Raw genomic sequence first — 72,089 nt, 5'->3', positions numbered from 1 at the left:
TGCCCTCATAAAAGTACATTCATTTCTGTTTTCCCAGGAAATAGCACAGGTGCCTTAACGTGCCCTTTTAGTTGTATGACCCACCAACAGCAGGTGCAGACCCAACACTGCATGCACCCAACAGCTGTGCAGTTTTTCTGGTTCACCATCATGAGCTGCCTGGACAATTTGTTCCACAGTACATTCTCTTTTTCTGAATCTTAGCATGTCCTTTTTGAAGACAACAGGCCTTTCTACATGCTGAAGGACAAACCACGACTCCATGAGAAGGAGTTTGAGAGAAGTGAGGCTTGTGCGTGGCATTCACACTTAATAACTAAAAGTCAAGTCAGCTGGTGAACAGGAGTGGCCAGGGTTACAATAATGGGGTCACTCTATTAAATAACCTCCAGCTACTCTGAATAAAAAATACTTATTATGGATTGTTGGCCTGTGTGTTTTTTAATTGTCTGGAAACAGCGAAGGCATCAAGGTGATTACAGGAACACCTGTGACCTAGGTTCTGGTAGCCCCGTGGCTGTGGCCCTGCACCCGTTGCTCACTTAGCACTGCCCAGTTGGCCCAGCCAGGAAATCTGGGACTGATCAAGATGAATTTAAGTGAACTAATTTATTTCTGGTGCTGCAAGCCCCTGATTTTTGTACCTTGATAAGTGCTCATAACACAGTCTGATTTGAGGCACATCACTGAAAGTGCCCAGCAGGCAACCTCTGCCCTTAGCCGTCACTGGAAGGAGGATGTGATGCTCCTCCTGATGGCATCTCAGAACATCTCGAGTTCCTTCTCTGAGCCACCCTAGAGATGTCTCTCCCTTTCTGGATGCCAGGGAGATGGCCAAAGAACTGCAGCCAGGTGCTTTAGGTTTGCCTGTGAATGCCTACCACCACGAACTACAGGCTGAAAATGTACCTCTGGTACTGCGCACGCTTTTCCAAAAAAAAGTTTCCATAAGCAATAGGGCTGTGAAGGAGTGGGAAGTAGGTCTAACGGCAGGTGAGGAAAAGAAAAAAAGGGGTGGGAAAGGAATAATGGGAGACAGTGAAAATGTGGGTTGAAGAACAAGAAATCTGAATCCAGGTCACAGAGTGTTCTGAAAGATCAGAAAGGCAGCAGAGAGACCCAAGCTGGGGGGAAAACTAAGTGCATCCACCAGCAACCACTGTTTGGTGGGTAGTTAAGTAAGGCTGTCAGGTGCAATGACAGCTAATTACTGATTATCCCAAATGTTGCTTCACTTAGATACTCCTGCACCCGGTGCTTCATCTCTTTGCAACAGCAGGGAAACAGGCAGGTTGCAAAGGCCTTTTCCCTCCCAGTAACCACTGGCTGAGACTGATGTGAGATTGTTTCTCCTGCTCTGCTTCCACTGCCAGCCCCCAACACACTGATTTTTAACCCTTTTTCAACTCTCAGATGCCTGAGCCATTTCTTAGAGGGGTACCATTGTAAACCCAGCAAGCACATGCTGTCTTTGGTGAGGCCAGGAGTGGCAGCTGAGGACATCTCCACACGCTGTTATATGGGCTCAAAGTCTCTGCCAGCAGCCAGTTTTTTGGCATTAGCAGTTTCCAGGTTTCACCTCCACTTTCCATCATGTAAGCCATCTCCTGATCCTCAGAAATCCCCAGAGCCTCTGTGTGAGGGCTGTATCAACATGCTTATGCCTTCATTACACGCTCCTCCTCATTTTACCATGGAGCATCACTCTCACGAGCAAAGACTGGTTGGTAAGATGTTCCCAGATCACCCGCTGCTGGGGGCAGTTGTGCAGGATGGACTGGAGAAAAGCTGCTGGCCCCATTCTGCAGCACAGCGATGTTCCTGCATCCCTGAGGCTCTCAGAGAGGCTCCCTGGCAGGGATGAGGCAGCCTTCCCCGCAGGGAGCACTGGCCCTGCAGCAGCCCCCTCTCTAGGGCTTAATTCTTCTTATACAGAGCTATCCTGGCGTGTAAATCCCACCTGAAATCAACTGCATAACGTTTACTCAGTGCTGATTCTATTTATTAAAAATAATGAACCAAAATTTAAAAGAGAGGAAAAAAAAAAAAAACACACAACAGATGTCTGCACTGCTCATTCTGGAAAGAAAATACCATAGATCCCTATCTCCCCAGATCAGGTGGGAATGATTATAGACTCTCATCAGGAATGGCACACATACTAATAGATCCAGAGGTGTTTTATACACAGCCCTGCTCCAGCTGACAGCTCGGAATTTCCTTAGGGTGCTTCCCCGATGGAATGAATTCCATCTTTGATCTGTACTGCAAGGGGAGGAAACAGATATTTAAGTTATCAGTGTGTTTCTCTGGCTTTTTCTGCTTGATACTAGTAAAATAATGTGGGGAACTCAATGTTTCTGTGGCTTTCAGTGCGCATGCTAAGGCTCATTCTCCACAACGCAGACCCTGCCAGCACAGCCTGCATTACACTGCACTGTTTTATCATAGGGCCTGAGTGGTCCTGAGCATGCCTGACACAGAAGGTGCTTATTTATGATGGGCTTGTGCAAAGGCACGACCGAGCAAGTGCACTGGAGAAGCCTCTGGCAGCAATTCCAGCCACCAGGAGGTTGCACTGCATTTTAAATTATTCGTCTGCATAATGTATGTGTGTTGGGAAGGGGGGATGAAACACACCCATTAAATCGCAGTCTTTCAAAATATGATGTCACAACAAGTCGCATCCTATTAGAGGGATCAGAAGATAAATGTTTGCTGCAAGCTGGTGAAAAAAAGCCAGCAAGAAAATAAAGCTTTCCACACTGTGTGTAAATTGTAAAAGATGAGTTCTTGTGTTGTCGAGCTTCTGCCAAAGACAAATTCTTTGCTAACTAAGTGAAATACAGCACAAGACAAATATCACAAAAATAGAGATAGCAACTAGGCTTCCCAGCAGAGAATGTCAAAGCTATTTCCAAATGCAATTGTGTTGTGGTTTGGTTGATGCCATTCAGGGCTTTGCTTTCACCCAAGCTCACTCATCCAAACCCGGGGCAAAAAGTTCATATCTCAGGCTGTGGCATATCAGCCATTACAGAGATAAGGAACTGCTGTTTGAGAAAGGTGGAATTGGAGGTCTGAGATAAAATTAACGAAGCCTCCTGTTTACACTAGCAGGCGTTACTCAGGCAGTGCCAGGATGAGGAAGGACAGCTCCCGGGTCTCCCCCAGGCAATTCTCGAGATGCCAGGAACCAGCGGGCACGTTGCCCAAGCAAGGCCCCTGCCACCAGTGTTGGGAAGTGGATTCCTGCTGATATCATCTACATTTGCACATTGCCGTGTAAGAGATGCAGCTGGTGAAACCCATGTGCTGTGACAGAGTTCCCTGTTTCTTCTTAAATACTAGATGGAAAAGATGCATTGCAGGAATTCCACATTTCAGTCATGTTTTCAATGTGTCCTGCTTTCCACAGATTTCTATAGCTCAGAGAAGAGTGGCAGCTGTAATTCCATCCGCCTGGCAGCCATTGACAGAGACAATAAGAGCACTCTAGGCTCAAAAAATGGTTATTTAATAAAAGCAGTAGGAAAGCTCCCTTTGTTGCGGTAGCCTGAAGCCAGATGGGTTCCAGCATTGTATCTCTCTTCATTCCTTAACTTAACTCATCCATGGGAGAGGGGGTCAGCACGGCTAAACACACAGCCTTACACACCACAGAGCCAGCAGGGACCCGTTTCCCAGGGATGTGTCCCAGGGGTAATTACTGTCTGCAAGCTCTGCAGCACCTACCTCTGCCTACCTGCAGCTCTCAGACACCCAGTAAAGGGTGAATTTGTATTTCAGCCTTTGACTCTGTAGAAATCCTTTGCTTTTCATGAAGTCTGCAGGAAGTTAATGATCTCTGAAACCATAACCACAGTGTAAACTCAAATGCAGATTACAGCAAGCATGTTTGAACAGTGAGGTGCTCTGTTCTGACAAATCTTTTCTTTTTTCTTTTTTAATTTTTTTTCCTCTCTCTCTTTCTGTTTCTTTTGTTGTTCTTATTTACTAGAATCCTGAGATCTTTTAAAAATATCTTTTTGCAAGTTGGGAGTCAATCAGATGTGTCCTTAGAAGTGGCTCCTAGAGCCTTTGCTGCATAGTCGAACATGTGAGTTTGCTGGAGGCATATATTAATGGCTTTAAAATGGACTTTCAGCAAACGGTGCCTTGGGAGCACCCCTTTAGCCTGTACTTCAGAAACATTTTGAAATTAAATACAGTGAAACAGACAGGTAGAAAAATAGACCATATTAATACTAATAAAAACCCTAATAGACAACAGACTGCAAGGCCATTAACATTCTGGTCATGGCTGGGAGAACAGACTGCAAACTTTGGAGGCAACTACAGAGGAAAAGCAACTAACCGTAATTTTGAAGAGGAACTGATGTGAGTGTGAGAACATCAGCTGGTTCTGCCTTGGTTGTTAACAGACTCTGTTGCGATCCCCTGCACAGCAGAAATATACCATAATGAAAGACGAAGCATGTAAATCAGCAATCAACTCTTGCTTCTTCTTGACACATCAGTAACAGCTAAATGAAATAAAGATTTGGGATGGTCCCCAGGGCTAGTCCTGCACCACTTAAGTTGAACACTAATCTGCCATATTTATAATGTAAGCAACTTCAATGGATTGGGTTCTTCAAAATTCAGTGTAATTTTGTAAAGCAAAGTACTTGGGAAGCCAGCACATTCCAAAGGGCTGTTAAAGCCACTGACAGTGACAAAAACGTTTGATTCCATGGAAGTTTGAATCTCTGGATCGGTATCAGTACATCACAAATACATTTTTCTTCATACTGGTGGTGTGCACAAACACACTGCTTTGCAATCTAAAATCTTTTTAAATACAGTATATCTATCTCTGTGTGTTGTATGAAATGCTTGTGGAATGGGGGAAAAATTGAAGGAATTATGAAAATTCCAGTATTTTAGATGGAAGTTACATTCTGACACATTTGGGTATTTTTTTACATCATTGTACACTTCAGATGAGCCCATAGGTGTTCATTACGTAGCTAGCTCATGTACCATCAAAGGACAGCTTAAAAGCACATTTCAGCAGGACCTTGCCAGTTGCCAGTAAGCGATAAAGAAAATAAGATCTATCTAGACCTTCCAATTCTTAAATATAATACTGTTTGTGAAAAATGACAGCACATGGTGGGAAAACAAGTGATACTGCAATATTTCAGCCAGAAAACTCCACTATCATTCGGGCAAGAAAAAAACCTTCTGGCTTTCTTTCACTCCGAGGTAGCTGACTCATTCTTTATTTTAAGGAAAACAATTTGAGTTGCCAGTTAGTCTAGTTTGTGTTTTTAACAGGTGTGTGGCATGGCACGTTGGCTAGCTGCCACCGCTGAGGCTGGCTTGGTCTCTGTGAAGTTCCCACTTTGCTGGACAGAGGGGTAGGAACGTGGTTCTGACAGGCAATTATAAAATAAGACAATTTTTACTGCTCTTGGATTTAGCGCTTGAATGTGTGCAGAGCCCCTTTCTTCCTTTTTTTCATAGGAAAAAATAATTGTAAAGTGCCATATGAAGGGAGAGCATGAGAGAGGACAGAGCACTCGCTGCTACCGCTGCTGAAGCCACAGAGCTCGGTGAGATGCCTGGTGTTGGGTACTCACCTCCCATTTCCATCCTTTCCTCAATTTTCCTATGGAAACAAGCTAGCCAAGAGTTAGGAACTGCCAAAGGAATGCCTTTGTAGGGTCTGATTTCCCACATTCAGTCTTTGATCTTCAAACCAGATCAGTAAGGACAGGTCACTGAAAATCCCCAAAGCTCAGACGCTCCCGATGCCAGCACTCCCAGCTACCGAGATGGTCATTAAAACGTTAATGCTGTGTGGTTCACCTGCTTTCATCCCATTTCTCTTTACCCTAATCAGGATTTGGCACTTAGACAATTAAAGTACTTCCAGCTCCAGCTGACAGTTTCCTTTCAGAGGGCATCGGGAGAGTTATAAAAGAAATGTTCCCTTGCAGAAAGAACCAAAACAAGCCGAGTTCGAATGTGTTGCAATGTCAAAAAGTATGTTCTGCTTCATTCAGCAGCAAGAGAGCTCAAACTTGCCTGAACAGGAAAGCTGGCACAATTATCTGTTTGAGTAACTCTCCGACTTCTTCGACTCAGGCTTTTCACATAGGAAAAATAAAAGCACGTAAATCTGATAAACGAACCGCTCCGTCTGGAGGAAGAGCGGCTCTTCATTTCCCATCAAGATGTTGTTATGAAGCACTATGAAAACACGCTATACCATGTCAGAGACAAAGTTAGTTGGGATTTTGGAAGAGCAACTGTTCATTGGCCTGTTTGCAAGCTGCAGAACTGATGAAAAGTAAAATGCAAGAACACAAATTATAAAGTGATGATGGTTTGGGTCTTATTGCAGTTAAAACAAACAAACTCTGCTAAATGACTTCTTCCTAATGACATTCATTAGAAAGTGCTTTGGATCAGGTTATTCTCTCTAGTGAGAGGGAAATAAGGAGATGTCAGAGTTTAGGAAGCTAGAAAAGGAACAGTGCAATCTGCAGGAAACCGCACGAAGAGGCAGCAGACACCTCACACACAGCCTGTACATTTCAGCTCCTGGCTTTCTCCCAGGAATTGTCTGCTGGTTTGTACGGTATTTCCCTGCCCACAGAAGCAGTAGCCAGGTTTCCTATCCTATACACATTTGTGTAGCAAAATAGTGCTTGATGCAACTTAGCGCAAGCCAAAAGTTGATTTAACCTGCAGCTGCTTCTAATAACTCCAAGCAGTCAAAGAGCAGAGGTTGCACATTGCTGGGGGGGGAACTAACAGAGGCATCCAAAGGATCCAGATGGCAGCTTTGCTGGTGAGCCACCACAGTAGTAGCTACAAAAACAAAACAAAACAAAACAAACAAAAAAAGGAATTAAAAGAATTAAAGAAAAAAAAGCTTGCTCATATTTTATGGTCATAACACAACTGGTCTTCAGCTATATACTTACCATACCACTTTCGCTACAAGTTTCAGTCCTTGATTATGTCCAGCTTTCTTAGACGAGTTTTGAATGATTTCCCTCTCCCTTTCCGACCAGTCTATTTTTGTCTTCCTTCTCATTTGCAATAGGTCTGGATGACATATTGCTCCTGGGAACAGAAGCAGCGTCCCAGCTCAACACTAGAAATCAATACAATTAGGAGATGCTATAAATCTAGTTTTCTGTGAAAAGCGGGGAATGTATTTTGCGTTCTAAATAGGTAAAGCTTTCCCACATTTTGTAAAGCAGGTGAACTCACATCTGCAAGTACCTGCTGGGTACCAGGGTTTGCACTCTGGACTCACGGAGTAGAAAAGGTTCAGACAAATGAACATATGTCAACAGCAGAAGCAGCGCTCACAGTCTTTCATCAACAATGATTCTTCTGAATAAATAAATAAGTACTATTAATAAAAAGGCAGCATTACTTTTCAGAATCACCTAACCTTGACCAAACAAATTAAATAGCACAGCGATATAATCAAATAATATATTAAAAACTCTTACCAGCCTATTAGTAGACTCAAGCATTAAAAATAGCTCTGTGAACCTTCCTCCCCTATGATTTTCTTTCTTTATTTCTACTGGACTTGGATTTCTTGACTCATTTCATGCATTTCAGACCTAATGTTCACACTGACATTAGCAATGACAGCCAGTAATAATGCCATTGTCATTGGATGCTGACTTCCTGTAATCCCAGGAGTGCTAATAAATGCTTGCCTGAGCCAAGCCTGGCGATATCAATGGGGAGGATTCCTGCCACCTTCAGTAGCTCCGTTGTTCACTTTCCCAGTTTAAGGTTGAATCAAGAGGTGACTATTGCAAATAACACAAACATCACCTGGGCTTGCTCAAATGTCAGGTTTTATTTTGGGCTCTGCAGCACCAGGAGGGAGCCTGGAGGAACTCTGACACTGAAGGCAACCTTTCCTTATGTAATCTGCTATACTCTCTGATTTAAATACTGGCTTCTCAGTAGAACAACATGCTGCCACAGGAGGATCCCTGGGGGAAAGAAGACACGCAAAAGAGCCAAACAATTTTCTACAAATGCATCTACTTAATGGGTCCTTAATTCCAGTTATCTTACAGGTAACAATTGTTTTCCAGCCAAATTCTCCCCAACTGACAAGAGAAAGTCTTGTCAAAAATAAAACAGCATAAGCCTGTCTGGTTAGAAGTTAATGAACAATCCTATTGTTTGGCAAAAATAAAGTGACACTTAAAAAAAAAAAAATCCATAACTTGAGTAAAACTTAAATCCAAAAATGCTTTTGATAGCAAATCAGAGGCAAAGATTTTCCATGTCAGAATATGCCCTTGAATTTTAACACATGCCTTCTCTTTGTTTCACTTTGGATTCAGACAAGGATTCACACCACAACCCAACGATCTTCATAAGCCAAAATAGCTGAGCACCAACACCAAAGGAAATTGTCTGCCTTTATTTACTCCTGCTTCTGTTTTGGGGTTCTCTGTGCCAGCAGCCCTGGAATGAAGATGACCTGGGAACTAAATTCAAGTTAAAAGGACCTAACAATAACCTGCCAAGATGAAACAGTCCCCAAACCCAAGTGCAGTCTTAAGTAGATCAGATTTCTGTTGGAGAAGACCAAATACCAATGGCCAGAGACAGAATGTGGGGCAGAAACAGAGATTTACATCAAGGTACAGCCCTTTTTATTTATTTTTTCCCAGCACCCAAGTGAATGTGTTTTGGGATTGGAATATTCTTAATATCTGGCAGCACATCAGCATTGTAGGAGCCTGGTTGCAATAGAAACCTGAGTTGTAGGTACCTAGGATGTCCTATAGGAAAAATTTATAGGAAAAACCAGTCAGCTGGTACCAGATCAGGCACTGTTGGGAAAGTGGTGGCTTTCAACACCAAAATCCAGAGTTATTGAGTGAATCCTATCTGCCTTAACAACATTGACTGAACCAGAACATACATGTAACATTTGGTTGTGTGTAAACCCATCATTTTTTTGGTGGTTGGTTGGTTGTGTTTTTCTTTTTGTTATAGGCACCACCTTTAAGGATGGTGTATTCTATTTTCCTTGCTACAAATATATGGGTAAGCATGAGAAAATTAATTCATATGCATTGGTGAACTGTACAGCTTCAGTCTGTGCACCTGGTTCTGCGACAAATGATGGCACTCTTCAACAGAGAGCACTGAGCAGTTAAAGAAATAAAACAAAAGCAATCAGAGAGCTTCAAATCTTCCAAAATAATTAAACTCTAATTAAGCATTCTGTTCTCGCTTTGATCCATAGATCATGCAATTTAAGCAATTTTCCACAAGGATTTGACAGTCACGTATGGCAAAGGAAAAGCAACTTTTGATTGATTTTTTCACTCTGTAAGCAAGTAAATTGAATAATACATGGGATAAACAAATACTATAAATAACAGCCCCCTCAGAACAAATCCAAACAGAATTTTTATTCTATATATCACCGCTTTAGGGCAATATATTGGCAAGGCAAGGGCCCTTGCCTTTATCGATCCTTATTGGCCAACTGTAAGAGGTCAGCAAAGGCCTGTTACAGAAATACTTCTTTTCTTACAAATATTTGTTACCTTTGCAGAGTAGAGACAAGGCTAGACCATGCTGGAGAATTGCCACAGCTTTTGGGAAGGAGGATGACTCAACGTCTCTTAAAATGATACATTCTGCATTTCTTTGGTCTGATACTGAAAAAACCTTCTGTAAAACTTGTGAGTGTCTCAGGGAAGAAAGAAAATAGCAATAATGTGCAGTTAGCTCAGGTCAAAGCGTGTCACCCGACAGTATTTTTAGTAAAGCACACCTCTGCCTGGGTGGTACACCAAATCAGACTTCTTTTCCAGCTAAAAAAATGCTGCTTTGAGGGACCCACGTGTGGCTTTATGTGGGCATCACTCCACCACAGCTACCCTTGCTCCTCCTCACTGCCTATGTCCTGGAGTGTGCCAGCGTCCCAGCACACTGAGCTTCTCTGGGACTATGCCAGTGCACTTAAAAGGCACATGGAACTCTGCCCTAGTCTTCATTTCAGAACTAATACAGGAAGAAAAAGACAAATTACTTGGTGGCACTGAGGGGACCCCAGAGCTCTCCAGCACCTCTAGCCATGATAGGCCCCTCTGGTTCCCTGTCTTTCACAGCTGGTAGAGGAGCTGTAAATCTCACTCTGCTGCCTTTTCCATTCCTGCACTGCAGAAATATATTTATGCGTTGCATTTATGCTAAATGTAGGTATACTTTAATTTTGCTAAATGTGCCAAAAATAGAGATCATACATCATTAACACTTTGTGGCTTTCAGATGAGTCATTACATGTTTATGGAGAAATAAATATTTATGCAACTATTTACTTCAGTTTTATGGACGATATATTCCAAAAGGACGCATCGCCTTCAGCACAAAAGGTTTTCTATATCATTTGGTCTGTAGATATTTTATCTCATTCTGCAAAATTAAGCACTCTGTTCAGTCAAACAGAAAGATACAATAAATAAAATTTGCAAGTGAATTTATCTTTGTCATCACTCTTCTGTTTTGTAATATCTTTTTATCCAGTGATCTCAAAACATGGGCAGTATCTTATAAGAAGCTATAATTTCACACAAACGTAATTGCATGCACTACATATAGACAGTCCATCCACCTCTGCAGTAGAGCATGCCAGATTTTTTAAGTTCACAACAGAATATAAAAGTATAGGACAGGAGGTTAGGGAAAGTCAACCTGGAAAAAATGAGAGAGAAGATTGAGGCAGTTTAAGGGGGATTTTAAGTGTGGCTAGGGTGCAATTCTCTTCCAAAAAAGTACCAAAAGTACCTTAATGAGCACAGGTAATTAGTCTCTTTTTTTATGCCTCCTCTAAAGTATAATTTGCCTGATAGGACCAGAGGTCCTCTTCACACTGCTTTATGGGGCCCTTCCTGTATTGTTTCTGAGCACGGCATGGCTGTTCCTACACGGTCATTTTGGGGACTCCTGCCCGCAGACGTGCCATTCCCATTTTTACAATATGGAAGGGAAACCAAGCAGGACGCCCAGGTCATACTGGAAATAGAGCCTGAGCTGTAAACAAACCCATCAAGATAACGCTATTTTCCTCACCTGCAGTTATAAAAACCTTCACTTGCGCTGTAACCTGTACCTGAAACACAAGGGTAGGGTAAGTCACCCACATCCCCTGTTTTCTCTGCTCAGGCATGAGGAATTTGCTCAGAAATATGCTGTTCCTCTTGCAGTGAGGTGGATTTCAGCAAGCTTTAAAGATGTCCCTCTGCAGCTGGGTGGCTATGACCTAGGTGGGGTGGGTGCAGCAGCACCCGGCCATGGATGCTGCAGAAGGTGAGGAGCACAGACTGGGGGTCACACCTTGTGCTGCCCTCCAAAGGCACATCCACATTCAGATAGCACATCTGACCTTGTGTGGGAAAATAAATAAATAAATAAATAAAATAAAATAATAAGATAGTACCAGAAAGCAGGAATAATTTAATAAGAAAACAAGCAAGCAAACCAACAGCCTTCCACCTCAGCCCCTTTAGTGAGATGCAGCAAGGAGCTGAAAGCAGAGTGTTGGGGCTCATTTCCAGGCTCTGATTTCTTGAATTGACATAAGTGGCAGGAGAAATCCAAGCAAATTCAGTTGTTCATCAGCTTCGTCCACCCTCGGTTTCCCTGGGCAAAACCTGTCAGGAAAGGTTTCAGTCGTGCAGCCCAAACACCTGCCTCGGGCCAGCAGCAAAGTGCAAACCGCAATGCCCCTCAGCCCTGCTCACCTGCTGCACGAAGGGCACCAGCAATGCTTGTGAAAGCATTTTTAGTCACGGTTATTGCTTGTACAAAGAACTCAGAGCTCTCCCGCATGTTTCCATAAGGTTTAAGCTACAGAGAATATTATTTAGAACAATCCAAACATTTCACCTCGCTTCTACTGCTGCGCAAGCAACGCGTGCACAGGCTCGGTGGGGAAGAAACGCTGGAAGGTGGCACCAGAAGGACCACGAACGGACGAGGACGAGCTACGGGCTCGGGGGGAGGCAGCAGGAGGAGCCCCGCGGCCTCCCCGGCCTTTGCCGAGGCAAGGCTGGCACCCGGCGGCCGCGGCGGGCATCGCACCCTTTGGTGCTGCGCCGGGGTGCAGTTTTTTCCTCACATCTGGTAATTCCCCCGGTCGTGTGTGGCTTAATTAACAGCCGAAATTAATCTCACCAGAGATTAAATTCTGTATTTCGTTTTATTTATTTATTTACTTACTTGCTTTTTTATTTAATTACTTACTTACTTTATTTATTTACTTACTTACTTACTTATTTATTTTTAGCCAGCTTGATGCATGATGAACTCCTTACACCTTTAATTTCTAGGGTATTCAAAAGACAGACAGCAGGGAAAAATATTCACACACAAAACCAGCCATCCAAAAATAATGTCTCAGCAGTTAATTCCCTCTTACAGGCTTGTCAAGAAACAGAACAACACATAGGCTAAATACTGAAGAGAAAGCCACAACAGCAAACTTCCTGGCAAGTTTATTTGCTGGCATTTGTAAATCCACAGAGAAAGTGTAGTGCAATCAATACAGCTGAGGCCCGAGTTCTAATTAGAGCCTTCTGTTTGAAAACAGGTTTTCTTTAAACACTCCATGGCTAGGGGTAGTGATAGAATATTCCCTAAAAATAAGAAAATGGTTCATTAGTGTTCCTGGAAACAGAAGATCAATCTGTCCTTGTGAAAGTTAATGAATACGCAGAAATATCACATCACGACCCCTGATCTCAGCGCCTGAGGCACCACTGTTATTATGCACTATCCAGGATTGCTCAGCAACAGGACTCAGATACAACACTTATTGCATTAATTTCATCTGTGTGATTATTTAAATTAATGACATTCTGGCTGCGAGTCACAAACTTCAAGAGATGTTCATCTGCTTAAATATTAATTAATCATGCTTTTCTGCTGTAAGGTGTGATAAGGGTAAGCAGAATTAAATGCTAACAGTTTTAATAACAAATATCAGCAACAGCCCAAACACACACAAAAAAAACAAAGCTGCTTCGCTCAGAGGAGTGCTGAAACAACTCACTTAAACCCCTACACACACCCCCCTCCACCCCATCCTTCCTCAAGGAATCAAAAAATGTATTGTTAAATCTTGGTCAAGAAAAAAAAGTATAAGATCTCCTACATAAAGAAAATGGAAAAAAATGCATTATGATGAAAATATCCACTTATTTTTTTATTATTTTTTAAAGCCCCAGGCCTCAGCGCTATCCCCAGACACAACCAGCTTATCAAGCATGAAGCTGCCTGAAATGCAAAGACACAGTTCCAAAAATATGGCCTTGAGTAGCCAGAATGCTACTTGCTGTTGCTCCATGGGATGGCCAGAAACACTGGCAGAGCCAAGGAAATCACACAGTTTCTTCCCTTAATGAGGGGGCAGCAGCCAAAAGTGTCCCACCAGCACCCATCCTTCCCAGGTTGTCCTTCCTTGGCTGTGCAGGGCAGCCTGGGGCAGGCTGGAGGTGCCCCTCTGCACGGCCACAGCACATCTGCTTCCATCCAAAAAGTTCACACAAGGGACCAGCTGTTTGTTTCAACAGTGGCTTAAAGCAGGCTCTTGGGAATTCTGGACCATGCTACTGGACATCCCCTGGCTAGTCATTTCAAACAGTTTCAAAAACAACAGTAAAAACAACAACAATAAACACATTCTAGGGCTTCTACTCCACGATTCAGAAAACTGAACAATACTGCAAAAAAGCTGGTATGATATCTGCATATCCAAAGTAATAGGAAAGCCAGCCATTTCCAGTTGCTGCGTACAGATGAAGTTCAAGTACCTGTTCAAAAAGACTTTAGCAACCACAGTCTAGTGAAGTACCAAAGAGGGGAAAAAAAAAAAAAAAAGTATTGCCAATTCAAGAAAATATGATAACTAACTTAAGGGATCTCTACAATCCTTTTGAAGAGATCTTACCTTGCATTGGGCTTTCCTCCAAAGACAGAAACCAGCCTCAACCTTCTGTTAATATCTAAATAGTTGAGGAGCCCTCCAGCTAGAACTGTTGGGCAAGGATGCCATGGGGATGGGAACCATGGTGTGCTATAAGGTGGCTGGGCCAGGCTGTTCATCTAGCTCAAAGGCCTCGATTGACACCATGTCCCTCTGTAACATGAAATGGAGAGGGCATCATCCATCCCATTTCTGTAGCAGCACAGCAATGAGCAGTACTTCCCACTGCCCTCTATGTGATTTTAGATAACAGCATTTGCATTCTGTTACCTGTAATGTCTAAGAAAAAGCAATGCAATTTGAAGTCTTGACATGATGTGTTTTTTCATTTCCCCTAATGTACTTGATTCCAAGATTAGCCTTTTAAGATCATTACCCGCCAAGTTCTGCTGCAGCAGCCTGGGCTGTCTCCATCTACCACTGTGCTATTATCTGCTTGCTGGTTCTTACCTGCTCAGAAGACAGAGGAACTTTTCTTAGGATGGATTTGAAAAGTGGGGTAAGCAGCTCTACGCTTGCTTTTCAGCTTCTGAAACATTTCTTTTAGTCCTGAAACATTTCTTCCTTCTCCGCTATTATAACTTGAAGGCCGGTCACTGGTCTTTTGTGGGATTAAAGGGATGGGAGAAGACGACACTCCTGCCTGGTCTTTGAAATCGCACAGCATTCCTTGGAGTTGTATGAATGGGACAGGTTATAGAGAGCCAAAAAGCTGCTCTCTAGGATGATTTTGCAGAACATTTTTGCACCTTTGAAACATTTATCTAGGAAGATCTGTGCACATTTGAGAAAGAACAGGGTTGAAGGATACAAAAGGGCATGCTGGAATTTGGTGGAGCAATTGAAGCTACTTTGCAAAATTAGGCAAAAGTTAGAGAAAAATCCAGAGCTTTCCATGCACTAATCCTTGAATCCATGGTAACTCTGAGGCCCACGGCTCTACAAACTGATTTGCAGCATATTTTCTGATGTATGTCTCTGAAGAGTGCAGCTTGGTTACCTGGAAGATTTCCACTCCAGTTCTGCATCCATCTTCACCAGGACACCAGGTACCACTGGCACCCACTGCACACATGATGGCACAAACACAACTGCTGTAAAGTCTCAACAATTCCAAATACAGTGAAAACCTTTCCTGCACCAGAAAGCCAGTGATGATGGGAGTAGCAAACTGGCTTCCTTTCTTCAGCTAATGACCTTACTAACTAAGCAAGGCAGTAATGATGCCAAGATTAACATCAGTACAACAAATCAAAATGAATTTCTTGATATCGCATCATACACAAAGCAATCCAAAGCAAAGTTACTTCTAGGACTTCCCCCCCATCCTTCACCAACAGTTTCATTAGAAAGAATAATATCAGAGCTGGTTGATTTAATGATCCTTCATTTAAAGGGCAAAGTTAGTGTGTTTTTTTGTTGTTGTTTTCTTCACAATTTGACTGTTCACCAGTTGAAGTCTTAGTGTATCAATCACAGCATGAGTGAGAGGTGAATAAAAGCATTTACTGAACTGTCATATCCATGATAAAACAAAAGATGGTGAGATGGTGTTGCTGTCAGCTCTAAAGGGAATACATTAGCAGGAGCAAACCTGAAAAATAAAGACCTATTAGTCGTAATATGCCTTTCAGTCACTTCTTTATGTTAGCAGCTCAGCTTTGAAATAAAGTCAACATAATCCTTATTCACAAATTAAGCTTATCTTTGCACTAAGCTGTAAAGCAATAATTTGTGTTTTTTTTTGTTTGTTTGTTTGTTTGTTTTGTTTTGTTTTGTTTTTTCTGTCTAGAAAGACATTTATCTTCACTACACTTATTGGTTTGCTTTTCTGAAAGGCTCCCTCACCTTCGGTTCTTTAATGACAACCCTTTTAGATGTAATAAACTCATCTATAATGAGTTTATTAAACTGATTCACTGATATTAAGCCCATGCCAGTTAAAATTAAAAAAAAAAAAATAAACAAACACTTACTAGAGTGACTGCTTACATCAGGACACTGTAATAAACAGAAAAGCTGAATCGACTTGGAAACGTTTGTTCCTTCATTATTCCCAGTGCACATGTAAGTTTAATAAAGAAAGCTAAAGATATTGTATAGCACACAGCAAAACCAAGAGCTGAACTATCCCCAAGTGTCAGCACTGTACCAGGGCTATTTGTAGCAGCTGAGCAGGTTAGCTCAGGACCAACCACCACACATGGCTCCAGCTGAGACCTTGCAAGGCTTAAATAGAGCTGAAGAATTATTTCAGCTGTCTTGAAGGCTAAATGCTTTTACATTCCCTTATGACGTCTACATGTTCTGCAGCAACATAGTCTTGTTGCCTCATGTTCCATTTGCAGTCTGCTGTAACACTTCACTTCCTAAAGGGCTGCTGCCTTGGTTTTCTTTCAGTTATGTATTTGGGTAGTCAGTTTGCCTTGCACCTGTCCCTATGGAATTTCTCCAATTTGTCCAGATCATTTTGAATTCAGTCTGGATGTCCTTTTTCTCCAACATTGAAAGCATTTCTCTGAAACTAAGTCTACTTCATGTATGTCATGATCAACACCCCATACTCCCAGTCTGCTTCACATTCAGAATTATGAATATCTTCAGCCAAGCTTAAGATATTTGCTGTTTTTACTCAAACCATAACACCTCTGTCATAGGAAAAAATCAGCTCGTCCTGAACCATTTAACTCTCTACAAATCTTCTTCAGTCACTGTGTTTTCTTCCAGGATATCAGCTGAAAGAATAACTGCAAACATTGTACATACCTAAAAAAACGCAACCATCATTAGAATTTTATCTCATTTTTTCATTTTAAAATATGCAGAGACCAAACTCCCCAGACAGGCAACCGAAATAAGACCTAGTCCTTAAGCTTATAAAGTGAGCAGCAATAACATGGTTAGAGATGATCAGCTCAACTTCAAACCTGACAAGGCATTCTTAACTCAAAAGCCTTTTAACAAAATGATTTAACTATGCTCAGCTGAATGCAGTATTTCACTTGTATTCAGGATAATCATAGCTTTCTATCTACAGCTGCTACATGTTTCTGACCATCTTGTACAGCATCCAGCAGTCAACTAAGCTATTTTTGAACATATTTTTCCTGTTAAACGAAGATGCCAGTGCCAATCTATAAAAGTAGTACCTAACATGGATGCTGTCACAAAACAGAAAAATGTTTTCTGCCACAAAGTGATTTGTGGCATTGTGAGATTGTTGAATCATTGCTCTATTTCACCAGCCCCAGCCCCCCCCCCCCCAGTTGATAGTGTTGCCTCAGGTAGGAGGGGAACCCAAGGCAACCCACTGCCCCCCTTCATGCTCCCTCCTAGTGCCCCAGTGCCCACACAGTAGCCCTGTTCATCAGGTTGACAGTGACAAGAAGTGCTGTACCACAGATTAAGTCGGAATTATTTTTATTTTAAACATTTACAGAGATGGAAATAAATACAGGAAGTAGAAGATAAAGTGTGTGCTTTCAAAAGAAATCAATCAAGTTTCCATCAGGCTTCAAACAGGGAAAAAAAAAATGTATCCAATAGCTGCTCAAAACTGGCCACTATTTCAAAGGTCAGGGGTTATGCTGAATGGTAATGTTAATAACTGAAGATAAGCATTACAACAGACAAGGATGACAGCTGACATCAGGGAACCAACAGCCGTAACAGACAAAATGGAACCACACCACAACAGGAGAGTCTCATATTTACAACATACTTATACAAAAAACATTTGGAAATATTTAGGGGGTGACTTCTCTGTCCAGCTGTAAGATACAAAAGAAACACTGGAGGGCCTGATGGTTGCATTCCCCTCCTCAGTATCTACAGAATCATTTTAACTTTTGACAAAGTTTGAAAAAAAAAAAAATGTACTGCAAGAATTTTTCATCCAACTTGAACTTTTCATTGTTTCTATCCTTGCTTGTCATCAGTGTCATCCATCAGGGCAGTTTGTCAGAAGACAGAGTTTGTAAAGTTCTTCGTAGTCCTTTATCGATGGTCTGATCTGTAGGTTGGAAAAGTGTCCGTCCGATGAAGCTTCACTGGGCTAGAAACATCTTGTCCAAGTCAGATGCAAAAAACAGAACACTCAGTAAGGCAGAGGTATCATACTCAGCACTTTATAAAGGACTATGTGAAGTACAGATTATGGTCTTTTAATTATACTTATCCCTGCTTTCCCTCCTGCAGAACCAGAAGTTGTACGATTTTTTATTTATTTATTTATTTATTTAAAGTTGACTGCATGTTGAATGAAAAGCATACTTTATTAACTTTTTTTTTTTTTTTTTTGGGGGGGGGGGGTACATCAGAAAGGGGAAAAAGAGCCAATTCAAAAATCATCAGTTCCAACTTAGGTAGAATAAAGTTTCTGCTTACAAAATTTCAGGTGCCTCTACCTTCCAGGGAGTAAAATGTTTCAAAAACTTTGTAACTCAGTGTAAGAATTATTTTATATTCAATATTTTTTTCTCCAATAATTGAACCATTTCAAAATTTTGGCAACCTAATCTAATTAGAGATGTTAAGGCTACCATGTCACTGCTGAATGAGACAATGACTTCAGTGTCTTTCCTAATTACAATAAGGTCTGCATGGCTTCCTGTCCACACACACCCTGAGGGCCAGGGTTTTTCAAAGACTTTTACCACATTCTCATGACTAGAATCCCCAAGGATCCCTTTTTAGTTTAACAAGCAAGCTATTTTTCTAAACACAAAACAAGTGGTTTGTACCCATACAATCTATTTATCTTGTGTCAACACAGTGCTGAATTATTGTATTAATAAAGAACTCTATAGTAAGGCACAGTAAGACCAATCCCCTGATTGTGTCAGAGTGCTGTAAGTAGTTTTCTTCTTGTGTGTCACAGGCTGCCACCAGCAGGTCATCTTCCCATGCCCTAATTTATTGAACAAATTTGAACAGGCATATAAGTGCTGCTTTTATTATTCATTCCTCCATCTGAAACGTGTGGGATGTTTGGCTTTTTATGTGCTGCCTGCCCCCTCTAGTGTTCAAAACAGGAAAAGGAAAAAAAATATATGGTTGGCTTTTACTTTTCAGATTTTTTGAAAAATTAGAGGATAAGAATGTAATATGGCCACATACGGCAGGGATGACAGAGCCTGCCATTTTTAATCACAATTTCTGATATTTCAAGTTCCAGAGGTTCTGACCTTTAGAGTCTCCAGCTTTATTTAAAAGACTAAATATCTAAGATTCATTATTCCTTTAGAAACTCCTAATGTCTGAGGGGCTAACAAAAAAGAAGCAAAAAAAAAATCCTCCAAAAGATTTCCACAGTGTGCTGCCTGTCCCACTTCTATTAAGTGTTCAGTCTGTTTCCTGCTGGCTTTTCCACATAACTGCCTGTGCGCCCCTCACTGGCCACCCTGTAACAGTAATGTCTCCTTGGTTATCCGAAAAAAAGGTCATAAAATTTGTCAAATCAAGGCTCCCTCCCCAACAGGAACTGAGATGAGCATGTCCTGATAATAACAAGTCATCCATCTCAAGGTTGGACTTGTGCTTCCCTCCATCTGCTAGACAGCAGTGGCAACTGGCTTCAACTGAGCACAAATGTTTCATGGGATGGAAAGCTGCTGAAATGCTTCAACAGTGTTTTTATCTGATCTGTGCCTTGATCCTGTCCAGTCCCAGCCCCTTACCTTGCAGGCCGTAGAGCTGGCCAGTGCTGTGCTGTCGCGTGATGTGCTGCCAGTAGGCACTGCGGGGCAAGGGCACCATGGTGCTGAGGGACACGGCTCGCTCGCTCATCTTCATCTGAAGCTGCAAAGCAGTAAACTGATGTGAAGGAGACAGTTGTGCTTATCACACATCCTCAGAGAAAAGGCACAACCACACCCTGTAAAGATTTCTAAGGATGTTGTCAACACAGCCTCTCCCTCCATCCATCAGCCCACCCTATACCAGCAGCAGTGACTAACCCGGGTTAGTCTCCACGGGCACACAGCACTCAGGTTAGGAGGCCACGCTATTATTGCACACCAAAGCTCACCTTTGTGCTCCCCTGGTCCTGCGATAGCACTGCTTCCCCTGAGGGGAGTTTTAACTCAAGCAGCTGAAACAGAAACGGGGAGTCAGTGGAAGATAGGAAAGTACTCCCCCTTCAGCAACAAAGCCATCGGAGGGTCTCCCAACTACTTCCCAACTTTCCAAAGCTAAGTACAACCTTAGCACACCTAGAACCTGATTAGACATATTTCGTGTGAATTCATTAACACACATATGCAAACTGATGAAAATGTTTGGATTTTATCATAAGCTTCACAGTACAGCTAAAATTCTCTTTCCAAAGCTCTAGCAAACATTAGTTCAAATATACCAAATCTGTACTTGCCTTTGTCTAATTTATAAAGATGCTTTTTACAAAAAGAGCAAGCTTTTTCATTTTAGTTTCACAAGACCTGAGGTGAAAGAATCTCTTACAAGAATTTCAGCATATTTTGGAGCAAAAACAAACAAGTGAACCAAGCACAGAGAGGAGGCAGATAAGAGACATCATTGAAGTGAGCCATTTTGAAGTTCTTCAGAGGTGCCAGCAACCCTCAACCTCCTCTCTGTATTGTGGATGCTGTGCCTGTGATATCAAGGTAAAATACATGAAAACAAAAGCAAACCCAGACCAACCCTTGCTCTTAAAACACCCACCTCCAAGTCAGTAGGATGCAAGTCCCTGCACAATGCAAGTTTCCACCTACGCCACACAGTGTATTTATCACAGCTCCTTCACTGAAGGCCCGGCACCGCCTGCCGGTGTCACCACACACAGCAGCACCACGGAAACAAACAACAACCTCCTACTGGAGCAGAACCAGCAGAGCATTGTGAGGCTGGCATTTCTTAATTGGAGATGCTTCTTGGGTGGTTTGACTTACTGGTGAGTTGAGCAACAAGCTAAGGCAGTTTGAGCAACATGTCTGCTCTCAGGAGAGGAGCAAAAAAACAAAAGGATATCTTCAGAGGAAAAGGAGACGCAGCTAGGGAAAGAAGATAAAAGACACAGAAAAGGGCCGGAAGAGGTGCCCCTCCTGAACTCAGTCAGCATGGGAAAAAATTAAAAAACTTGCAGCTGGAGAAAAGATGCTATGTCCTGAATACACGGCACTTCATCAAAACACCTCGGACTGTGAGCTAAAGCAGCTTAAATGATGATTGATTTCATTCTCACAATTAACCTACTGTATCTCTGTGGCAACTGAAGAAGTAGGAATAGGTTGATAATGACCTGGCTTTATTCCTTGGAAGCACCCACCACCGTAAGCTGGTCAAAACCTGCCAGAATTGATATGCTGGAACACGCACAAGCACTGGCTGCAAGCAGAGGACCAAATGAGACATGTAACTCCACATATCATTAATATAACAAATAATTTGTTAACTGGAGGGCACCTAATCCATAGTCTCTCACCCTCTTCCTCCCAAGGGATGGTGCTGAAATGGTATCAGGATCCCCAAAGCGGTTCAGATGCAGCTCCTTCCACACATGTCAAGGATCAAATTATGCCAAGTCATGCTTAAACCAAAGGAGAAGCAAAGAGGCAAGAAGCAGTGAGGGCCAACACAAAGCCACCTCAGAGCTCTACTGGCTACGAACAATCCATGGAGAAAGGGGATGGAGAAGCTGCACACCCAAGCAGCAGCAACCAGAGCTGAAAACAGCCAGGGAACTGTGATGCCACCTCTTGGCACCTGAGTGAGAGATGTGCTGAGCTACACTAAGGCAGCTCACTGGGGCTGGGTCAGGTGCTGTTCGTTCCCACAAGTCCCACATAAGTCCCAGGGAGGGAAGAATAAGTATCTTCCTTTTGTGTCCTGCTTTAGCAAGCAGCAAAGCTAGCATGAGACACACACTTTTCTTTAAAAGAAAGGAAAAAAAAAAAAAAAAAAGGAATTAAAGAAAGAGAAAGAAAAAAGTTTTTTCTCTCAAGATGGAATACACAATTCTCAAAGACTTTACAGGGCATGTTGTTTTTAAGCAATGTGCACTATGTAAACCTTCATCTTGGGACACCCACATGGAGAGTGTTGCTATGTTTTTGAGGTGATTTTCTTCCTAATGAAGTAAATTTATTAATACTATTAATACTCAACAGTAATTAAAATAAACAGCTTCAGAAATTAAAGGGCACTAACACATCGCTGTTGTTTTGAGTGGCTTTCTTTTACTGTTTTACGCTATTAGCCAGTATTCTTTCACTCCAGAAGTTAATGAGCACCTTTTCCACTCCTAATTATCAATCTCTCTGGAAATGGTCAGAGAGGATAGCAGGCCCTAGCCAAGACTGACGCACTCGTACATCAGATGGATCTAGCACAGAGCGCACTCCTCGGTTCTAGAGAGGGGAAGAGTCAGCCAAAGCTGCCAGTAAACTGGCTGATAATATCTTTCTCTGAAGCGCTGAGCTTTAGCTGCCAAAACGGAGAGGTTCACTGTTATTACTTCTTAGCGAGATGTCAGGCTGTAATGTCTTTTTCTAAAGCAACCTAAACCGCGACCAGGCAGAGATGACAGCAGTCAAGTCACAGCACTACTCCTGTCAGTTTTCATGGCAACCAAATATTCATGACAATATGTCTACAATTTGAATAGATATTTTCATTTTATTGTCTGGCAGTGCAAAAGCGAAGGGAAAGGAACAGTTGGGCGAGGTGAGTTACCGCTGACCAGAACGGCTTCATGCATCGCTAAGCAGAGCCAGCTCTTTTTTGCCTTTAAAAGAGAAAAGGGAGATCTCTGAATTTGCTGAAAAGGAAAATAAATAACACCCACTTGTGAACGTGTGTCAGACTCCAGTCAGCATATGCTCAGACCTCACCAGAAAGCCACAGCACATGAATAGAAAGTGTCAGGCCAAGGCTCTCAGCTGAGGAACCCCTATCACATCAATTTTCCACATGCGTTTCAACAGCCAGAGTCTGTTATAGTCACAAACTGAACTATAAAGCAAGTGACTGCTAGGGAGGTGACAGACACATTATAGCCCACGCTCTCAACAGTACTTGGCAGCTTTATTTGCTCTATCAGCATGGGACATTCAACTCCCATTTCTTGCACAGGCTCCAGGAGCCCTCAGGTAGCTTAATACGATCTTCACCTCCATCTCAGATGATCACATCAGTGGTAGCAGAGGCCAGGATTTCAGCTTAAAACAGAAGATGCTCAGTGAAGACTTAATTTCTCACCACCAGTCTTCTACCTTTTACTTTTCTTTACCCTTTCAGTAAACAGTAGCTCAAGCTTCACTAATACAAAATTTCACACAGGGTTAATAATTCTTAGAGATAAAAACAATGTAAGACAGCTCAGACAGCTGAGCATGAAGTGCAAATATCTAAAATAAACTCCTTTTTGATGTTTTCAAACAATTAAAATACAGGGGAAATAAATCAATTTGAATGATGAAGATGACCTTTACAAAGTATTTTGTAAATTGCAAAAGAAGCTACCTGATTTGTACACTGATATAATGGTCCTCTGTCCAAAGCCATAAATCTGAGTATCCTTGAAACCCAAAGAAGGGACTAAGTCTTGCTGAGCATTTTGGAATCAGACACTTCTACGACAGACTTGGGAAACTCATGTTCAGGGGCATATGGACTCATCTGAAACAACTATATTCAGCTACTAAATTACAAGACTTTCAGTTCGACAGGAATATGTTCTTATTCCCCATTTAGTGCTCTAGTGTATATAAAACTAGATTTAGGGGGGTGGGGGTTGGACACAATATTCATGAAAAAGCTTTTTGAGGTTGTACAGCTGCTCTCTATTGAAACTATCCATCTGTTGACTGTATTGGCACTTGTATGTCGGAAATTTTTACTGCACAGCATCAGACACCACATATTAAAAGATGCTATTACACAAATGTAAAACCACCATATATGAAATTGCCCAAAACCCCATCCATTTCAGGAGGCTACAATTAATTAATTTCTCTCTTCTTTGGAACTGAAATTGTACTCTCAACAGGTTGTACTGCTGCTGGTGTGCTACAAATGTTTGCTAGCTAGGCTGACCTAGGCTAGGTTAATTTTAATCTGCTTAAATTAATTACTAACGAGTGTTCATCATCTACTTATCTGTCTCACATTAGATAATTTTAGATAGTCTTGAATAAAATTTGCCTTCTCTAACTGGAAGTAGAAAATTCTTTGTTTTAAACAGAAGTCAGAGATAGCAAAAATGGCGTTAGATGATACTTTACCAGGAAAGGGAAAAATAACAGCAATGCTGGCTGCAGATCACCTGCTAGCTTTAACATTTTTTACTGGAAAAAAAAGCAATGTGTCAAGCTTCTTCCTAGTAAGCCTGGAAGGGTTGAAAAACTTACAAGTTCCACAAGTTGTGATGACATTTTCTGCTTTATCTCCACTGAGTCATCTGGTTAATACTGAGATAACTCATCATTACAACTTATCCCTGAAACCAAGATATTAGTAGAATTACTAAAAGGATTAGACATGGATGTGGTTTTGTTCATAAAAATGGAAAGACATAATTCTTATTGCAGATTACATAAATCTATTACTACTGCCTGGAATAGAGATGTTGTTTATGGCCAGGTTCTTGCACAGTTTTCCATTCTGGGCATTTTATACATTCCAGAAAGTCTAATCTTCAGGATACTAGTTTTACTGTCAGAGTCAACCTGTGAGCCCTGACATGCAGAGACCAGTTGTGATACGTCATTTACAAAAGATCCCTTTTGATTCTACAGGTTTCATGAGAAAACAAAGAAATTAAATGGTAATATCTGGAAACACGTTAGGTACAAGTGCCATAAAACTGCCATTCTTCAATGGAATGTTTTTGGAGATCCCACACCATCTCAGTTCTCAGTCCATATGTTAGTTTGCATCTTACACTCCTACATCTCCTAGCAGTAATGAGTGTTATAAAATGAGTTTTAGACACAAAAACCATTTGCGGAAAACAGACATCCACTGAGGGATCAGACAAACACGTCTAGTCCTCCCCCACAGTTTAATCTGAACCATATGACTCTTTCCAAATCATCCTTCAAGTGTAGACATAATTAACAAATGAAAAACTGAGCATGAGCCATAACATTTTGCAAATAGATTGATGATAAATGTTTCCAAACAACAAACTCATGATGGTGATTAATTAAAAGAATATAGCAAGAATGCCGACTATGCTGACAGGAGCTTATCATCTCTGAACTAAGTCACACTTATTTATAGTTTTCCAAATGCAAAAATCATGGACTAAGTTCCCCTATTGTTCAGATTCTTGAAAAGCAATCCCAGTTATATATACTGGCCTAAACATAATAATCAAGAGAATTTATTAAGAACAATAGTCAGACTGCTTACTATCTGTGAATCAAAAGACAAAGTCACAGTGAAGAAACACCATTCACTGGTGCCCAGTGCAGAATAACAAACATGGTGAGCAGCCATACCATTGAATTTTTCACGCTTTGTAACAGGCGCTCATGTTGTTCTGCTATGGCCAGAGCAGCCGAGTGAACCTTCTGATAGATTGCTTCGCCATCTCGTGTCTGAAAGATGAATAGTCCTTCTCCTGTGTCACACATTCTGCCAAAGCAAGAACAGACGGGATCCAAATGTGAGATTTTCACTTGCTCACGGTGATCTCAACTTTACCTTGCTGCTCTAGAAGCGTTATTGCACAAGCGGTAGGAAAGCAAAAGGTTGTTAAAATATGGAACAAAGTTATCTATATGGGCTTTAACAGCCCTAGTCCAACCTCACTGTTTTAATCCATACTGGTATTACTCCTCTCAAACACAGACTCAGGTGAGTATCACTAATTTCTCAAAAGTGCTTAGCCTCTAGAGAGTTCATGCACAACACCCAGGTTTATAAATTTTAGACTAAAAGGTGGGATTAATTTGCCTTCTTTCCCTTTCAGACTTTTAATATTGCCTGTAATGAGTTTTGCAGTTTTGCCTTCCACTTGAGACCCTAGATACATTATCCTTAGCATCCCAATTGCATTGTCTTGCAATGACTAATGCATGATCAATGAATTAAAAACATCATATCCTTTTTCCTGAGAGAACAAAGTTCTGCAGCAATACAGAGTATAGGCATTTAAATGTCTTTTCTCTCTCCAGATAAGTTAATTGTAGGATGAGATTCTCTTTTACTATTACAATTCTTTAATTTGCTTACTTAAAATAATGCAACCATAACCCTTTGAAAGAATTTGGTAGTTTAGTTCAATGAACCGATGCTCCAACTTCAGCCACACAAAGACTTCAGCTCATTAAACATAAGCCGCAGGAAGCAACAGAAAACAGCATCTCTAAAACAAGGAACCGCATTCAAATTTCTTATAAACCCATTTGTCAATTAGATAGAAAACAGGAATCCCTTCTCCATTACTTTATTTTGCTTCTGGGAAACAACTTGGAAACACTAGTTTACCCTTCAAATGCTTATCTTTGCACAGAACTGCTTAAAACCTGTAACTCCGTGCCCAAAGGCCCACGTTGTACAAATTCTGGAATGATGTTCACCTTTTCTTCACAAACCTGTATATCCGATCCACTGTGTCTTATACAACTCTTGATTTAAGAACAAGCCTATACATAATATACAGTGCTGTCAGCCTCCACCTGGCATCCCCTGGGATAGCACAGCTCTCCCACCCCATCATCAGGCACCTTTGTTAAGCCATTTCTTCCATTCAAGGTGCAACCTGGATTTAAGAGCTATTTTTATTTGTTTCAAATATTAGTATTAAAACCTTTATTTTAACAGAAGGTACACAACCAGCCCTCTGTCTGAAGATAAGCTCCCACATCTTTTGACAGCCTTCAGAAGCTGTCCAGAGCACCACCAAGGAAAGGAACACACTACAGCAAACACACACCTACCTCCCTGCTTCAAACGTGAACCAAGATGGGTCCCGCCCGTAGCGTCGGAGGGCACTTAATGGCCAAGAGATGAGTTTTAGTCTGGGATTCTGGATGTCCCAAAGACAGATATTCTCAAATGTTATCTGCAAGGTACATTCCCCATGCACATCTAAATTAGGGGATGGCATCAAATACACATTGAATCTCTCTGGGAGAAAAACAAAAGGTTAGTCTAAAATCCCTGCCCATTAACTGTGCAAGTCATTAAAGGAATTTCCTACTTTCCACCTCTATTACAAGATTTTATTTCCACTTTGAACAATTAATTCAAAAACAAAGACTCAATTCCTTCCAATAACTCAATAAACTCTACATTTGGAGCAGTTAGAATGCTACACTTCAAGGGCATCAAACATTTGGTCATGCGTTGAGATACAAAAGAACTGCACCATCATGATCTTGATATTTGCAAACAATATAACTGTGTGCATGAATAAATATATTCCAAATGCTTTTGCGCATATAATTAGTTAATTTGCATAGGAAAGTGAAGTAGCCATGGGCTCAGCTTCTGCATGCAATTATTATTATTATTTATTATTCACTTTACAAAGTTGATAAATGGCCTCAGTCAGAGACTGAAAGTGTTGTACAGACATGATACAAGGAAACACAACAAAAAGACAGTCTCCATCTCCAAAATCAGCTAACTTGTTTCAGAAATAAAAGCATTATTCCAAAATAATTCTAAAACCCTGAATTGCAGCACTTAATTACCATGCTCATTATCTCTGGCAGTAATAAATATATATATATATATAAACAGGAATAGTTAGGAAAAACAATTTTTGGTACCAATTTATTTTGAATGTTCACATGCACAATCCAAAAGACTTAAAAATAATGCAATTAAAGATTTAAAAGGTCAGTATTTTATATTTTATGTACCTACCACTCTGCTCCCTCTCCACTCCTGATGCCAGCAAGTCAGGCTCTCCAAGACTAATGTCATTAATCCGTGTTCCAAGACACTCCATCTGCAGTACCTTGCACCACTCATCTGCCTCAAGTTCTGTATAAATGCCCAGAAAATCTGTGTGTAGGTATAATACATTTATGATTTCACAATTAATGCTCTTACGTTTTCTTATGTGCATTGCCGTTTTACCCACCTGACTCACAAGCAAAGGTTTTGGAGGTGTCATCATTAAAATAAATCCCAACAGCATGTTTCTTTGTGCTTTTTGGCATTCGTGAAATATTCTTCACATTATTGAGCTCTGTGACCTGAAAATAAACACAATTTGGACATTAATGGGAACCTTAAAATATATATATCCATTATTGACTGGAGAAGCTGAAATAAAGAATTAAACCAAGTTGCATAGGATGGAGAAAGAGAGCATGAACATGCCTACGATTGCTGTTAAAGAAATGTATCCTTGATATGAATCACCTCAGGCAATCAACTTGAAGACCCTGGATGCTGAAGCAGCCATATTCTTGAGTCCTTTCCTATCTGCAAGTAAGCTTCAGTGCAATCCAATCTAAAAAGAATTTAAGCCAAGAGGCAGGTAGAATCAAGTAAGACATGAGAAAGACCAATCAGTTGTAACAAAAGAAAAAAAGAGTTCAAGACAGAAATCTAACACATTCACCCATTTGGAGAAGCAAATCCAATTCCAGGACAGCTTTCATCATGGAGGTCAAAACTGGTGAAAAGCTGTTGTCTAAACTATTTTTGATGGGTGGGTTGATTATTTGTTAGAATGGTCCACTAAAAAAAGTTGTAGTATTTAGAAAGCTTTTTATCTTCAAAGATTCACAAAATAAATTCACAGAATTGTCAACACAGATTTCTGTTAATTGGTTGCCAAAAACTGATTGGAAAAATATCTTTCACTCCAACAAAAATGAACACACATATATATAGAGAGAGGGTATACAGCTTTAACGAATACCTACTATGGTTCCTTCACATTTCTCTAACGTTCAGTTTTCACGCTCACCCCCATAAATAACATTCCTAAGTTTGACTGAGGATAAATTCTTCTTTATTTTAATTCTTTATAATATGAAGGCTAATACTCCAACATGGAATCAGGAAGTTATGTTTAAATATGCATTATTAGAAAATGTTTTTCTGATTCTTTTACATGTTAAGGACTGAAGAGAGTAGGAATTTAACAAAAACGTTCCCAAAGCTGTAACCTGCAACTTTAAAACTTCATTACTTTGGTCTCAGTAGTCCTGAGGTGGAAGATTCAGGAACTGCAAAGAGATATCAGTGTTGTAGAGTCCAGCAAAAGAGACTGTTCCTCTAAAGGACCTTGGGTTAACCAACACACCCATTGCATCTCTCTGGCCCTTCATCCTAACGTCACTTTCTCCTTAGAGTCCATTTATTGCTTTTTCCTTTCAGCACAGGAGTACAGACAGTTAAAAATCACAGTTTGAAGAAAGACCTGAAAAGGTATTCTGTGTATGGAAGGGACGGCAGTCAGCAAGCAACCTATCCCCGAAATAAAAATAAGCAACACACCCATGTCCCCAAATTCACTCTGTGTGCAGTAGCAAAAGGAATAACAAATGAAAGAAACATTCTGTAGGGAACACACCAACCTTCTCCATAGCTGCCAAATTTAGAATTCAGTTTTTTCTAGCCTCCAGGCTCAAAATTTTGAAAAGTTCAAAATTTTGAGAAGTGTCAAAACTGAAAACTTCTTGATTGTACTTAATTTCGCATGAGAATTTTTTTACTCTTCCAGGAAATCCTATGATGGAAGTACATCCTCCAGTGCTAACAAGACACTGACAAACTCATTGCTAAATATGACAAATCTGTCATAGCTTATTCCCATCATACTCAGGCACATGACAGGTCAAGCACAAATTGTCAGCTGCCAGGTTCAGCTCTCACGTCCTTCTCATTTGCCAAGAAAATATGCAAATACAAGAGAAAAAAATATGTCTTTTTCATTCAGGACAGTAACTACTCTGACATTTATACTGAACACAATCACATTTTCTGCAAGTGGACACACTAATTAAATTGGTACCAGTGACAAAGTATGTATGAATACAAAAGTTAGCAAAAACAGAATTTGGCCACACATTTTGGTAACAAATCATTTAATTACCTAGGATTTGTCCTAATTGAAAGCTCATTTCTTAAAAATCAGTTGCCTAACACTCCTGCTGCTGGATATTGCAGTAATTGTCTCTAGTGTGATGAATCCTAAAGATGCAGCTGTGGGGCTCAGGGAGCTGAAGAAAGGTTTATACCAGAGGGGAAGCAGAAAACTGCTTCCCTTTGCAGTCTCAGGAAACAGAAGTCCTTTGGGCAGCTAGGAGGCTCAGAAGAACCAGCTGGTTTCCTACTGCCCATGCTCCCCATCAGCTCCTGGGGCTATGCAGGGCATGTTGCCCCTCAGCCCCAGGCAGCCTGGCAAGGGAGGCAAAGCACACTGGGCTGTGTGGGATGTTGCTGGCTCTTGCACAGCACTGGGAAAGGACAAACAAACCAACCAACCAGTATCACTAATGACCCTATCTTCAGCCTGAGTCATACACTTCCGGGCCAGATGACAGCAGCTCAAAATACTGCTGGGAACACGAGAAGGACAAGATTAGAGCCTTTGCTGTTAGTGGATACTAAAGGAGCGTCATTTCTGATCCCAGCTTCTTTTACTAGGGCTCCACCCCAATCTCCAGCTCACACCTACATACCCAAAGATTCCTGGTCTTGCACACCTTTGCTTATGTCTGTGTCATACCCATGTGCAATGCAACATCTCTGAACCCAACCACCAGGACTGAGATTTTCTCCTGCCAGTATCTTGTATACCTGCATCTGCCCTCTGGTCTATGGCTTCACATCAACAGCTGCTGGTCATTCCAATTTGGCCATTCCAATAAGATCTCAGCATATGGAGTAGAACAGAAGCCACAGCCATACCTAGCAACCAAAATTTTTCTTTTGCTTTAGTTCTCCCAGTCAAGAAAACCTTACTATATCACACAGCAGCTCCTCCTTCACCCCATAGCCCACAACAGCAGTCATTTCTCCTCTTCCTGTGTGAGGAAAGTCAATTTATGCTACAATCACTTTAGGGGACCACTAAGGAGTTATGCATAACTCAAGGTGAATAGAAGCATGAGGGCAGATGTCTTGACCAGAAGACAGTGTAACACCCAACTGGATTTTCCTTTAGAAATGACTAAATATAGAATTGTGAATATAATGGCCTCACTGTTTTGGAGCCGAGAATAGCCATATTTTTAGCCTTCTTATAAAATGCTCTGACAGGCTAGGTAGTTACAAATAAGTACTTTCCTACAATAATCTCAAAGGCAGAGTAATATATTCCAATAGAGATTTTCCAAGACACAGCTCATGCTTGAAATCCCAAAGTTCATCCTTCTGAACACAAAAATTTATTTTCATTTGATTATGCCTTCTCCTACACTTGCTCTGTACTCCCTCTAACCACGCTGTGTTATGAGGCAGACAATGCAGATTACTGGAGACATTACTTATCTTACACATTGCCTTCATAGTATTCACAGAGGTCTATTTTGCTTTTCCGAGGTATCAACCAGCAGTTTATTCATCTTTCTAAGGGAAAACTGTCCCTGTGTCAACATGATGGCAGGGGATGGAAACAGAGAGCCCACGAGCGTGCCGCTGACTGTGGTGTCAGTGCAGGCCCAACTCAGACTGGGGTGCTTGTCCCTGGCCTGCAGAGTGCAAGTTTGGGGAAAGAAGAAAGGCCGCAGAGACACGACCGAAGCCATAGCCTGAAAAACAGCTAAATTATATATGGAATTTTTCAATGTTGTTACAAGGCTCTAACTCAAGACTCTTCCTCATCACTTTGTCCCTGCCTCCAAGTACTATGTGCTGGGATAGGTGAGGAGGCAAAGGAGACCAACCCAGTCTAAGTCCACACACTACAGACAGGTGTGGTAAGTTGGTGCCTCCAGGAATCACCTCATGTACTATGTGAACACAGAGTGACTGTACTGAAAAGCACTGCTGCCATGTACCACAAACACGTTCCTCCTGAGAGCTCTGGCTCACAGCCTAGTCAAATAAAATTGCAGGTGATTGCATCCCTTGAGTGATATCTTGAAGATGTACTGAAATCAATAGTGTTGTGTCATTAATTTCACTTATCGTCAAATCATTTGTAACTCATGTTTTAGCCATGAACTGGGAGAAGGGGTATTTATATTTGGAGAACTGCTAGCTACAACAATTGGCAGCCTGGGGATTATTTTGTTCTGCACTGACTGCTTCAGAGCTCTTGCATAATGGCATTTCACACCATACAATCTGAAAGTCTTCACATACATCTGAAAACCTCCTGATTGCATTTGTTTCTGTAGAACTTTACGGGCTGAGACCAAAACATCTCACTCAAGCGTGAGGGACAGGCAGCCCTCAAGTCTGACCTCTGCCCAGCTCCAAATATCTACAGTGACATGCACATAGTTTTTGTCTCTTCTCGGGTGGTTTCAGACCAAGGTTTTCTGCAGTACGTGACTTAGTACACACAAAGAACAACAGATGGACCAAACCTGGATCTCTGGAAACCCTTCTGAAGGCTATGGCACAAGTGATAGCATCCAGACAAATTCAGTCATTCGGCTCATGGATGCTTTAGGTCCTGGATACAACCCTGCGGCACCTGATTTTTATGGCTGGCAAAAACAGTCAGTAAGCAGCTGCTCTCTCCTCCTTTTGGGGGCTGAGCTGCTGGAGTTGTCTTCACCTTTCAGAGGTACTCTGATATGGTACCAGCCCCTTCTTGCAAGACCCATCTTCAGCCAAGAAGCTGTTCCTGCTGCCAAGACTCAACAGCGCACCTGTGCTCCTGAGGGAGAGCTTGTCTAAAGATCACTTGTTATTTGACCTGCTGTGTCACCCAGCAAGGTGCTGCAAAATGCCATCATTATCCCAGGTGCCTAAATAGCCTCCCTGTTGCTCACACTTATGCAACAGATGGTTCAAATTGTCTGGCACATATGCACCAAATTCACACTAAGTGGCAGGCTGCTAACATCCCCTCCGCTGAGCTTTTGGAAAGGAGTCAGAAACAGACACCAAACACCTGCAAGTATTTGAGGCTGAAGTTTTATTTTTTGCATTTTTGAAATAACTCTCCTCCTGCTAGGCTCTTGCAACAGAATGTTTTCATAGTTAAATACATTTGTTTTATTTGTCTGAGATTAATAACTAGAGTACCTTCCCTTACATACTTCCACCCTCCTCTTTACAGTCAGGACTCTTTTACATTAAGATGAAAATCCATATAACTGAAGTACATTTCATCAGATTAAAAACTAAAATACTTGTAGAGCTGTGTGGTAAGAGTCCTGAATCAGGCTCAGGGATTAATCATTAATTTCTCGGCCAACAGTACAAACAGACAGAGCTTCACCCTGACCAGATACACTCAAGTAAAAATTCTTCTGTTACCTTCAAAAACATGCCAAACACACAGTTGACTAAAAATGATCTTAGCAGCCCTGTGAATTCAAATGACTGTTTGAATTAGGACATAATTCTCAAATATGGGTAGCCTTTCAGAACAGAACACAAGGGATCATATTTATTGCCTACACAACTGCCACATTCAATGGTTTGCAAGTATCTCATGCTTTAATCTTAATTAAGGACTTTATGCTTCTGTCTCAGCTTGCTGGAAATTCACTCAGTAAGGGCTGCAGACAGAATGCTTCCTGGGACACCCCAAGGAATATTTACTGGTAAATGCCACAGCACTAATTCCAGCCCAGCCCTGTTTATGATGCAAGATTGGCCTGTGCACATCTAACTTACTACTTACACATAACATACTCAAATTTTATAGAGAGATTATATATACATATAAAATCTATGGCCATGCCTGTATCTCCCTTTATTCAGTGGGGAAATCTCTAGTTTAGAAAAGCTGCTAATTTCCACTTGTTCAGGTACAGGATTGCACACACCCCACCATACCCCACTGTGTTCCAATGCTGCCTTTTTGAAGAAATTGAAGCCAAAAATAACTCCCAGCTCTAGGGATTCAGTTTTTACCACCGCTCTCAGAAGCTGCTCCTTCACTCACCAGAGCAGAGGAGCTGTACACAATACCCACGGCTGCTGGTGACCAGCTTTCTGTCCTCGTCATCCCCTCCAACACATAACTGCCCCCCAGACTTGTGCTGAGCCTTGCTGCATGGCATTACAGTGAAGATACCAAAATACCCTGACAAGTTGCTTTAATTTTTTTAAAGCCTCAAACCAGACATTTTGTTTGTAATAAGTGATAGTATTCATTAAAACAAATGTTTAACAGCCAGTTATAAGTAGAGTGGTCATACTTTAAACGTTTAATTTGCTACTGGTACAGTTTTGCATTAGAAAGCCTGGAAAACAATTACAAATTACACAATTCAATTTTCCAAATGGATTATTCCGTAACTAGACAGAAAGACTGTTTAAATTGCTTCTGCTGTTTCAAGGCAAGATTAATACAATCAGATTAAAACTTAGACCCCCTCGAGGAATTAGTGTATTCCTGTCAGCAGTATGCAATTAGTTGGTTCTGTATTGGAATATTAAGGATTCTTCTGGCACTTTTCAAAATCCAAACTCACTTGGAGAAAGAAGAATTTCTTCATATCCCCAATATTATTTTGCTAAAACATATGGTAATTTGTGGATGACTGTTTATATTTACCAAATGAAAACTAGAGTTACCTGAAAGGCAATTCTCTGCCCAGATTTTGTAGCCTGGATCCTAATTATTTTCATTCCCTTGTGGGTCCAACATGAATTAAGTGGGCAATTTGCTTTGTGTATGCAAATTTCCAGTTCACTTCCTAAGCTACAGATGACTGTTCTCAGATGACCTGTATTTTAATACGCTTTAACCTTTCCATGTTAAAAAAAAAAAAAAAGAGAATGACATTAGAAAGTATAAAAAGGTCAATATTACACAAAAGGTATTATTTCTTTTGTTGCTTCAAAGTTCCCTGGACAATGACTTTGCCAACTAAGTAGAAGTCTCGATACTTTAGATCGCATTTAACAAGAGAGACAGATATAGATGGGCTTAACTTATAATGACTGGAATGTTTTACATAAAAATAGATGTCTTTCGTACATACATGATTTCTAAGGAAGCATATACCCTGACAAGCAAAAGTTAAAATAATTTAAGAGGTGAATGTCCAAACCAACTGAACCTAAAGTAATGAATGAATTTCCTTTGTTCCAAAATATACCTCTAAACCCAGGTAGCTAATTGTTATCAACCCTCTAGATGGGTAAGAGTCTTCAGACTACTGGTATGGCAACAGAATGATGACAGCAATGCAAAGAAAGTGAGTTGAGGGAGGCACCAGCCATAGGGCAGGGAGAAGAAATGGCATCACATCAGCAAGATGTGAGTGGCAAGGACATCAAAATTAAGCCTCCAGCACAGGGCTGCAGAGCAGGACATAGAAATCACGTGTCTAGATATGAACAACCTGGACCCCCTGGTATAACAGCAACACTGCTGAGCTTGTGACCCAGTCTTCAAATGGGTAAGGGAGAAATCTCGACTCAATGTTGACAAGATGATGTACATCCCAGTCTGTGCCTACTCCGAGTCAGTGACTGGTACTGCCATAGTGCCAGAACAAATGCCCCAGACTCCTTCCACTAATAAATTGAAGTAACATTTGCACTTTAATTCATCACAGAAAAAAAGCAACGAAATGAAACAATTTAACACTTCAGTGAAAGAGGCAGGTGCTATTGAAATATTAGCTACATTCATCATTTTTCGTTTTCTACCCTTTACAGTCTGATGATGGATTAAACCCTTCCAGAGATTGATGGGGTGAGCAAGGGCTCCTCAGTTTTCTAGATTTGATGCTGCTTTCAACAGCATTTGAGAACTACTTTAGAACCCAAATAGGAAGCTAACAACTGTATTTCTGAAACATTTGTAATCTGTTAGTAAGGTTTTCCTCTTATACCATCATCTATTAGACTGAACTACATTCATCCTTAAATTCATTAGCAGCATCTTTTGACACAGCGACACTTGGTGTGTTAACAGGACTGCCTGGGCTCCTCATTTTTAGGATTAATTTTGTCAGAGATGCTGAGAAGCAGCCTTCTGTCCAAAAGTGACAGAATTAAAATAGTCACCAAAAGGCTCTGCACAACACCAGCTGCTCTTGCTGACCATCTGTATATAAAGACAATAGCAGTGACTATTCTAGACCCCTGGATGATGTCATGAGCATCTAAGTCCCATTAATACGATACATCAGGAACAGGTGAGAAATAATGTTAATTGAAGACTGCCATATTAATTTTTTGTTTGATTTTTAATCATTAAATATCGTTTTTACAAGACCTAGTTCAACTACAGTGTAACACGGAGTAGCAGTGACATGTTCTCCTCTTCCAACACCTCATATTTAAAACTGCTGGAAGTTGCATCATTCACCACCCTAAAAATTCCACACATCTACAAAGCTTTTTAAAAAGATAAAGTCATTTCAAGCCATGTGTACTCTTTGTAAGTTAACACATTTTAGCCAGAAAATATTAATATTCATTAGCTTCAAGTAAGGTTTGTTAAAAATAACCAGGACCTGTCAACTTTTATAGCTGATGACTCTAGAACTAGACATCCTCAGTTTCCATCACAGTAGAAAAAAAATGGGGACAATGCAGAGCCCCACTGACAAACAGCAACTCTGCAGAAGGACCAACCCACCACCCTGAGCAATCACACTTGAACAGCTCTGCTTGGTTAGCACCATTTCATTTACAGCCTGCCAAGAGCACTAAGTGTGGAGAGCAAACACTGATGGCATCACTCCCAGATCAGCTCACAGGAACAAACACCTTGCTGCCAGTTCTTCTGCCCGTCTGCACCCCAGGGGCTCCCAGCAAGCTCACCCGACCCACAGGCTGACATGGTGCTGGGAAGAGACACCTCTCCATTTCCTACACGAGGCTGGCAGAAACCTCAGCATTGCTAGATTGTTAGATCTACGTGTACATACCCAGGACCTGAAGCAGACAGAAGCTTAGGAGAAGGGCTCAGAGTGACTGAAGCTGGCAATCTAGCTTGGCAAGTCCAAAACAAAATGTGTGTGTATATATTTTATACACACACATATATAAGCTGAGATTGTTCATCTCAGGCATTTTCAGCACAAGACAGACTCCAAGACACCATCACGCCACACACACAGACACACAGAAAAGGAGACTTACAAAGTGATCTATTAATTCACTCTAGCTGGAAACAATATTCCTGGGAGCAAACATTGCATTCAAGCAACATACATTCAAGTGCATTATACTCTTCCAACAGAGAAGTTTCTCTGCTTACTTCCCCTTGAGACATTTAGGTTTTGGCCTTCATCCTAAAGCAAGCCCTAGATTGGGCTAAATTCTGATAAAAAGAACTTGGCTGAGGTTAGGTGCAAAACATGATATTTTAAAGACGTCTTATGCTTTGACAACGTTTCTCAAACCTTCAGCCAAGACTAGGGTTTGCTAGGGTTTTGTTACCTATTAATAGTACAGGTCTGACTACGTATAGTTTCAGAACATTCAGATTTTGAAAGCTATACATACAAACTTTACAGCTACTAAAATAAACATTGAATTCCCAGGGAATGGCTATGGAGTTTGCTCATTTATTCCTGTTAAATAAGCTACCAGAGAACTCCAGCTATAGAAGCTGCAGTAGTTGAACATTGACTTAACTATAGGCTAAGCTAAAAGGTAATGGGACTTTCACGGTGCTTTGGTCCACTGGTCCAGATACAGGAAACTGCTGTTACTTTACACCTGTGACAAATAAGCGATCACCTACATATCTTCTTGAAAGAAAAAAAAAAAAAAAAAAAAAGCCTGATTTAGACTCCTCTTGGATTTCATATCCACTCCCTAATCTGAACCTCAAGCCAGTGAGTGCTGCTGATATATTGCATTAATACAACGGAGGAAATACAGATTTGCATCAATAATTGACAGAACTGTACTAATATAAATGCAATGTTTCATACAGCTGGAAATCATCTTATACACACACTATACAACCCTCTCACACATCAAATGAAAAAATACACTTCTCATTACTTTTGAAAGTTCCTTAATAAAAATTTGAATGAAGTATTTCTGGGCATGACTTACTACAAATAGCCACAGGTTTGATGATCAATCAATTACAAATTACATGGCATGTAGACAGACAAGTCTGAGTTCAGATTCAGTATTCCCTCAAGATTTCCTCCTAAACGTATGTCAAAGTGAATAAGTGCAGATCAGCCTCAAGCTGAGTTGTGCTCACTGACTCCTAGCAATTTATGCACATAATTCCTAATCTTCTAATATATTAAGCTTTTGCCAACAATGATTATAAATTAAAGGCTTTCTCATTTTCATCTCTGTGCCCAGAAGAATTACACATGTAAAGTCTCAGATGAATATGAAATGTGCACAGAACACCAGAGAAGTGATTTGAGGGAAAACTGCATTCTTTTTAATACCAGTGAATTTAGCAAAGGTTTTCACATCACTGTTCACTGCCTGCACAAGATTGATTTGCATGTTACCTATCATTTCTGTAGCTGTGTAATGCACAGATGCAAAATCCAAGTAAAATGGGAACCTCTAAGCACGTGGCTTTTTTGAACTCACATGTTACTGTGCACGTTTGTTACTGCAATTATGAATAGTAGTCATTCTGAAGTATTTCAGATGTGATTTTAAAGGAGAAATGATCAAGATGAGGAGAGGAAAGGTCATCTTCTCCAAAAATAGTCATTTTCCATTACCTTAGCAAGATGGTTGCTACAGAGCAGGAAAGTGAATGCTTAGTCTGCCTCTGCTTTACCAAATGAAGGAACATACACGTACCAATAGGTTTAGAACCTTGATCATTAAAAAAAAAAAAAAAAAAAAAAAAAGTAAAACCTTGATTGTTTAAAAAAAAAAAAAAAAAAAAACAAGGCCAATTAATATGTGACAACTTCAGATTTTACTGATGGTTGTATGCAAAAACAAGCATATAATCAAGCCTTACCTTGTGATAGCATCTAAAATAAGCGGCTCGTTCATCTGAGAATTTCTCCAGCCTCTTTGGCCCTTTGCTTGAAGCTTTTTTGAATACTAACCAGCATCTCTGGTAAATCTAGAAACACAAGAGAGTAAACTTAGCATCTCCAATGACTTGAATATCACTAATATTTGCATAGAAGTTAGACTCATAAATCAGTTGCTGCTCTGGAGCTAAAATTAATGGCTTTCAGTAGTTTAGACAAAAAGTAAAATCAAGCTAATGGACAGTTACATCATATTTCTTTTGAATTACAATACAATCACAAATTCTTATTAAGACAATGGATGCTTGCTTGAAAGGTGCTAACAAGAGCAAGCTGTAATCATCAGGCTTATATACGCAGGGCTATCTAGGAAGCATATTTTCAAAATAAAGTTTTTTTCAACACTTTTCCATGTTAATTTGTTACTGGTTGAGGTCTTCTATGCTTAAGACAGATGTGAGGAAAGCTCAAGCAGACAGGTAGGAGTGCACCTTCCATCAGATCAGTGCAACAGATAAAGCTATATGTGTATACAGTACATAAAAGAGTAAAGGTGGTTACACAGGGAGAAAGAACCAAATTACTGGCTAATGAAGATGACAGAACATTTAACTGTAGAACCAAGAATTTTGAAAGTGGTATTTTGTTTTCAAGGTTCAGCTATTTAAATTCAAGTCACTCGGGACAGATTCTGCCTGTGCAGAGATTGAAAAAAAAATAAATAAATAGTTTTCTGCACCTGGAGCATTACGCCAATTCATTTCTCAAACTTCTGCCCCCATTTCTTTCAATCTTCCCACTTAGTCCTTAACCGTGCTGCACTTTCTATCATCCTTTTACATTCAAAACTTAGATAGCATACTGTCTGCACAGGGGGAAAAAAAAAAAAAAGAAATTTGAACCTTGCCAACTGTTCACAGCCTATGTTTAATCAGTAATTCAAAAGTAACACCTGGTAAGTTAGAAATAAAACAAAACTGCCACTAAAATTAGTGTGATTTCAAACAAAAAAATTGATCAGCCATTATCAAGTAGTGCACAGCTCTGGCAGAACTCCAGGCTAGCACAAATGGACTGCTCAGTGATGAGATCCATCAAAACATCTCACTGCCTCCAACTACACCAGCACCCAACAGGCAACCAGCAGACAAGGCAACTCCATCCTTTAATGGGTTTCTAACCAATGCATTCAGCACAAAACAATTATGCCCATGAAAAGTACCTATAACTAAGTAGCTGTGCATGAAAATGATTGCTAGTTGACCAGCTGTACTTCTTTCACTGGCTTTTAGCTGTTTCTATAAAGCTGTTCAGGGAACCATATTATTCCCCCCAGCTTTGTTATTCTGCCTTGCATGTGGACACTCATACTCCTTGCCCACTTGGCTGCAGAAATATTTAGCATATGGACAGGCTGCTCTGATGCCAGGCACCAGCTGAACCTATCAAGATTTTCTTCCAGTTTTCCAGATTATTGGCCAGTCAACACGTCCTGTTTAATGCAAGGGTTTGAATTGAATTATTCAAGAATTACTAGACACTGACCAAAATGAGAGCTTACTACCAAAAATTCAGATACGTACCCACTTCTACTGGAAGATACTTTTCTAGATTTACCTTCTGAGAAAATCTTGTTTGTCACGTCCAGATAATCTCAGCACATCTGACAATAAAAGCTTTCCTACCCTCTCTCCCCCAAAGTTATTCAAAAGTTTGAAGACCCACCTTTTGCTTTCCAAAAACCTACAATTTTTAAGTTTAGCAATTAGTGAACAGAGTGCTTTAGTAATTAGTCACTATACAAACATGAGGATAAGAACTATAACATGATGATGTCCTACTCAGACAATTTGCACTCAGTATTGCCTCTTTGGGGCAGTAAACATCTCAAAGCTGTGGCTCCAACATAGAGCTCAGCAGCACATGGAATTAGACACCAAATGAGAACAATCTTCTGCAAAAACACAGAAATAGAGCTTTGTTCTGCCTTCGGTCAGGTACGAAACCAGGACAGTAATCACCTTTCCAAATGCCACTGGAAACATAAGTACTACTAACACTCAACTCCACTCAAGCATGGTTGGTGGCTATAAATTGGTGCTACTGGAATTTGTTACTGTAGTTCAACAACGACTAACCCGAGACTAATTCTTGGACTCAGATTGGGATCATGGCACAGCTGGGAGGGAAAAAAAAAAATCACACCAACTGTTACATGTAAGCACCTCCAAGGATGCAAAAGCCAAATCATCCTCCAATATAAATACTGAGTATTTGAGTTGTGGTTCTGCTCCCATATTACAACAGTTCTCTGTCATAATATAATATGCTAGCGCCTTTAGGACAAACTCATCCCAACCCAAATAATTACAGCTATGAAGAATAAACATCATTCATAATGCTAACTGGAGGAAAATCAGGTCATGAAGGTTCCTTCTCTGAACTTAGTCCTCTTTCAGTATCAGAGAATCAGGTCTCTCCCCTTGTGGTATCTCTAGGGGAAAGCAAGGCCAGAGTAATCGTGTTCTGTACTGCCAGGTTAAGGTGTTAAGCTGCTTTTTTTGGCACTAGATTAGAAAAAAAAAAAAAAAAAAAAAAAAACACTTAACATGAGCTGCAGTTATGCACAGAAAGATGGCTGAGGCTCACATCCCTCTGAATTTATCCTCTACTATTCATACTGTACTGCACAGAAAATAAACAGCTTCTTTTTGCATTTACGAGCAGCATTCTCATCAAAAGAGTTATTCCCCAAAGAATGGGGTAGTTGATGAGTGAAGACGTACATGGCTTGCAGCAGAATTAATCACATAGGTACTGAAATGCAATTAGTTAGGTGAGCCATTAACAGACCACCTGCGTAATTAGAAAGACTCCATTGCCCAGTTAATACTATTGCTACTGCATCTTATCCAATGTTACACTTGCACTACAAATGCTTACTAAGAATGAAGCATTGCTTACTTAGCTAGCTCAACACCAGCAGGAAGCTTGCTTACAGTTTTCAAGGGATAAGCTGTAACAATGAATCCTCAGTTCCCATATATTTTATGTAGCCAGTCACTTTGTCTAAGGAATTGTCATTACTCATCTATCATACATCTGCCTCTTTCCAGACTGAAAAGTTTAATTGTATGTTTGCATAGTACCTGAACGTGCAATTTGGTGGCACAAATAGGGTTCCAGGATGTTCAATTAATAGAAAGATGTTTAAATCTCTCACAAGAAGAGTTTTCAATTCTCCAAAACAATACAGAGAAATACTAGAAACATCAATAGCCTCTGTTAGACCTTCTTTGCACCACTGACTTCATTGTGATTCATCCCTCACTAGATCTCTCTCCAGCATTTCCAGCAACAAAACAGATACTGTTATTCGATGTTGTGAGTAAAACTAAGGCAAGGTAAAGCATTTAGAGGCAGCACTCAAATGCAGTTATATACTGGACTGTAATAGTAGCTAAAAGTAGTATAAAGTATTTTGGTTTTATTAGAGGTAATACATAAATTTTGCCTGAATATATATTTTGGTGTTTCATTAACATAAGTGATCTGATTATTAACTCTTGCCTGCTGAGCTTATATGAACAAATTCAAAAAGAAGATGCATCCATTCACTTAAAACCTGCATAGTATTTCATTTCTGAAGATGCTGAGATAATTGCCATCAACAACCTATATTATCACTGTATCATTTATATGGCCCCATGGCATGAATACCTTGCAGGTAAACAGCCAGCACCAATCTTAACTGAGCATAAACTTCATGACATCCTAAAACTCTAGAAATAGCAAATCCAGCAGCATTTGCCTAGAAGCACTGAAAGCCTTTCAATGCAGTCAATGCACAGAAGAGCTGATGATGTGCCCAAGACAGAGAGCTAATCATAGGTCCTGTTATGAGCATATACAAAGCAAGTAATTAGGTCCTTGATGCCATCATGATCAAGTAAGTGTCTGAGACTTGTCAGTATTTCTTCAGGTTGACAACAGCACATGAACTGTTTAGATTGTTAGAGCTGTTTTGACAGCAATAACAAGAACCAGCCCCAAATCCTCTCAGGTGCCTATTCAGCCATGAATACTTAGCTCACTTATCCCTCAAAATCAACATTCCCACTATTACTACATGAATAGGAATTAGTTGAAAATACTGCTGCAATTACTTCCATCCCAAACACTTGGGCTGACAGTGATTAGATAATCCAAACAGCAAATCAGGATCTGCTGTGCTGAGAGCGAACAGCAACAGCTGTCATTTGCATAACACCAAGAACTTCCACAGCCCTCCCTATGATATCTTCTGAGAAGCCAAACCTGAAGTTTCATTCAAGCAGCCAAAATCAGCATCTCCTTCCTATGGCCTCTTCTGACAATTTCAGCCTCCAACATCCCATTGAGCAGACAATAACACAAAATGCAAGGGAAATAATGTGACTGTTTATGAAGTGGATCATCTGAAACCATAGAGGAGATCTAACATGCATGTCCAAGGTCACATCAAATCAGTTCTATTTGTGGCTCCAAGGATCAGCTGACATAAATCATTACCACAACTGAAGTCAAAGAAAGAGCGACTTCAAAAGAATGATGCAATCTGAGTATTTGGATCTCTGCCTCTCAGTGGTATGCCTTGGAAACCAGGCAGGATTGCTTGGTCACCCTCACGCTCCTTCAGCTGCTGGAAATACACTGTGAAGCAAAGGAGCTATTAACCTCAGCTGGAACTGGTCAGCATCTGGCTGACTGTAGTGGAAAAATTTCTTTTGACTTTCCCAACTTTCATGGTTCAGATGTGGTTTGAGAATACTCTCATGCAGAGATGGAAACTGAAACCAGAGGCCTCCTGCCCTACGTGAAGGCCCAAACCAGTGGTCTGTCCTCAAAGTGGGTATCAGGAGAGGACTGTCCATCTTCACTGCCTCCAAACTGATCAGAAAAGCAAGGCAAAAGAACCAGATTTGAGTTCCTAAAATGAACTAAACTAAAATTTTCTACTATACAAAGTACAAATTATTCTACACAAGAAACAAGTCTCTGAATTCAGCAACTAAAAATTACATTTTGGTCCAAGCAAACTTTAAACCAACTTTATCCCACCCCTCAGTATTTTGTTCAGCAACATACTTTAAGAAGTTTCCGCAAATAGCCTTCCCCCAAATTTCTAAATATTTAGCTGTTTTTCATGCCTTGGGCCAGAGGACCTTAACACTGGCTACTTTTAAAAACTAAGCTGAGGAACTGTATGCCTTCCAGTTCACTAAGGCAAAGCAAGAGTGTTTTCCCTTGAACCAAATGATCTCCTGCCTTCTTTGTTATTTAAGAGGGATGTAGAAGTCAGGGACAGTAGTACAAAGTCTCACCCGGCAAATTGTTCTTTTGCAAACAAGAAGTGAGCCTTCAGGGAAAGCTGCCCTATTTTATTTGTGCTGTTTTTTTCTGGTCTGCCCTAAAACAAATTCCAATGAGTTACATTTATACGGACCCTGAACTTGTGGTCAAGTAAACACAAACCTGGCTTTTTTAAAAAAAGAGCTTGATGAAAGTGCTATCAAGCAGCTTAGGATGACTACAAGAAAGCCTGGGCTATTGCCAGGAACTTGTCTTTTATGACTCTGATAACCTGTAGAAATAGGGAATGTAACAAAGGCACAGTACAATAACAAGAAGTTTCTCACAGTACAGTCTCAATATTTCTGTAGGAAAAAAATGCTGTCACTTTATCCAAGGCCAGTAGATAGCTCACTCACTGAAGTACCTCAGCTGCACATGGAAAGTCATCTAAACCTTTGTGATGAACATCACCAGGGAGTCTCCACTAGACTTAGTTCTAGAGAAAAGAACCCTTCCAACAGGGTCACACAGAAAATTAGCCAGGTAGTATTAAACTATTTGGAACTTAATTCCTGTATTTAAATAAATGTATTAATATTTCACTTTTAATTCAAACTCTGGTAAAGAGCCCTGACATAGAATTCCTAGCCAGAAGCAAATTTTGAGAAGACTGGTCCTAGAGCTTTGCATCAACAAAAACATTGCCACATATATAATAGCTTATAACTCTTTTAATTATACACACCCCTCAGACACTTTTGAAGCAGTAAGCCTCCATTTAGTAGGTGTTTGTGTAAAACTCGGGTACTGCTTTCAATTAAAAGGGTCTAGACATCAACATGATGATGTCTCATGTCATGTTGAATGGGATTGTGTGGATCTAGGGAAGATCCCTCATTTTCTACCATAACTTCACAAAATGCAAGCGCTTAATTCAAGTGTATTTTTTTTCTGTGAAGTTGTGAGTTGACTCTTCTTTTCCAGTCCAGCTTTGACGCTTGCACACTTAATCCCCATATACTATTGACAGCTGTTCAGCTCTATTTAACTCCGAAGAAACACGATGTAAGTAGAAAATGATTACAAGTAGGTGGATTGCTAGGAAGAATCACATAGCTGTAACCATACCTAACTTGTACTGAAACATATTTAGCATGATGTATTCCACAATTCCAGTGCACAGAAATGCAGACCAGTTCCCTGGCTCTGTATAGTAAGGTGCAAAATTGACCACATTATCTGCAAAGATATAGCTGTACTTGGCAACAAGACGATTTCACTTTCCCAGAATACCCATTTAATGTTAGTGTGTTATGAGTAAGCTACATTGCATTATTCATTGTGATCAGGTTATAATAACTACATAAATCAAAGTTGGTTTACATCAAGCTATCTTCTGTGGGGGATGAAAGAAAATAATCTAGATTTCACCTTCCCTCGAGAAACACATTTATAGAGACAGACCTCAATCCTTTTTCATACTCAGTATACATCTCCAGAAACAATATTTTACAATAAGAATTCATCCACAGCTGCTAATAGGGAATGAAATAGCAATATTGTCCCTGTGCCTGTTCAGAATGTACAATATTGCTCAATATTGCAAAGCTTTTTCCATGAAGTTACAAAATCCATCTTTGGCACTGGCCAGAACTGTCTATAAGACGTGCACAAAAAATACTTGGCAGAACTTTGAGTCTACACACCTTGTTTTACACTCAAGCATATTAATGCAAGGCACAGAGAATGCCCACTGCTCTAAAATATGAGCCATTTTAATCAGTCTTTCCTCTTCAAAAACTCTTCTCTTCTTAGCCCCCTCCCTACCAACTGGAATTACATCAACGAGAAGTCAGATTTTTGTTAACGATTCAGGCTCAGAACTCAAAGCCATTTCTCTAGCCTTAGTTTAAAACATTGGACAGCTGGATTTGAGCCTGCAGATGCATTCCCACTTGGCACCTTAGTTAGAAGGTAACTTTGTTCTACAGAAAAATATTTTTGGTCCTTCATGACTACAGAGGATTAATTCCACATGCAAGATTTACTTACTGCCAAATATCCTCAGTAACCAAAACGCTGTGTGTTGTGATCTAGGGTTCATTGTCTAAGTCACAGCAGAGTGGTGAGAGGTGTAATCTAAGCACAGACAGTAAAATGACTTGCTCAAGATTACTTAACAACTTAGTAAAGGAGCTAGAAAAGGATCCTTTGTTTTATCTTATGTCTGTACCATGCTCTGTGGCAGCAGATGTTGACAGGCAAACACGAGCAGAATTTTACAGGTTTTGTTTATAACTGGTATATATTAGTCATCGGTTCATACAAAGGCATATACGCTCAATAAAAGTCTTGCCACTGCTGGCACAGATCACCTCCGGCAGATTTCAAGATGGGATGTGCTCATTCAAGGATGAGAAGTGATTTCCCAATATATTCCAGCTGGGTAAGAGATTTATTTGTTTAAAGAAAGGGTCCCCAGGAGCATATGAGAACCCTTTCCAGCAAATCACTGCTAATGTCAATACAGTAGTTTAGAAGCAACACCCCCTCTTCAAATTGTTGATGTGCGCTGGACACAAAAGGTCCAGAGTTCATAGGTATTTTAATTACAAAACCTGGCCAGATGCTGAAGCACATTCAGTGCTCTCTGCCATACATCTCTGAGGGCTTTGGAACCATGGGTTTAGCCCAGCCTGGGCAAAGAAGCCACCAGACTCAGGGGAAGACCTAAAAGACCATTCTGGACCTCAAGGGCTGGGCAAAGTGCTCAGAGCAAGCAGGACACCTGTAGCAGAACAGTGATATCTGCCCTGATGTAAAAAGACTATTCAGATGACAGGACTAAGGTTTAGGACTTGCCCACCCCACAAAGGTGTCCTAAGCGTTCTGCAAAGGAGTAATTTATTTCTCATCTCTACTCAGAGCGAGGTAGCTTGAATCTGCAGAAGGAACAAGAAGCAATGCTGCTTGATACAATGGAGGGCAATATAGAAGTTGATTCATTTTTTTGAGCTTCTCTAATGACTACCCAGGGTTTCATGGCCTGGAAGATACTAAAGCAAGACTTCAACTTCCAGTTTACCTTCCCTGCAAAAGTCCTATGTTGGATGCAGTATATTTAGGAAGAGAGCATTACCTGAAAGAAAGCATTATCCTTCTACTTCCAGGCCTTCCTTTAACAACTTACATCTTTCACAGTATAGCGGTTTGGGTTTTTGTTTAGAATCTCTCCCCACCCAGACCCCAATACATCAAAAACGGATAGTTTTGTACTGTGTTAGGCCATCAGAGGAGAGTGCCTCCAAGCACCAAGAAGTATTTACGGTAGAAGCCCTCTCTTTCTAGTCACAGGTTAAAAAAAAAAAAAAAAAAAAAAAAAAAAAAAAAAAAAAAAAAAAGTCTGACTGAAGCTAAGTATCCAATCTAGTTCCTTAAACACCTGCTAAGCTTTATACATGGACACAGTTAATTCTAGGCATGAAACTGGATAGGTGAAAAAAAAATCAGCCTAGGACTTGTAACTAGTAAAGGAAGAAAATAGTAAGGGCTTCAACACAAACTGCAGACTGACCCTGTGCAGCCAGCTCAGGCAGGCTGAGCACTGCAAAACACACTTGGATGTGCTGCCCTACTGGGTCAGGCCATTAGTGCAGTCCAACAAATTAACACCATTTAGTACTGTATTAGAATTAGGTAACTTCCTAGTAACTTGAAATGACTGCAGTGAATTATGGTTTAGGATTTTTTTGTTGCTATCTGACTTGGTTACTTTAATTACATGGCATACAGGGAAAAATAGTATTGATATAGCTCATTAACAGTTCATGAAGCTCACTAATTAGTACATCATATGCAAAGAGGCTGCAGAGAATGCACTAACCCTTAGTAACAGCCAGTCACAGCTGTAACAAGAACATGTGCAGCTGTTAAAGTGGTGGTCGGGGGATATGCTCTCCTAAACTCTGCTGTCCAGAAGGCCCAGATGGAAGTTGCTTTGTGTTTGGAGATGACCTGTACTTGTTCACAAACCCTCAGCAAGAGGCTTTGCTTCAGCCTCCCATATCACAGTTTTGTAGGACTTGTATTTCACAGCTGGACTTGCAGTTTTAAGACTGCACAAAATGAGAGAGGAAAGGCAGAAAATGCACACAGACCCAGCCTTTCTCTTAGGAGAATGTTCTTCAGCGGTGAGCTGCCAGCATCCCAAAGCCAGACACGGGAGAAGGGCTTTAATTTCTCAGTCTTCAGTGACTGACTTGAGCAATTCAGCTGTACCTGTTGCCACCTGCCCACCTATTAAATGGAGTTAATGACGCTTGTTAAGTGCTGCTTGGAGAGCTACAGATGACAAATGTCCTGCAAGCACATTTCTGGCCTGCTGTCATTCTTTGCCATTCACTAATTAATTTAACTGCAAGCTTTGGGAAACATCACAGGTTTGCTGCAACAAATGTAGTTCACATTACCTCCCATCCCCATATACACCCTCCACACATTTCAACAATGACTACAGATATCCTTCAGTCCATCATGCCACCCCAACACAAGGTAAAGTTATCTTGTTCGTTCCACATTTTTCTTTCACTCCTGACAACAAAACTATGCAGTGAACCACCGGTCATTCCCCCAACCTCTCTGGAGGTTGGATCAGTTTTAAAAATCAAAGTGAATTTACATGAAAGAACAAATAACACTCCCAAGTGAGTCACTGCAAGCTGGGATTCACCAAAACACAGTGCTTCATTAGAATTGACAGAATTACAGCCCATTATATCATAGTAACAAGCACTTCAGCATTGCCTTACAGGATTGCAGCAAAAAATTCAAGTAATTTGGCCTAGACTGCTAGACGGACTGATGCGCTGTTCAAAGCTGCTGCAGGGGAGAGCCCACAGCAGTCAAAACATATTTCCCTTTTCAAGCACTTTAGTGAACTGACTTCAGAGTGATAACCTTAAATGTATTCTGAATTACTGAAGGTATGTGCACAAAAGGATTTGTCATAGCAGAGTGCCGCCCAAGGGCCTACGGTAAGTAGATGGACTCTGTGCTTCATATAATCTGATGATCCTCCATGTAAAAGCTCAGTTGCCCTACCAGAACTTTTAAAGCTGTGACCAGATAAAAAACTGTCACCCATTTGTCCCAAAATTGTCTCCTCTCAAACATCTTGCTTCTCTCCAGAAGAGTCAGCTTTCAGACAGTATATGCTGGAACTTCCACATGTGCTTTTAACTGTATTATAAAAAAATAAAAAAAAAAAACAGACAACTTTTTAGTAAAAGCGCAACTGAGGCCAGTTATTTTGTTGTTAGTTCAGTCTTGCTTCAAAACAAACATTAAAAGCAGGATTGTAGAGCCAGTATTTCCCTGGTACATTTCAACTTCCCTCTTGTTCTTGCAGTCCTCTTGCATTTGTCCAGGCAAATCTACACATCAGCTCAAACAGACAAACCCAACTCCTAGTTATTTCTCATGGCCCAGCTGTGTAGTGCTAATTAAGGAAAGAATTCAAGAATTCAATCACATTTAGGTAGAATTCCTCCTTATGAAAGTATGGCCGTTGCCTAGAAAGCGTCTAGGAAAACGTAGCAGGATACTGTCCTAATATGCACTGCTTCATTTAACAGAGAACAGCCACTTGTATTTTACCATAAGCACTGTGCCAAGAGTACGCCACTCACTAGCATGCAGTTAATTCAGTGCAATCAGCTAGCATCCATCCTCAGTGGTGTACAGCCATTAGTGAGAGCATTAAGACTAATTTCCCTTCGCTGACCATAGGGCATTGATAATTCCCCAGATAAACATTACTCAGTAAGGAAAGGAACAATTTTATCTTCTACATTAACATTACTGGGGAGAAATACCACTGAATTTACAGTATTGATATTTTGAATTGAAATGTTATGTTATCTTCAGTAGAGGAAAGGGGAAAAAAAAAAAAAAAAACTTAATTCTAATAGCTTGAACTTTCACTGGTATTTCTGGCAGCACTTGATGAAGTCAGACAAGAAGATAATAGGAGCAGTCCATCAACTTCAGTGGTATACCTAAAACTAGAGAAACTTCAAATTAAGATGTCAGTCCCAGGTGCAGACCCTACATCTGTTACTTTCTTTCAAGCGTCTCCACAAACACTGCAAAATGTTAATTTATCACTGATGCAGCTTCAGAGTAATGCCCATACACACAGCAGGAGAATTACCTTCACACTGAAACAGATTCATGATGAAACAGCATCAAAATCAGGAATGACTATAACTTCACTTGTTTGTAACTGGGTTTTTCTTTCACTGCATTTGCAGGCATTCTTGGCATACCTTTTCACATGCCTAGCAGCAGTCACCTCCAGGAAACTTACAGACCTCTCTCTGTCTGACAATGAAAGAGCAAATAGTGAGAATGCAGACCTGGAAACCACAACTGGCAGAAGATGGCATTGTTCAAGATAAAGGCAGAAGAACCAGGGTGTTTTGGTCAGGTTTGCTTGACTTGTTAAAGTGAAAACTTCATAACAAGGTGGCCAGTGGGTAAGAACAGCTTGTTTACGAATTACCATAGTTTATGGGAAAAGGTAAACTTGGAGTCTCAGAGTTTTGCTTAAAAAATGCTAAGCCCATCTTCCAAAGAAAGACATGAAGAGTTATTTCATGGAAAACATACGCTGGAAAGCACAAGAAAAGCTGTTTCTACTTCTAAAATGGGCCACCACCAAAACAGGAATTTCTGATTCCAAATGATGATCTGCACAGTCTCCCACCTTGTCTTTCAGAGAAACACTGGAGAAGTTCTTAGGCCTGGTTTCTGCTTTTTGTTTGTTTTGTGGGGGAGAAAACAGGACACCATGCAAGGTGAGGAGCAGCTACAGAATAACGAGCTCTCTGCAACACAACTAGGCTTTGAGGATCTTTGCTTCAACTCCAGAGGTAACCCCTATCATGACAGCAACTGCCTTGGCCTCAAGTCACATTGACTTTGTGCCAGACGAAGTCCAAAGGGAACTTGCTTTTGGGCTGACAGACCTAACACCAGCAGCCAGACAGAGCTGCATTTGGCCTGATGATACTCCTCCCTGCCTAGCCCAAGGGTAGAGGCTCACACTTTCTAAGCAATGTCCTGGATCCTATCCCTGCCACCACCACCAAGTTCTAAGCAGCAAGAAATTTTAATATCTGCGAATATGTTCCAACACCTTATTTAACAGTTTTCTAAAAATACAAATCCAACAGGCTTAATATCTTGCAGGTTGAATTTGGTACATATGAAATCTGTTCAATTTTTCTCTCTTGATGCTTCCAGACTGAAAGGAGCCAAATAGGCAAATGCTAGTTTGATTACTGAAGCTGCTTCAAGCGTAGATAGATATAGGCAGACTTTTCCTTCTCCTGCCCCCTGCAACTCTTACATCATTCTTCTTTCCAGTTTTCACAGCTCTTACTCTAAAATCCTCGTGCTAACTCTCTGGCATGCTTATTCAAGCACCACTCTCTTTAACCATATGGTTCTAGTCCTGCAGATTGTCTCTCTCCCACCTTACCTCTCCTCCCACAGGGTTTCACAGAAACATTGCTATGCAAAACTTGTAAAAGTATATGTCATTTTACATATTCAACACCGATCTTCTCAATGAAGTTTTTACAGAAGTCAGTTTTATTAAAATCAAGAACAGAAAACACAAAATTCCCTCTATTTTAAGTTTCTCATAATTTTATCAACAGTTGAAGCTTTGGGTTAAGAAAATAAAAATAGTCAAGCGTACAAGTCCAAAACTTTTGAATAAATTTTTTCCAAACTTCCAAGTATGGACCAGGAGTTTTCCCATCCAGTCTTAAAGCACATTTAAGTACTAATGCCATACTTCCTGAAGAACAGTCTACAATCTGTTAGGCTGTTCTTTTGTTGCGCTCTAGCATAAAATTGTTGTGTTTTCCTTCTTAAAACTAGCATGCAGACACCATCCAACAACTGAGTTCTCAAGCAATGCTCAAATACAGAAGAGGTTAAAATTCTCCTGATTTTTTTTTTTTTTTTTTTTTTGCTGATTTTTAAGTTTCAAATAAGTACTTAATATTACAAATAAAGCATTAATCAAGGTAAGCAACCAGAAACCTAATAACTATTTTTCATGGAGTTTTTAAATCAGTCCAGAAATATCTAAGTACAGCTCATGTTATTCCACTTACACACTTCCTAGAAACCAGCACCTAGTTATAAAGCTGTGAAGAAGTCAGCTCCCTTCTTTGCCCCCCTAAAGGTTGAACTATTACAAGTTCCTATTCTGGGGTCGGCCAGGAGAGCCCTAGTTCTGCACTGGAGGACACCACTTATATCACGTTCCTTCACACTGATGTGATTAGAGTTTTTGGGCTAGTCAGAGCCATCTAAGAGGTGACACATATCTCGTTTCTGTCCATTAATATGGTTAATACTAAAGATGGTACAAGTCTACTGCTGTAGTTCCAGTAGTCACATCTTTCACACAAACCTCAGTTGCAGTTACCCACTAAGTTTTACTTCCCCAACTTCTCTATAATTAGGACTTAACTCAATTTGGTTAAGATCAATGTTAAATGGTGTTCCGAACAACAGCACCCATGCAAACATTTTCTCCAATGTTAACACGATCCTTGCAGCGGTGAAACCAATGCCATCAGCACAGTTGCTTTCAGAAGCGCAACTTCCTTCTTCTCTGCTTTCCTAAAAGCTGGGTCCTACTTGGCAGCCACGTTTCCAGCAAGATTCAGCACTTGCCCAAGGTCACCCTCACTTAATCACACCCAGGTTGATTTGGAGAGGTGCAAGATCACCTTGGATTGGTGAGAGCAAGGACACTGAGGAGGAAAGGCTGAATGCACCCCAGTGCTCCTCCCCTCAGCACAGACAGGAAAGCGGTTGGAAGGAAGAAGTCTGGACTAAGCCTGTCATTTTTAGCTCTTTGAACAACCTTACCAATGAGGTATAGGCACAAGTTCTTCCATCTTTAACAAAAGTGGTGAAAGCCATTGTTTAAAATTCCATGCTATGTGTTTGTTCACACCAGATCAAGACCAAAGGACGGCAGGAGAAAACCTCTGGGCAGGACCACAGGAATGCACCAGATGCTGGACAAGACATGTTTGCTGTGGCTGAAACCGTAGGAGACACTGACTGATCCCAGTGTCCTCATGAACCCTCAATGGACAAACACAAGTGCTGTCAGAATGGCACTTTTGGACTGCCTCTGCTGAAATCCAGCTAACCCTGGCACGGGGTGCTCAGATCTTTTCCTTGGACCTGGCCCAGATTTCCATGGAGGACCCACTCTAATATACAGTGGAAGCTGATCATTCCTTGCATAACAAGGAGGTGCCTCCAACAGATGGGGTTACACACAACCCCAAGAGCAGGCTGTGGATTTAATTAGAAGTGTTGTTAAACAGATATGACTGCAAGAACAGCTCCGTGCCTCGCCTGGTAAGTGCAAAGTGGAGGACACCTCATGAGGCAGGTTTCTGCAAAAATCTGTTAGCAGCATTTCCTTTGCCAGACAGAGGTACAAGAAACAGATTGTTGGGTAAAAAAAATTCCACTTTACTACTCACTTCATATCCAGGAGCTTTATTCTCCGACAGATACAGGAAGTCTCTGCAGAGACCTGCATTTTTTAGGAATGGATACTTAGCTGTTCACACAGCTCCATTAAAGTCAATGGATCCTCCCAAATGAGTGTTCTTAATAGCCTGTAATAATTTGATAGCAATACAAACTGGAGAGCAGACTCCCAGACCTCCATATGCAAGAAATACCTCCGCAAAATCATGGCAATCATAAAACAAATCAGACTGCCTGCTAATAATGCCCCATTTTGAAAGTTCTACGCATTATTGTTAGCGTGCAGATTGTTTTTCTGGGTTGTAAACATCCAACGTAGCTAGTTAGCAATAGCATATGTTCCAGAAAGATAAATACTTTGTAAGGCTTTTCTTACAAACAGCAAATTGACATGGCTGTTTTAAATACTTCTCTCATGCAGAAGCAGTAATCTACATATATTATTCAGCAGCATATGCTGTCCTAGACTGCCCTAATTTTAATAGCCCTGTTTTTAAGAAGAGAAAAAAACTTCAGCCTCTTTTAGAATACAGGTCATCTCAATGCTCAGGTACAAATTTCCTATTGTGCTTTTAGATACACATGATTTTTTATTATTATTATTATTATTATTATTATTATTATTTTTTGGAATCTGTGAGCTAAAGTTGTAATAAAAAATAAAAATCACACACCACTCCAATTCTTGCATCTTCACCACAAAATTAAGAGACAGACAACCTAAAAAAATGTTGTCTGTAGCCAAGGAACATAAGTAGTTTCAATGTTAAAAAGAAGCTTGCTGGAGCAAAACACATCACAACTGTTATACTTCTTTTTCTTTATAATGAAAAATAAACAGAAGTATGCACCCAACTGCACATTCAAGTTTTTACCTGTAATTCACTACTTATTTCAAACTGGATAAATATTGGCTTAGGGTACAGAACTCATAAAAAGTCTTCCAGAATAAAGACATTTTAAGAGCTTTATTAGGAAGACCAATAAGAATAGACAAAGGGAAGTTTATGACAGAAATATGAGCACAAGAGCACATACTACTGTAGATGGCACCCCATCTTTCTTTAAGTCTTCAAAACTTAAGGCATACCACCTATCCTTGCTGGATTTTTCCTGGAAGACTGTCCAGCTCTGCATATTGCCTAGGAAGAGCTCTGAACAGCCTTGTACCACAGCAGATAAAGCACCGCAGTATACAGAATGTAGTTCACATTTTGATATACCCGTTCTATTAATGAGTTTACAAGTGATGCTATCAGATAGAGAGGGATGCAATGAAAATACTTGCATACAAGTCAGATGCATTCATAGCAGACAAAACTTGGGAGAAAAAGTATAGTTATACTTGTATCAGCTCAAAGTCCACATGCTACTCAGATACTCAGAAAGGCATGCTGCCCTCCTAGAAGGCAACAGCTCAAGCCATGGCAGCAAAAACCCTTATCAGGGAGATGGGCTCAGTTTCGAGGAAAGCCATAGGGGAGAGAAGGTTTTCAGATGCTGATGTTTTCCAATCAATTGAGCGTGTGCAGAGCTAAGCCAGACTCCGCAAGGCTTTGTGCAGCTCTGGCTGTGTGCAACTCTTTACCAGAGACATCTCTGCGCACCACCAGCACATCTCAGCTGGTTCTTTGAGACACTTCTGTTTGATCAGCACTATCTTGCTTTTAGCTGCAGACAGCTCAAGGCAGTTGCTGTTCATCGAAGAGATTGTTTCCCTCTGACGCCAACAGTGCTTCATCACTTAATGCAACAAGACACTCCAAGCATGTTACTGGCATACCAAGGAGGGGGGCTGACAGCTAACCCCGTGGCATCTTGCTCCAGAAGTCCCCCATACATCAAGAGGCAGGGATGGGATTGGGTCTTCCATGGGGAACAGCCTCACCTCCAAAGCTTCCCGGTGCTGTTACATGCCACAAGCACTTCTGATGCTGGTGCCTATACCCTGAGGAGCAGGCTTCAGGGACACCACCTGCTACCATTTCAAGCCTCCAGCACTTACTTCTGCGTGCACCTTGATGGTGGCACCAGAGAATACCCTTAGAGCAGCTTCTGTGCTCTATAATCCTTGAACAAATTGAAATGTTGCTTCCAGCAACCCCAAGTTTAGGTGTGGATACAGGAAGAGTACATAAGCTGTAAAAACAGGGAGCTCAATATAAGTGTTAGGCCGCAAACAACATGTGCTGCCAGGAGCCTCCCACCCATGGGGACAGGTGGGTCCCCTTTTAATGCTCTTCAGGCAAGTTATCATCCCGTGATGGAAAATAAACAAACACACACCCTTCCCAGTGTGATATATTAAACTGCTTTATCGTGCTCTTCATAGAAGCAGGATTCTGGCCTCTGGGGGAGGGAAAGGCCACGTCAGAGGCTGTAGCCAGAGTTAACATTGGACCCGTGAACAGCAACAGCTACAAAGTCAGGCTCACCAGCCTAACAAAAGTTCTTGATTTCAAAGATTCATTCCTGTTTGATTCTTAATTGTTCAGCGAACACTCGGTTGACCCAGTTCACCCTAAAGTGAAGCCCGAGTGTATTCACAAGCACTGCACATTCACCTGTCCTTAAGGTGAGAACACAGGGACTGGCCTTTTCATGAGAGAGAGGAAACACTCCTGTAAAATAATCCTCAAAAAGGTCACATCTGTATCACAGAACAAGACCTTACTTGACAATCACAATAACAAAAAACAAAACAAAACAAAAAAAAAAACTTTTCAGGCTCAGAAGCCATAAAACAACCCTGGTGTTTTATGTAAGTAGACACAAAGCAGTTAATCAGATGAAAGTTGATGGCAAGAAGCCCTCCGTGCAACAGTGTCTCCTCCCCCAAAACACAGGTCCACTGGTCATCGATGGAAGTGCTGCTCACAGAACAAAGCTGATTTGTTTTGTTTTAAGGAACTCTGTAAGGTCGCACATTTGCGCTGTCAGCAGTTTTCTGGAACACAATCTCCGCCGTGTCAGCGCTAATAACAAAACAGGGCCAGATCATTGGCTGAGGGAATTATTTTTCTCCCTATAAGGATGGAAAGAATTGGGAAGAGAGCTCTTTCTCATGAATATATTTGGCTCTGCAGAAGACACATGTGATACAAATGTTGCTATGGAAACTATTCTATTAAATAATATTAACTAGAATTTACATATTTAAAGTGCACATAAACTGTTCAGGTACAAAATGAATTAGCCTACATGTGATCTTGAAATTACAAAGTGAGGCCTCTCAGAATTGAGATTTTTCTTTCAAAAGAGGTTCGATTTTGAGCAAGCTGCTTTTCTGCACCCCTTTATATCCAAATCTAGCACCTGCACCCCAGTTATTCAAAAAAGCATTTCTTGAGATAATTTGTAGATACAAGTGCTGCTCCTAGTTCCCTTGGTGATGGAATTACCATAGCGTTACAGAAAAAAAAACAGGAGCTGAATTCAGTTTGAAAAAACAATGCCCTCATTACAGTTATGCCACCATAATATTGAAATGTATTTAAATAACTCCCACTGACACCTCCCCACACAGCACCAGATCTCTTCTCCATAGGCAGGAGCAGGTTTCACCTTCTTAATGCTTTCAGGGCACGGGAAAGTTTTTTAAAAGTTTCCAGGTTAGTGTATTAAGGCTTATGCTATTTTTTGTTTCCTACCTCCAAACCCCTGGTTGTCCAACAGCCCTTCACAGCTACCACCACCCAAAAGAAACAAACCCAGAAGCTGCTTACACAGTTCCTTCTCCTCTGAAGGAGCCAAACTCCCATTTGCCACTGAGTAATATTGAATTCAAGCTTTTCTAAAATCAGGTGGCAACCCCAGGTGCTCAGTCAGCTTCAGCTGTGCACTTCCACACCTGATCAAGGAGGAAAACTCACCACCGAGCAATGAGACTGGGTAGCTGGGCTGTGTACTGAGAAGTGGGTACCAACAGTTGCACCACTGCTGCAAGCAAACAAGCCTGTCCTTCCTTTAAAGGACTCAGGTTAATCATAATCAACCCAAGTATCCACTTTCACTGGAATGTTATAAATAAGGACACTGGTCTCCTCAGCAGCTTATAGACAATGCAAGTTGCAGAAAGAAGCCTGCAGCTATAGTTCAACTATCTATTCATAGTAGAGGCGCAATAGCCTAAACTGAAAACCAGGAGAGAAAGGCATGACCGTTAGTTAAACTACCAATTCCCAAACAAGTGGAGCATCAGGATTTGAATAGGTCACCTCATGCTTGTAGCACAGGCACCAAATCTAACCAGTGACAGACAGATAAAAGCAGCCACAGCTCCACAGCTTCCCTCCTCACCGCTTCCACACCGCTGAAAAGTCTAGGGGGCAATATGCCCAGAGCTCAGGGAAGCCAAGGAAAATGAATTCTGGGCTCTTCACTTGAAGAAATCTATAGCCATGGCCACTCTTTGCTCTTTGCTGAGACTTTACAGAAACATTTGCCATCAGCCCTACCACCTTTTTGACACTTTCCAGCCATTGATACAACAGAAGCCATTGGAACAAGAAGAAATTAGATCAAATAAAGATTAGATCTGTCTTTACAAAGAAAAGAGTTAAAGGTTCCATTTTCATAGACTCCGTGCCTTTCTCCCTCCTTCTCTCCCCCTCCCCCCCTTTTATTTTAAACATTAAACTGGCAAACGTATCTCTACTAAGAGGACATTGAACATCTCACCACCACCTCCAGAGAATTTTGGAAAGCTTAAATAACAAAAGCCAGAGGCATTGACAGAATTTATGTCCATCTCAGAATAGATGCACCTTATTCATGTACCTGTTAGGTTTCACTGTCACAGTACAGAAAGATGTACCAAAGTTTAATCTTGCCCTTTATTTATGCAGGCACAAACTGAATAACAATATATACCCAGTGCTGAAAAGATAGTCAGAATACACTAATCCTGCCAACTTCACTACAAGTTCTCTCATAATGACGTTATCTCCATCTGTCACTGAACCATGTGGTTCTTAAAGAATAAACAATGCCCATACATAAGGTACAAGAAAAGCAGCATCTTCCATTTAGCGATGTCTGCTGGAATATGTTAAAATGCTTTCTACTTTCCAAACAAGTCAGGGAGATGCAAGTTAACAGAACCATAGAGAATCCGTTGAACATGGGTATAAAGAGAATGAAACTTTAATTGTAACAAGCCAACAAAAACTTTCAGATGACCACACACGCCATAATAAATCTTGATGTAAAACTCATGCTATGCACAATTTGGAATTGTCAAATTAATCACTTCTCAGTAAGCACAAGAAATGAGTTGCTCTCCCGTCGTGCAAGGCAGATACACCAATTAAAGCATTTTATATGCAAAGCCTCCCTCCTGTTTAACCCCCCCATAAGCCCTGCTGGCTCAGCGAGGGAGCCAGGAAGCATGCAGCTCGCAAGCCCCGTGGTTGGAGCAGCACAGGTAGTTTGCTCAGGGGAGCAGCAGCCCATGGACTGTTGGAACCAACCGGGCTTTGAGAAAGCACATGCCAAAGAACCACAGGGAACTGGCCTGCTGCTACTGCTGCACACCTAGCAGCTACAGCTGAAACTAGGAATGTGTCATGGAAGTACATGGTAAGACTTAAAATAAGTTTAGAATGAAATAAGGAGTCAGGGGGCAGAGGGAAGAATTTTTCATTTTGTGAAACTTCAAAGCCCTAGAAGCTATCAACAAAATCTTCTATTGTCCCACAAAAGAGCTCAAACCCCTGATTTGCAGCAACCCACCCCGGCACCCCGAGCCTCCCGCAGCCGCAGCCCTCCAGCTGTGCAGAACCGCTGCCCAGCCCGAGCCCCCTGCGCCCCCAAAACCCCGCTCCCCGGGGGCCCTGGCACCTCCACCCCTCGCCTTGCCCCCGGCCGCCCCCTTCCTCACCGGGGCTCCGAGCCCTGGGCGCTGCCCCAGCCCCGGGGACATAGGCAGAGCCGGGAAGGAGGCAGCATCCCCATCTCCGAACGGGAGGGAGAGGAAAAAACAAAAGAAATAGATATACATGTGCACGCACGCATGTATATGGTACATAGATGTATGCGTTTAAGACGCTTTGATTCTTCCCCACCCTTCCCTAAGGTATTTTTTTATTGTCTCCCCTGCAGAAACACCCAGAGAGCACAGTCTGCAAAAAGAGGAGGACAAAGGAGAGGAGGAAAAACGGGGGAAAAAAAGACCCCAAGGCAGGTGCCCCTGGGGTAAGCTCGGGAGAGGACCAGCACTCACCCCCAGCCTCCTGCTTCGGATGCGCACGTAGCCCTGCTTCACGATGTCGTTGAAATTGGAGGCCATCCTTCCCCGGGCAAGTTGGCGGCGGCTCAGGCAGCCCGCATGGCGAGCAGCAGCCTCCGCAACCGCGCCCCGCTCCGCACCGCCCCGCGGAGCGCCCCAGCCCCTGCCCCGCGGCGGGCCGGGCCGGGGGAAGGGCTCCGGGAGCGCCCGCCCTGCGCCCACCCCTCGCAGCCCCCCCCGGCCCCGAATCCAGCCCTAGGGAGCAAAGGGCTGGGGGGTGCCCCCGGCGCGGCGGGGGGGTCCGGAGAGGGGCTCGAAGCTGCCTGCTGTGGGTGATGGCGCCCCGCGGAGCGCCCGGCCCCTAGGTGCGCTCCTGCAGGTGGGGCAGCCGGGAATAATCAGATCTGCTCATTTGGGGAAACGAAGCTGGGACCCGTGGTTTTCCCCGGAAAAAATGGGTTTCCCAGAAAGTCTTGCAGATGCCTGAAAGTCTGCCAAGTGGCTCGGCTCCAGCATCTCCTTCTAAAGACCCGTAACCCGAGTGGTTGTCCTCTGGCACGCTTCGAGTCGTGGAAATGTCACACGAGCACATGCGGCATTTTCCAGGCAAGGTGCGGTTGCAGTAATGAAAGACCTTCTTCTGGCACTGGGCCCTGGGGTTGCCTTCTGCATGCCCCGAGTTCTTCTCTTCCAAGAACATGCAAACACTGCTGAGTACGCCAGTGAGCCCAGGAGGCGGGGGCTCCAGAGATTGCTTGTTCTACATGGGTTACCTGTTAGTGGTACGCTATAAATACTACGTCCTGGAAAGAGGGACATACATCATAACATCTTTTAATAGCATTCCAAATATAAGCAGTCTGAGGAGGAGGTCAGCCAGAGGACTTTGACTTTGAGAATCATCCTGCCCTGAAAATTACAAACTGGGTAGCAAGAAGGAAGGCAGAGCAGAGAATCACCAAGGAACATAAAAGAGAGAAAGCCTCACATCTGTGCCAAGCCCAAGGCAAGGTAGCAGCAATGTTTGTTTTTGTTTAGTTGTTCAATGACTACGACACTCACCTGTGATTAAAACTGGCCCCTTTCTGGTTTAGATGTATAGCTCCTTCATTTTAGAAGCAGCCACAAATAACACTGGTTGTCTCTGCTGTGGTAACAGTGTGGTGTTTTTTGTTCTTGCCTGAAGAGGTGGTTATGCCTTGTGAGGTTTTACAAACCTTTAATTGAACAGGTGGTTGCAGAGGTAGAGAGCAAGACTTTCTAGCTGGAGGGCTAATTCGCTTAGGATGAATGAAACAAGTCTGCAGTCCTTGCCTCAGAGTCTATGCTATTATTTTACACTTCCCTCTCTTTTTCACTAAGCTATTTTACAGAACACATAAAATAACACAGCTTCAGATAGAAACCAACAAACAAACAAACAAACAAAAAAAAACCTTCAACACCTTTGCACCAAATACAACAAATGAGAAGATTATTGAGACAAGCCCTCGCAGTAGGATAAAATGTCCCCAAAAGAACTCAGAAGTTGCATAGGCACTTCATTGCCAAACTGCTAAGTTATATAATCTTCTTAAGTATGTTGTATACAACCAAAAACACTGTTAATACCAGTTCCATAGCACCATTTGTTAGATCTCATTACTGATTGAAAGCTAGAAGAGTTAAGACACTCAGCCTGCTTCATCTTGCATAGACACATGAATTCAGTGCACAAACATATTTCACAATCTCAAGTACCATAAAAACACTAATGCTGGAAGAATCAAGTATATTCTAAAAACAGAGAGCATTTATTTTGATTTCAAAGGCATTTGTGGCAGGAAACAAATTACAGAGCCACTTTAGATGTTTTTTTCAGCAAGTTTAGACTTCTTTTCTAATCTCTTCCAGTATCTATAAACATATACTGCTGATTTCATTAGCCACTAGCATATTCTTGCAGGTAAACACATTCCTAAGAGCTTTACTAAGTAAAGGTTGACTTAAGCCTGTGCTTATTCTTTGATGAATTCAGATATTAGTGTCCACTTACGTTTTTACTTTGAATAATATAAATAAATCCCTTGCACATGCTATGGTTCAAAGAAAAAAAAATGAATTTTAATTTCCATGTGTGCAATATGTTTCAAGAATGTGCCAGAAAACTCTATTGTTTATGTTTTCAGCCCGGTACTATCACTAGGAAAAAAAAAAATTGTTTACCAGGTTTTCAATACCAATGCAAATGTGTTCTCTCACTGTTTTGACAGGAGTCCTTCTTTCCTTCCTCCCCCTAGGGGTCTATTGACCATTTGCACTCCCAGTAAGGAAATGCTGCACATGTTTATCTGTACTCAAAACTGTATAAAACCTTTTTAATAAGCTTTCATTGAAATGCAGATTCTTTTCCTTTTAATGACAATGTTATTACTGTTATTTCTTATGAAGCTAGAATCAGGGGTCACTTTGAAGTACTAGACTGCTGCTAATAATTTCAGTGGTTTATTGTTATATCCTAATCTCATAGTAATGTATCATTGTATAAGCTCATTTGCTATTAAGGCTCTGAAAACAGAAATCACTGTTACACATTTCAACTGAAAATGAAGGTATCATTTTTTTCTAAATGCCATACTAACATTTCAAAAAGAATTACATTCACCTTATTATATTTGCAGCATGCCATCCCCTGTGTCCATGACATTATTTCATCACAGTCTAAAGGCGATATTTGACAAACATCTCTGACACTTACCAGGTTAAACAATAAGGAAACTGCAGAGGACATTTTATGGAAGCAGTATTTTCTGTGAAAGTTATTTCCTTGAACAGATGGAGCTGGTGCTAGTCAAGCATTGCCTGACAAAAAAAGTTTCTGATTTGATCACCCTGAAATGATTTTCTGGAAACGTACAACACGCATCAATATTTTTTTTAAGAAAAGCTCCCATAACATTTTGTTTCCATAAGGTCAAGATGCCAACATTTTTCCACTATTGTTTTGACTTTTTCAGAGTAGTTTAGAAATGATAACGTCACAATGAAGTGTTCTGACCTTATCAAGTACTTTGAGGTTACCAGAATGCAATATTTCAAATCTAGTACCTCCATGAAAAGGATTTGACGTTCCCATGTCTAATTTTACTTTGGAGTCAGATAAATTTTGACATTTAATTTTTATTTTTGCAGTGGAAATTATGAATTTAGACTAGTTCTAACTGCAAGTAATACAACAGATAATGAGCAAACATTTAAAAGTATCATTACTATTAAAAAAGGTTTATTTTTTAACTATACTATTGCAAACCTTTGATTATTTTTTTTATTTATTTAAAGCCATATCTGTAGAGCTGCCTTGCATCATGAAGCAAATCTTGCTCACTCATATTTCATTTTGAAAAATAATAATAATAATTTAAAAAAATTACTCTGAATTTACTGTATTTTGCAATGTGGACATTTGATTAGTTTTGTCTTACAATCATAGTTTGTTCTGCTGCTGGTGCTAATGCAAAACCATACACTGAATTCACAGTACAAAACTGCTCTGGAATTCCCATCCTTCACCATTTGTGTATCATACTAATTGATTTTGAATGAATGAATTCCGTAGAAATGGAGGGACTTCTCAGATACATTTCTCTATTCTCACATCTTCTTCTGTGTCTTTATTTCCAACATGCCAGTAAGGCTGCACAGCACATCTTCAGGCAGAAGAGCAATTGTCACAGAATTTAGGAAACCTTTGTGAGATTTGGGCTAGACTGAGGCATCTTTCCTGGTAACTGAGGGCAGAACCCTTGGTTAAAACATCCTCATTCGCTACAGGGATTTTTGAATACATTAGGTATAAAGTTGCATTAGAGAAATGCACTCACAGGTCACTGGCAGAATTACCATGCAGATGTCAGTCAGTGTCAAAACATGAAAATTCATGAGACCAAATGGTTAACTTATACCTCCACTGCCACCACCATAAAATAACAGAAGCATGTAGACACTTTAACAGTAAACAGGAAAGTGCTGTCAGCATAAGTAACTGGTAATCAATATTTAATGAAAATAAATAATCTATTAACCTGGCTAACGTGTAATTTTGTATAGCAATATTGCAGCAGTAGGCACTGAAATTACCTTGCCTCTGCACAATTCATTCAAATAATTTTGCTTCATGTAGGCCAAGGTGGTGAGAGGCAGAAAAGATAGTGGGAGAAAAAAAAAAAAAAAAAAAAAAGCAGCAAATGAAATGCATCTGTTTACTGGAAACTCTGTTTCTGATTGAAATATTTTGTCCCTAACAAAATTACTGTCAACAGAGTGCATGTTAAGACAGAAATAAATATATACTGACTGAATCTGCAAGCAAAGTGAATCCAGGGTAACATTAGCTACCGAAACACCCAACATTCATTTTGCTTGCTTTGTATTTCTGTGACAGCTACAAGCATTTAAGCAACTTATTCGTTGTCGCTCTCCTGAAGACATACATCAAGGGACCTTCCTGCATCTGCAGAACATGGCTGGAGGGATTAAGCAGGACTGAGTGGCAGGTCGCAAGGTCACCATCCATCCTTCCTGTTCCTACGTGTAATTTATCAGAGTCTGCAGTGTATCAAAGCACAGCTCTGAGACTGACAGCTCACTCTGATCTTTGGCTATGGAGGAGCTGGAATGTTATAATCTGTGCAATTGCAGCCTTCCCTGGCTGCCTCTTTGGTATTTCCAGTCCAAGCCAGCACAAGAACATTATTCCCAGAGGGGGTCCCAAAATACACAACTGTAGTATTTGTTGAGCTGTGAGTAGGCAATGCAGCAGTGCCAAAGACCGAGACCTTAGCAACAGGTTATGCAGGTTATGCCATGGGCCCAGGCAAGACTCATTCACATTTGTGTTTTTGGACTTTGCTGCACTTCTTGTGGAGGTGGGTTTCACTGGGGATGGCCCAGCTACACCTGACAGCATGTTTTTTAAAACATATCTGCTAAGTAGGATTACCTGACATAGCAGTGGTATCGTAGTGCCTGTGCATGGCCTAGTCCTCTAGATGCACAGACAAGGGGATGGAAGTGTGGTCAAGAGTGCTGGGCAGACCTCCTAGGCCCATTTCTTGCCCTCTTGGCTGATTCTTCTGTCAAGGAGTGAAATCTCATCCTAAAAGCTCTAAATGACAGCAGATCTCAGCTATTGACTGCTTACTTCTCTATAATTGTGCCCCTCTTGCCATACTGGCTGCTGCTGCCAAGACAGACCCAGTACAACCTTTCTTGAAATACAGTCATGACACTAAATCAGAGAAAAAAGATGCAAGTCCTTAGTTTCCCCTCTCATGGAAAGCATTAGCAGCTCATGCAGAAGGCTCTCAGTAGGGTAGAAAGTCCAGAGCTCAGTTCTGGAGCTACCAGGGACAGCCTGAAGTTGAACAATTTCTCCAAGAGATCCTCCAAAACAGGCCCTACCATCACTGAGGTTAAAAGATAAATACCTTCTGGGGCAAGGCAGCACTTTCCAAGACAGTGAAAAGGTATCTCAAGACTCAAATTGCCAACATCAAGCTGTGAGTGGGATTTAGCAGACAAATTTCTATGAACCATGACATAAACAGATGTTTTGCCTATTGTGTGCTCACTGAGGAACTTGTCTGGGACAGTGTTAATGATAGCCAGGGAAATATTTAAGCCAGGCCCTATATTTAAAGTTATCTGAAAATCTGTAGGACATCCTATAGGAACCTAAACCTTGTCTCTGCTAATGCTGTCTAGGCAGAGGGTTTGGGGTTACTACTAGCACTGAGACTGTACTAAGCCTCATCAGTATGCTGGTTGCTATTGCAGTGTATTTAAATAAGATATTTTTTATTATTATGGAGCAAGAAAAGCATCCCCCAAGTTTCAGTTTAAACACAAATATTAAGACTCTCACTTGAAAATTCAAATAGAAACTTCTTTACATTATATCACAATTTTAAATGTGAGCTGTTTCCAAATTAGACTTCAATCTATGTATTCATGGATATTCCAATAGCGATTGATCGCAGTGAGATTTATTTTCCATTGTTTTGCCCGAAGTACTAATTACTGAGCTCATGTCAAACTAATTTGATGTCTATGTTAACAATATATCTACAAGGCAAATTCTTATCCTGACTCAGTGCATATTTAAGGATTTATTGCTGCATGTCTACTGAAAATTTATGCCTGAAAGTTTTTTGATCTTTTTGTTGCTGTTAAATGAGTTAGAAAAAACTCTGTATTCTAATTATAGTATTTGCAGATGGCATTTGGAAAAGATGTCAAGTAGTGTCAGTTTGCAATGCAGAGTTTGATATTGTGTGCTGCCTTCTATAATCAGTAGATTTGCGGGCTGGATTTTAATGTTTCATTTTGCAGTTAAGCAGTTAAATTTGTGTAAGCATTTACCAAAACGGGGCACCTGGATAAAATGAATGAATGAAAAACTAAATATCATTCTCCACCGCAGTATGACTTGCAGCTCAGAAAAGCTGAAGCTCTCCGAGAGCCCTACACGTTGGAGCTATTGAATGAGGAAGGTATGAAGGATGGATTTTGTTCTCCGCATCATTCTTCCAATATGTCAATCCCTTTACATGGAACTAGTGAACGAAGGGTTGTGCTTTGTGATGCACTAAGAAGCAAGCTATTTCCCTTTAAAAGAAAAACAAAAGACTAAGAAAGAATGATGATTGAATCACAGTACCTTTATACTGAAGTATTGGAGAAGATAGCTAACTAAAAAGATGTACTTTCTGACTGTCCTTAACTAGAGCCGAGACAAAAGACTGCATTAATCACCCTCCTGCACATGCAATTGGGAACACTCAGTTCACATAGAAAACCAGCATCTCATTTCTTTAAAAAGGTAGCCCATATTTACAGATTTCTTAACTAACTTTAAAGATGGAAATTCAAAACAGTTGTTACTAAACGAAAGACTAGCTCAAATAACGCAGACTCCAGGACAGTAATTCATTCTTTATTACACAGAAACAAATCTAGTACTTGTAGTAAATCTAGCCCTCTCCTCAAGAAATGATCAGAGACATTTGCATAACTCCATAACACCACATAGTGAGAGGCTCTGTATGGAAAATAGATTTTGTAAACTTCTGTGAACTACCCATCAATTGCAAGTGCTTTAAACTGAGTCACTTGTGACCTTTCTTTGTGAGACACAATTTATTAATTGCATTTGCACTGACAATGCTGAAGATTTAAGGGGACTTGTCTGGGTTCGTTTCTTAGTACAGTGGCAATGTCAACTACAGCGCTTCCTAGTCTATTTTCCCAAACCACAAAGACAAGTCTAGACCACAAATAGGAAAGGCTTCTCAAAGACTACTTGGCTCCTCAGATTTCCCATGGTCTTGGTCAAAAATAGTGTGGGATTTCATTCCACATGCCCTCAGCCCCTGAGGGCTGTAAATATTGCTGTTGTTCAAGACTTTGAGGAGGAGATGCAAAAACAGGCTTAGATTGTCTAAAATAGCAAAAGATTGCCAAAGGGTTAATTTCAATTATGTGTCAGGTCACTCAAAAGTAATGCAAAAATGTGCATATATATATATATATATATATATATTTTTTTTTTGACTGCAGGATGTGTCAGTAAAAATATTTGTTTACTATTACCCAAAGTTTATTAAGTTTTCTAACAAAGCTGTGATAAATTGAACATCTGGATGTATTGGGTAGAATACACAGACCTTTCTGATGCAGCTACTTCCCTGAGGAATGGAGAAGAATGACTTAATGCCCAATTATCCTTGATTTTCATACAGTTTACACAGAAAATATTGTAAATTGCATCTCTCATGTAAATTATTTCAAATGAGTATTCATTAACACAGGTGACTTTGCTTGCCAAGGCTCAGCTAGCTCTGGGGACTCATCTGTTGTCCTAAATGGGGATATACACATTGATTAGCAGGGAGAGAGAGGGGGAGAAAAGCCCAGGCATAAACATTCAAAGAGCATTCATTCATAAACAAAAACAACACAGACAACTTGAGAAACATGCACTGCACAACATTAACATGTCTTGTCAGCAGTGTATTTATTTCCTTACTGACATTCAAGTGTTAGATTAATTCAAATTTAACTTTGGCATTATTTGTGGCCAGACCCATCTATTTCTTGATTTTAACATTCTTTAAACAAGCAGTCTGTAACATTAAAAATGTTCAGTGGATATTAATAACATGTGAATTTAGGTGATAAAAAGCACTAAGCTAAAATGTTACGTTATTAAAAAATGATAGTAACTGAAGAGTTACTATCATCCTGTATAACCTGTGTGCTCTGTAACCAATAACAAACCATTTGGTTTAGTTAAGGTCACTCAGATCACTATCTGAAGCACAATAACATGCAGATTCATGTCCCTTCCAGCTCCTACCCTTCAGAAGGGAAAACTTTGGTACGCAGAGGTTAACGAAGAGCATCCACACAGTTCTTTGCAAAATAAGTATCTGAAAGTTGAAAATGAGTAAGTTCTCTGTGCACATCTGTTATGTTTTGGGTCTGGTCGCTCTTTGACATATGCATGAATCCAAACGACATTACATTTTTGTTTAAATAGGTTATACTGATTTTTCCTTTGAGAGTGTTACTACTGAATTGTCGTACAACATAGGTAGTTTGGGTGTGTATTGCTCTTTTCCCCTACTTTATATTTTAGCTAATAACCAGCCATCCTGAAAATGATCTACTCAGCTTCCTATTGACCTTTTTCCATACATTTTAGAAAACAGGAAAATTGATAGAAGGATTCTTTGTACAACTTATGATCAAACTACACTTGCCATCTGTCTTACTGCATTGAAATTCAAATTGTGGTCATTCAGAGTGAGTCCTTATGAATTTATACATTCAACATCAATCTTTTTGTTTCAAAACAAACTAAGGCCAATGGATGGGGGAGAAGGCATTTCTAAATGGTGTCTAATCTTACTGTAACAACATTACCTGCTGCCCTTGATTGCCAGAGCTTGAAGCAGGAGTGAAAAACTGGCAGTATACTCTGCTCTTGGCACTATTACAGAAATTCTGGGTATCGCTTTCATGCTTCACAAATAGTTGTGTGGATTGAGCTTTTCAGAAGAGCTTAAAGAAGTCCAACTCGTAATGAATTTTCTGTGGGATTTGTATGCCTAACTGTCAGGTTCCTCTGATAGTACGTTTATTACATTTTGAAGGAGGCTTTTACAACATACAGGCATTCAGAATATTTCCATTCTGCTGTGGATGTAGGAAGCTTTAGGCAGGGCCATAGGGTATGATCAGCAGGGCAAGGGACAAACCTACTCCAGAAACGTGTATGTCTCCAGGTCTTCTGGCAGTAGTGAAAGCACCTGCCTGACCGGGAAACCTATTTTTCCACACTTCTCATCCTTTCCTGCCCCCTCAAGGATGTCCAGCCTTCATATGGGATCTGTGTGGGGAAGGATTAGTTTCTCTCTTGAATCTTCTTTTGGTAATTTTTGACCCTGAGCCCTAAAATGCTACAGCCCTGACTCACCACAATCCTTAACTGCAAACCTAATTTAAAGCAGCTCCTTAGTGACGTTATAAATTAATGGTCTTACTCATGTAATAATGCTTGCTGTGTGCTCAGGCTGTTTCAGGGCCTAACTCCTCAAATGACAGATGAGCACTTCTGAGGCCTGTTTCATTCTCTATCAATAGCACTAGTTCCGAGTTTTTCATGGAGAAATTGGTGTCTGCTCATCGTAATTTTATTAAACACTTTAGTTTAGTGTCTCAGTGAATCTAAACTGTCAAAATTTCGTTCCTTTCAGTTGAATGATACTGCACCAGTGGGCACATTGGTCTTCAGCTTTTGCCTTGGATGATTTCATCACGGTTATGAATCCCAACACATGCTGCAAAGTTTGGATGACAAGAAATTGTCCACAACTAAACTTTTACTGCAAGAATTCACAAGTTCTAAAACTTTAATACAGAAGGTGCACGAATAATGACATACAGGCTGCAAGGGCAACCCATTTGGTTACCAACCTTCTGCCAGGTTTCTTGTAGCGAAGACCTTTAGGACAGTTTGTGACCTCTCACAGGGCCTGGCATGGCTGTGGCGATGCATGGTGTGAGAGGGTTGAAGTACTTGGTTAATTGAAAAGCCTGCCTAGTAACATTGATAGATTGGTAATGCTGATGGGCTGTATTGAAAGAAAACTTGAATTCCCAGCTGTGGTTCAGTTCAGGATAGCAAAAGTGCTTATATTTAGTCATGGAAATAAATAATGCATGAGCGTTACCATGGCATTTCAGCAGCATTTGGGTCTGAAACAGGCGTTGCTGTCATCCCTTCTCAGTCTGTTCAAGCCTTATACTATGTGACAGTTCATTTCCTTAACATTAAACTTTAACCAAATGTTATTTCCTTTTTAAGAAAATCAGTGGTTTCCATTAGATTTGCTTGGGATAGATTTGCTAAAGAGTATTTATGTGTAATATTTAGTGTCATCCTAAGGCTGCTCATCACATTTTCCTCTTTGTTACAAACTGCAGAAGGAATGTTTGCCAATAAAATGAAATGTATAATTGCAAATCTAATTGCTCATATTGTTTTCATAAATATTCTTGCCAATTGGTTATTTTCATGAGCAAAACACATGTACAATTACTTGTTTTAAAAGGTCCAGTTGTGAGATTTCCAGTTTTAAAAGCATAAGAAGTTGTTAATTCTGTTGACTAGAATTCTTCAGCATTTTTCCCCATGATTTTTTTTTTTTTCTGTATATATCCATCTTAAATTAAGTAACTTGATTATATTGCATTGTTAAAAGCTCCTTGAAAACACTGAGAGATGAAATATATAAAATGGAATCTCTAAGTTTGTTTTAAATGTGCAAGCATTGTTGCCACCTCTCAAGACTGGATTTCAAGTGTTGTGAGAATTTGAATGTTTTTAATGCCCCAGAGCCCTCTCTTTACTATCACTACTAAATATTTTTTCATGTTGTAAATTACTTTCTAGGCCTTTTAGGTTCGGAGTGATAACATGACCCTGAGTATGGCATGTTTTGTACCATCTTTGGGTTACAGATTAGAGTCAGAAGATGTGTGACTGGAGTTTTGATTTAAGTTTTCAAACAGGTCTGCACATCTCGTAATGGATATCTCAGCCCCAGACAACCTTAATAATTCTGGATGTATTACAACTGATTTTCTGTAATTTTGGGATTATTTTTTTTTTTTTTTGCTCATATCTTGATTTCTAGAAGAAAAATAGTTTAACAGGCAGAATTTTTATGATACTTATGTGCATTTCACTTACTGAATCTTTCTATGGACTTTCAGTTAATGCTACCAGCTAAGCAGAATGAAAACCTGATCTACAGTGTACTTAGTAATGCTGGAATACAGCAGAAGCACCATGAGGGACAATAAAATAGTGTCAAATATAAGACACCATGGAAAGAAGGTCAGAGCAGGGGGCAATACTGTCCAATACCTCAAGCTACAATGACAGCAATTTTTACCTGCTTAGGTTGGAAAAACCATTGCAACGGTCTCACGTAAAGGTAACAGAATTCCATCAAGCCAAGAAAACCTGCTACCTCATTTCTCAAAGATGAGCACCATATTAAACAAAAAAAGCTTTTACACTAACAAAACTATTTTCCATGCAAAAAGGTCATGATAACTTGTGCATGCATACACATATGGAAACTAAATAATACCTTGCAAGCACTGTAAGATATGCCTTGAGGTGGGAAATACTTTCACTGATAAAAATAGGAAAGAAGAAAAAATAATGTTTCAAGAATGTCATTTGATACAAGCAAAATTAATAAGTGGTGAAATCAACCTGTGTTAATTTTGTAATATTCCTAAGGATATTTCACCAAACATGTTACTC

General features: G+C 40.6%; 1 protein-coding gene across 3 annotated transcripts; it reads right to left on the bottom strand.

Moving 5' to 3' along the window:
• Positions 1-17,496: 17,496 nt before the first annotated feature.
• DOK5 (docking protein 5) lies at positions 17,497-60,496 on the bottom strand. 3 transcript variants are annotated; one of them, XM_084296482.1, is made up of 9 exons: positions 60,203-60,496; positions 39,030-39,137; positions 28,104-28,218; positions 27,884-28,024; positions 26,950-27,139; positions 25,507-25,642; positions 20,073-20,135; positions 19,723-19,843; positions 17,497-18,108 (listed from the first exon to the last, which is right to left on the bottom strand). In XM_084296482.1, the coding sequence occupies exons 1-9, from the start codon at positions 60,266-60,268 to the stop codon at positions 18,041-18,043; spliced, it is 1,008 nt and encodes a 335-aa protein (XP_084152608.1). In that variant the 5' UTR covers positions 60,269-60,496; the 3' UTR covers positions 17,497-18,040. The 3 variants fall into 3 exon arrangements, with proteins under 3 accessions (XP_084152608.1, XP_084152610.1, XP_084152609.1); XM_084296484.1 differs by having other exon boundaries at positions 26,950-27,100; XM_084296483.1 differs by having other exon boundaries at positions 27,884-28,003.
• Between the last annotated feature and the right edge of the window lie 11,593 nt (positions 60,497-72,089).

The sequence above is a fragment of the Netta rufina genome (assembly GCF_964035555.1).
Source record: "Netta rufina genome assembly, chromosome: 16".
Lineage (NCBI taxonomy): Eukaryota > Metazoa > Chordata > Aves > Anseriformes > Anatidae > Netta > Netta rufina.
This window is presented reverse-complemented; position numbering and strand designations above follow the sequence as displayed.

What these genes read in the sequence shown, in the direction of transcription:
- DOK5 (XM_084296482.1), bottom strand. Translation starts at nt 60,268, where the DNA reads ATGGCCTCCAATTTCAACGACATCGTGAAGCAGGGCTACGTGCGCATC. An exon ending in AACCTTTGCTTGTGAGTCAG is followed by an intron (nt 28,025 to 28,103) that starts GTGGGTAAAACG and finishes ACCTACACACAG; the next exon opens with ATTTTCTGGGCATTTATACA. An exon ending in AAAGCGTGAAAAATTCAATG is followed by an intron (nt 20,136 to 25,506) that starts GTATGGCTGCTC and finishes TTTCTGTTTCAG; the next exon opens with CTGCTTGAGTTAAAACTCCC.